Source organism: Medicago sativa, chromosome 6 (assembly GCF_051527215.1).
Source record: "Medicago sativa cultivar Bolivia chromosome 6, Bolivia_mono, whole genome shotgun sequence".
NCBI classification, from domain to species: Eukaryota; Viridiplantae; Streptophyta; class Magnoliopsida; order Fabales; family Fabaceae; genus Medicago; species Medicago sativa.
The window spans coordinates 7229347-7279875 of NC_140754.1; the positions used below are offsets into that span (position 1 = coordinate 7229347).

General features: G+C 33.0%; 4 protein-coding genes and 1 long non-coding RNA gene across 7 annotated transcripts; all 5 read right to left on the reverse strand.

Annotated features, from left to right (window-relative positions):
- Window positions 1–9314: 9314 nt before the first annotated feature.
- LOC146912448 (uncharacterized) lies at window positions 9315–18286 on the reverse strand. Of its 3 annotated transcripts, XM_085720582.1 has the most exons (17): window positions 17904–18286; window positions 17502–17589; window positions 16359–16531; window positions 16203–16250; window positions 15507–15572; window positions 14814–14978; window positions 14640–14706; window positions 13977–14149; window positions 13833–13880; window positions 13056–13121; window positions 12355–12453; window positions 12177–12243; window positions 11312–11484; window positions 11156–11203; window positions 10403–10477; window positions 9947–10021; window positions 9315–9632 (listed from the first exon to the last, which is right to left on the reverse strand). In XM_085720582.1, exons 1-17 carry the CDS (start codon window positions 18003–18005, stop codon window positions 9579–9581), a joined length of 1587 nt encoding a protein of 528 aa, XP_085576708.1. In that variant the 5' UTR covers window positions 18006–18286; the 3' UTR covers window positions 9315–9578. The 3 variants fall into 3 exon arrangements, with proteins under 3 accessions (XP_085576708.1, XP_085576709.1, XP_085576710.1); XM_085720583.1 differs by lacking the exon at window positions 10403–10477; XM_085720584.1 differs by lacking the exons at window positions 9315–9632; window positions 9947–10021; window positions 10403–10477 and adding an exon at window positions 10741–10931.
- Window positions 18287–24700: 6414 nt separating this feature from the next.
- Window positions 24701–25750, reverse strand: LOC146912449 (uncharacterized). The gene is made up of 4 exons (XM_085720585.1): window positions 25693–25750; window positions 25404–25481; window positions 25030–25212; window positions 24701–24927 (listed from the first exon to the last, which is right to left on the reverse strand). Exons 1-4 carry the CDS (start codon window positions 25708–25710, stop codon window positions 24898–24900), a joined length of 309 nt encoding a protein of 102 aa, XP_085576711.1. The 5' UTR covers window positions 25711–25750; the 3' UTR covers window positions 24701–24897.
- Window positions 25751–25809: 59 nt separating this feature from the next.
- LOC146912450 (uncharacterized) lies at window positions 25810–27308 on the reverse strand. The gene is made up of 3 exons (XR_015016484.1): window positions 27155–27308; window positions 26953–27022; window positions 25810–26018 (listed from the first exon to the last, which is right to left on the reverse strand). It is a non-coding gene; the product is annotated as an uncharacterized LOC146912450 (long non-coding RNA).
- Window positions 27309–30290: 2982 nt separating this feature from the next.
- Window positions 30291–34865, reverse strand: LOC146912451 (uncharacterized). The gene is made up of 6 exons (XM_085720731.1): window positions 34802–34865; window positions 32529–32623; window positions 31874–31950; window positions 31047–31226; window positions 30849–30945; window positions 30291–30479 (listed from the first exon to the last, which is right to left on the reverse strand). Exons 1-6 carry the CDS (start codon window positions 34863–34865, stop codon window positions 30291–30293), a joined length of 702 nt encoding a protein of 233 aa, XP_085576857.1.
- Window positions 34866–35076: 211 nt separating this feature from the next.
- On the reverse strand, window positions 35077–40127 carry LOC146912452 (uncharacterized). The gene is made up of 13 exons (XM_085720580.1): window positions 40012–40127; window positions 39793–39862; window positions 39256–39425; window positions 39091–39138; window positions 38881–38931; window positions 38176–38241; window positions 37992–38067; window positions 36912–37078; window positions 36762–36809; window positions 36553–36624; window positions 36235–36297; window positions 35509–35730; window positions 35077–35330 (listed from the first exon to the last, which is right to left on the reverse strand). The coding sequence occupies exons 1-13, from the start codon at window positions 40111–40113 to the stop codon at window positions 35250–35252; spliced, it is 1236 nt and encodes a 411-aa protein (XP_085576706.1). The 5' UTR covers window positions 40114–40127; the 3' UTR covers window positions 35077–35249.
- Window positions 40128–50529: the final 10402 nt, after the last annotated feature.

Sequence of the window (50529 nt, forward strand, 5' to 3'; positions counted from 1 at the left end):
TTTAAAAATAATATCCAAGAAAATTTGCAAAAAAAAAAAAAAAATCCTATTTATGAATAATATATATTTTGGAATTTTGGAAATATATCTTTTTTTTTTATTTTCTTTTTTACTGGAATTTTGAAAATCTATCTTGGATAATATATATTGTTTTTCTATTCTTTTCTTTTCTTTACATGTCTTATTTTAGAATCTTTGAACCTAAAAAATTTCTCATTTTATAAGCGTTTTACATTATTAATGAAATTTTAATGTTACTTTTTCTATTATACTTCTTACTATTATTTTTTTACAAACTTCTTACTATTTAATACAATCTTTCTTTTAAATTCTTTTAATTCATTTTTCACATACCATTAATAAATTACAATTTGATAAAAATAAATTATAGTTTCTTTTTCACATACAAAATTAACCATGCATCTTTCTTCATGAATAATGTTATGCCAATGTGTCAAAGTAACACGTGTGTATGTGTGTGTGCACGCGCGCGTGCGTGGTCGGTTGGTCCCCGTGAACCTAACTCATTGTTTGTTTGGTTACACGTTTTGTGGGTTCAAACAGAAGTCTAGAGCATTCAAACGCAATTTTGCTATTTTTGTGGTGTTTGGGTGGCTTAAAAAGTGATTCAACCACCAAATTGACGTTCACAAAGCCACAAATTGTAGTTTTTGCAACACCTCAAATTCTTTTATCGACCCTGTTTCAGCCTTCTTATTTTTTTTTTTTTTGAAGGACTGTTTCAGCCTTCTTGTTACCCTGCAAACTTCAACACTATTTCTAGAAGAAGACGAAATTGGGTTTGTATTTATTTATTTATTTTATTTTTCACAAAATGGAATTGAGTTCTAAAGGCCCGTTAATTTCTCCTCTTATTCCGCATGGAAGATAATTTAATATGAGAAACTTCCACCCTTGAGATATCTCTCTGCCCTATAAGTTGATCACAGTCTTCCACCCCAATTAAGTTGTTTAGATTGAAATTGCCTGTGGCTTGGACAACATTTTCGTATGTCAACAGAACACCGATATAAGTAAAAGTTGTAACTTCTCTTTTGGAAGAACTTCTAGCCGTGGACTTCAGCTTCCACTTTTTGGAGAACATCTTACAAAAGAGTGTTTCTCAAATATTTTTGACATATTTTTTTTTTTAAGAAAAAACCATTTGACAACATTTGTTATTTTTTTATAAGAGACAAATTTTTTTTGAAAGGTTTATAAAAGACAAAATTTGTTTATGTGTAAAATAATTAATATAATACACCTAACTCAAATTAAACTATCAAATTAATATGCATTTTATTTTAAAAGTTTTACTAATCTACAAATAATTAAATTGATAATGCAGCATAAATTTGAATAATTATATAAAATAGAAATGAAATTTAATTTTAAATAGATATTTATACCCATTTTGATAATTATGCATTCAAAATCAATTTTGGGTCAAACTATCCAAACAAAATGAATTTTTAAGAATGACTTATAAGTGTATGTATCCAAACATAAATCAATTCACATTCTTCTCACTTTTAACCAAAATCAATTTTGTCAAACTCAATTCTATCAAAATCAATTCTCTCCACTCTCCACTGTTGAACCAAACACACACTCAATTGGTAAGGACATCACATTATATACTTAGGGGTTACAGTTCAAACCCTAATTCCTAACTTATTCAGCTTAATGATGAATTTCTAGGCACTAAGTTACTTAAAAAACATTATTCTTTCATAAAAAAAAAAAAAACAACTTTATTCTACTTTATACACTTTTACCAAGCACTAGTATTTAACCATTATCGCTCTATGTATAATGTTAGAGGCACTGCACATTGATAATTGTAGGTGTTGTTTGTTGGAATTTTTATTTGATAATTTATTTTAAAGTTAATTATTATATTAATTATTAATATATCAATTAATTGTGTCTTGACTAAGTCATAAACGTTTTTCTTATTCCTATTTTCATGGCTTTAACCGTTACTTATTCAATCCTATTTACTTGGTCATATTGGCTAACAGCCGTTACCAATTGTTTTTATATATATTGAACATCTTGGGGTTATGGAGATGAATTTACGATTATCTTCTTCTTCATATTAGTTGCTATACCTATAAACATTTCATTGTTAAATATATAAAAAGAATTAAGTTCCCATGTGCATCCAAACGTCGTTCCTGAGACCTTGTTAATTCACGTGCGGTGCTAGCAAGATGTGACTGTTGTATCCTGGAGAGTACTAGCTATGAGACCTACTGCATCGGGTAACCTATCCGGGGTGGCAAAATACTCTTAAGCCCAGTGCTTTGTGTACGCCTCAGTCAATAATCGATAAGTTTTCCTACTATATATTTTTATATATTATGAGTCAATTTATTTATGTTAATATTTATCTTTGATTTATTACTTTATAACAATTCTATGTCTAATTTTTCCTACATTGTTTGTGGTGGTGTGATGAGCGGTGCTGGCCCTTTGCACCACCTTCTCTCTAGATTCATGGCGGTTACGACACCTGAAGTTTCAGGTTTGTGATGGAAATCAAGGTTGGCCCTTTATTGAAGAAGGCTCTTACAAAATTGGAAATATTCTTTGTAAAGAACAAACTTGCGATGAAGACAAGGCAAACATTCAACAATTTTACACTTATAGTTTTTATTCACAATTTTCTTCAAGTTCTCATGATATTCATTACACTTAATCAATGAATTTTAATGTTAGTTTTTCTATTATACTTCTTACTATTTATTACTATCTTTTTTTAAAAAAATTTCTTTTAATTTATTTTCCTGATACCACTAATAAATCACAATTTGATAAAAATAAATTATAGCTTCTCTTTCACATACAAAATTAGCCATGCATCTTTCTTCATGAATAATGTTATGCCAACGCGTCAAAGTGACACGTGCGTGTACGTGTGCGCGCGCGTGCGTGCATGTGTGGTCAGCAGGTCTTTCTCTCTCTTTTTTTTCTTTTCCATTTTCATTTTTCTTTCTTTCTTTTTAAACTAGATCCAGATTTATTATGGTGTTTCCTTCGTCGGTCACCGCCACTTCGGCTTCTTTTTATATTGAGTATAACTCAAATTTACAAGACTCACTTATAAACTCATGTTCGGACTTTGTGTCATCCAATAAAAAATCCAATGCGGAAATCTTAACAATAAATAAATCGAAAATTTTGGCTTATTTTTACAAAATTAAATTTATGTACGTTACTACTTTTTTAATGGCTTTATATATTCGTGCTTGAGATATTTTATTTCTTTTGTAAAAAAAAAGACATTTAATTTCTCATAAAAAAAAACGTTTTATTATAAATGAAATGAAGTTAGTTTTTGATTAAAAAAAACATTAGTCTTCAGTAAAAATCAAAATAAAGATATATAACATATTTTTTTAAGAGCAAATGAGAATTTTATTAAATATATGAGACAAGTATAAGTAGTACTCAACTCACAAGTTGGAAGCAAGTACATTGGATACTCCATTCATAAAAAAACCCTAAGCTACATATGTCAAGACATAAGAGAGGATTCAAAAAACCATTAAAAATACAAGCATGACCTCCCCTTTTTTTTTTCTAGCAAGAAACCGCCTGCACGAGATATATAAGATAATAATAAAGAAACATTGATCATATTTAATCAACATATATTTCAAATCACCTTACAAATGAATGCAATGATTTCAGAAACTTGTTTGGAAGAAGAATAAGGGTTTGAAGAAAAGTACCCTGGAGTATAAAATTGAAAACCAAGGTTAAAGTATATGTTGGGATCTTATTTAGGTTATGTATATACTTGGTCACTATTTAATTTAACATCTCATTTTTTTAATACTATCAACAATTAGATACTTCCTTATAAGCCTAGATACGTAGTACGTATGGGGGTATGATACGATACATGATGTGATACAGGTATGATGATACACAATTTTTAAAATTTATGATACAATATGGTTAAGATACATTAAAAATAATGATACTAAAACTTATATGTTTGTAAAATACTTGAAGAAAATAAACATTGACTACTCTTTATTATTATATTATTATAAAAGTCACAATTTTTTTTAGAATAATACATGTGATAAAAAATGTAAAGTTTTCTTATAAACTATATTATATTTTCATTCATAGGTTGGAATATCAACAGAAACATCCTTTAATAGACTTTTTTTTCGTAGGTACATATCTGCGAGTATCCGTGAAGTATTGATATCTAATATGTATCCGATACAAGTACGTCTTTGTTTTGGAGTATCCAGACTTCATAGACTTCATTTGCATGTCATGTACCTAATTTATTTTCACATCATCATATTCTATGGTTGAAATCATGAAATCGTCAAAAAATTTAAAACGAGAACCAAAATTGTGCACCAGAATAATTGCATTTAGGGTCCGTTTGGTTCGAGAATTAGGAGGGGAGGGGACGAATTTTAATGGAGGGGAGATATTTTAATTAAAAGTGTGCTTGGTTCACAAGGGGAGGGGAGGGATTTTAAAATTATTTTACTATTTTACCCTTAAATTTAATTAAATAAGGATAACAAGTAACGAAACAATAACGATGTAATCGATAACAACATGATGTAGACGATGGAATAATGGATTAATAATAGGGTTGTTACAATTACAAGTAGCAATAAAAATTGTTACAAGGAAAAATTGTTAATAATATGGAATAAAAGTTGTTACAAGAAAAAATTGTTAATAATATGGAATAAAAGTTGTTACAAGATAATATAACCTATAACCTAATAATAGTAAAAGTTGTTTCAAAATAATATAACCTAATAATAATAAATGTTGTTACAAGGATAATATTGAGATTTTAAATTAATATAAGGATAATTTTGACAGTGCAATAAAATTTGCTCCCCTCCCCACCCCTCCCCTCCCCTTCTAAAAATTGAACCAAACACTTCAAATTAAAAATCTCCCCTCCCCTCCCCTCCCCTCCAAAACTCTCAAACCAAACGGAAACAATACTTAAACAACAATTCTATTTTTCTTTTGCTTAATTGCAATTTTGATTTCCTTATTTTTACCATGTTGCAGAATTGACCCTAGCTACTATTTTAAATATCTAATTATATATGATTTGAGTCATGTCATGTCACTGTTTCTTTTGTATATACTTTTCACATCATGGTTGTTAAGGAGTTAGAATAAGTTGTATGCAATGGGATTTACTAGTTGGTTTGATTGAAGTTTAATACTATTGATAATGAGGGAGAAGTAATACATATATGGATGGTTCTCTAAGAGCTGTGATATCTGTTATGAAAAAATGTATATTCGTAGAGGTCAATCTATTAAATAGATATAAGCCAACTTGCGAAAAAATCTTAGTTTTGATAAAAAGAGTTACAAAGTATATTAAAATTAAACTCATAAACATAATTCAAATCAATTCCATTAACTTAATTTGACTAGTTAAATTCATTCATCAATGCAACTCATCAACATAGACAGTAGATTCTATGTCATAATTGAATTCATCAACACATGCAATAGATTTTGTCAAAATTGGACGACTAACAAAATGATGTTTATTTGTGTTTTTTATTCATCAACAAAATTGAAGTGTTGGGTAACTAAGACTTTCTCTATTTGTAGATGCACACTTTCAAGTTTTGGTATTTAAATGAGTTTCATGTGTACGCATCACTCATTCATAATTTTTTAATATTAGTATCCAACAAGCACTCAATTCATCCAACTCAGTATTTTATACAATTTTTTTAAACAGACTCATTAATCATATATCAATAACTCAAAATTATTACATTTTAAATTTCTAATATTAAATGAACATTAGTCTCATTTTATAGAGCTCTTCGTGTAGACCTTGTGCTCAATCCAATTTTTTTTCTCCATCTCATAGATAACAAGTTTAAAAGTTAAAAAAAAAAAAAATCCCATTAGAGATGGTCTAAAACAAACTTCTTTAAGAATAATATTCTTTTAGGTAGGATTTTATTTGTAAGAAAAATTGGTTTGTAGGATATATATGAATAATATTTATTGTGAAATCTCAAATATTTGTCTTTTTTCTCTTATACTAGAATTTTCAAATATATTGTAAAGAATATAAAATGCATGTAGATTTTACTCCACGAAACAATTTTCACAACAAAAATGGAACCATTTCAATCCATTTCAATCTCGTTAAAATCCAGTTAACAACAAAAATGGACGATTGATTAAAACTTTGAAATACATGTGAGGGTCATTAAGGTTTGAAGGATGTAATGCATTCATATCATACAAATAAGTTCTAAGAGGAACTTCTAGCATCTATTAGATGTTGGAAGTTTTTTCTACTAACATCTAGCATCTTCAAATGTGTTGTGGCGTTCGATTGTAACGAAAATACGAACGAATCAGATCTCTTCGTTGATAATTTTTGCAATTAGACACATCCCTCCTATGATGGAGTTAACTTGTGATTCTGGGATAAATTCTCCTCTCAAAGTGGTTTAGGGAAGAAAAAAAAAAGTCCTTTTGTGAACTTTTGAAATGCAACGGTTACTTTTGTTAACTTGAGTTTTGGACAAGACGGTATGGGTAACAGAATACAGTCAAGAATCACTACAAAAAACATGTTTTTTTCAGACGGCTAAAATATGTATGTTTCGGTGGTTTTAGCCGCCACTATGCACCATTCTGGCGTTTTAAAAAATGCCAAAATTTTGTCTGCCACCAAGCATAAAGTGTAAGTTTTTAGGTAGTTGTCCTGAAACCCACCGTTTTATACCTTGTTTAAAGTGGCGGTTTTTTTTTTTTTTTTTTTAATGTTTAAAACGTTAGTTTTATACGCCATTATTTACTTTATTGTAACAAAGCAAATAGGTATTTTGGCAGTTGTAGTGAATCGGCAAAGAAACATTTGGGTTTCTACTTTTGAAAAATTAACGGTGATTTTGTAGGCTCGTTTTGTGCAAGTTGTTTTCTCTTGGCAGTTTATTTCTATTAGGAAAGATTTTGAGCAAACAAATAAACAAATCAAGATTGACCCACTAATTTCAAAATATGTCTTTACAGCTAGTGGTGGCCCCGAGCATGGTTGGAAGGGGTAACCGCCTAGGGTCCGATTTTTAAAGGGGCTCCATTTTTTTTAGTAATATATGTATTATGTATCAATTAGGGTATAAAGTCTCGCAAGTCAAACAACAACAAGAAGAGGTCCTTAACAATTGCAATAAATTTTCTCTTTTTATTTTTTTTATTTTATAAAAGTATATGTTAATAGTTAGAGGAGTATTAAAAGAATAGATGAAGAACTGTAAAAAAAAATAAAATAGATGAAGACAAATGAGAGATCAAATAAAGAATTGATGTTGTTGATATTTCATGTCTAATTTTAAAGTATTAGTGTAATTTATAATTTGTTTATAAAATAATAGAACGTTACTATATTTTATGCGGTTATTTTTTATTTATATAGATAATAGATTTATAATACATAAATCTAATGCAATTAAACTTTATAATCACTTTGTATTTCTGCTATATATAATATTCTTCATGACATGCATGACTCAAATAGTCATGTTCAATTTGTGAAAAATGAGAAAGATGTGTATCATTCGCAAGATATATTATTGTTCATGGAAGTAGGTTGTTGTGTTGTTTGTGATTGAAATAAATGATTTCAAGAGTCGTGTTTACTTCATGATAACAAGATATAATCAATTGTGTGTGATTAATCTAATATTCAATGATAAATTTTTTATTTAAAATATATGATATATATTAGTTGTGTTTTATTGTTTTTTTAATTAATAAATCATGCATTCAATGAGATCTAACAGGTTGCTAAAATTCTCATCTTTGCTAATTGATTGAAGCAAGATAATTTTTTTTACAATACTAAATATTGTATTGACAATTTTTTAGAATGATTTAAGTTACTTAATTACTCTTTAGATAATTCAATATGCATGTCCTATCTCCTGGTTTACCTAAAAAAAAAAGATTATTCAATATCAACAAAAAGAATGCCGAAATTGTTAGGCCGAACGTCATGATCGGGGTTCGAATCCCAGTACCACCACTTTGTGTGTGTGAGTTTATGGTGGCTTTGCTATCTCTTTTATCTACCAAAAAAAAAAAAGAGAATGATTTTGGTTATTTATTAGGATTGCTGCTTGATCAGTTTTGAGAAAAATAATAATTTATCCCAAGGCATAAAAAATCTTGTTCGGTCTGCTTATGATATGTTAACGTCAGATGGCAGTAACATGGTTAATGAGGTTACATATTTGATTTGGCACAGACATGTCCAGTTGAAAGTGTCTATTCTTGCTTGGCGTGCGTGGATTGGAGTTTTTGGAGCGGATCCGATCGATGTGTCTGATCACTTTCTTCAGTTCACTTATTTGACAGGAGGGGCAGCAACTAGACGCTCCTTTATGCAACTTTTGTGGTTCTTATGTGTGTGGTTGTTATGGACTGAACGTAATAATAGGCAGTTTAATAACACCGAAATTAATATTCATCATGTGTTCGAAAAGGTCCAAACTAATTCTTACTGGTGGTTAAAGGCAGCGAATGCAGTTTATGTGTTAGGGGTTAACTGTGAGGTTTCAAAACTCTTGGTCTAAATTAGTGTATTCAGGTTGCTAAAACTCTTGGTCTAAATTAGTGTATTCAGTGACTTTATTCATAGTCTAACATTGAAATAAATATGCCCAAGAGTCAACTGTGAGGTTAACTTAGACCAATATATTACTCCCTCCGTCCCTCAATAGATGACCTAGTTGACAATATACATTATTGACTTGACATATTTTGACCAAATTTTTCTACTAATTCACAAAATAAATAATATCATGTAAGATGTTGGATTCGTCTCGATGAATATTTTTAAAATATTAAATTTTCATAATTATTTTTAGTAGAGAATTGAAGATATCAAAGATAAAACATATGCATTGGTACGTGTGTCGGAGTCAACTAGATCATCTATTGAGGGATGGAGGGAGTACAATTTAAGATGATATCATACTCTAAGATTTATTGAGTCACTACACGGGGAGGATGAGTCAAGAGTCACACATTGAATGAGACATCCCTGAAAACTCACGAGTGCACGTACAAATGCAAATAATTACCTGCAAATCTAAACAAGTATTGTGTGGGTACATATATGAAAGCAATGAGAGATAAAAGAGAAATGTGTTTTTTAAAGTTTAATTTATATTTAGATATGACAAAATGATAAAACCTTATTGAATGACTATGTAAAGAGGTTTCAAAATGATAAAACCTTGTTGAATGACTATGTAAAGAGGTTTCACACAAATTCATATCTATTTCGGGCAAAAGGAACATGTACTTATATACAAGTAACAAGAGTACAAATATTGTAGTGGCTACACATGAAGGTACGAGTTCACATTGTCTTCCTTATCTACATTAAATTCTAGTAATGTATAGGTCAATGGTCACACCATGAAAAACATAACAGTAAAAACTGAAACATGTTACAACAGTAACCAACAATGTATCAGATCAAATAAAATGGCTTCTCTTATAGTTGGCAGTAGTTTGATTTTCTACAAACTCATCCAATTAAATGTATCCAAAACACCAAAGTCTACTTCCTCTATCTGCACAATAAAAAAATGAATTTAAGTAAGAAAAAAAATGAACATTTAGAAAACACAAATAACTATCAGTAGTTGACAAACTATTTCATTGCCATACAAGAACATTTCATGATTGTGTCTTCAATCATAAAAGGAATATTGAACTTATTCTTGGAGCAAAAACAATTCATCCACAACAAAAGCATATCTTATTGGGGGGGGGGGGGGGGGGATCATGAGAAAACTGTACGATTGCATTGCATTTACCACTCAAAACCAATAGGAAAGGATAGCATAGTGAAGAGAAACAACATAAACTTTTTATGTATTATCACCTTGGTACCAGAAGAAGTTGAAGACTCAGTTGTCCCTGTTGATTGCTGATCTAATCCATACTTCAGCTCAGGACTCTTAAAAAAGGTGTTAGCAAATGAAATGGGGTTCAGTAAATAGTTTGAGAATAAGTTAGTGATTCTTTAATGAAAAAGCAATGGACAATTAGATAGCCTCCAAAAAGACCATACTACAGCAAACTGTAAGTTTTGAACCATAAATTAAGTACCGTCCCAAAGTCACCTAGTTCCTCTAACTTCGCAATTGAAAAGCATATGTAATAATCAAATTGAGGTCATTTTTTTGAATGTATCTTCAAATAGAGGTCATTGCATACATAAAAAGAATATTTGGGGTGTGGTGGTTGCGGATGGGGTACGATTGCATTTACCGCAAAAAGCCAGTAGGAAAGGATAGCAAAGTAAAGAGCAACAACATAAATTTGTATGTCTTGTTACCTTGGTACCAGAAGAAGGAGAAGGCTCAATTTTCCCTGTTGATAGCTGATCTAATGCATGCATTCCCTTGAGATGCTTAAAAAAGGTATAAGTAAATGAAATCGTTTAGTAACTAGTTTAAGAACAAGTTATAGTGATTTCTTTAATGAAAAAGCAATGGAGAATTAGATAGCCTCACAAAAGACCAAACTACAGAAAACCATAAGTTTTGAACCATAAATAAAGTATCCTCCCGACGTTACCTAGTTCCTCTATCTTCAAAATTAAAAAAAAAAGTTAGATTCAAACTGATGTCATTTTTTTGAATGTGTCTGCAATCAGAGATCATTGCATTCATAAAAAAGAATATTGGGATGGAGGGGTTAAGAGACTGTTACCGCAAAATACCAATAGGAAACGACAGCAAAGCAAAGAGAAACAAGATAAAATTTCAAAAACAAATCTAGTCTGTGGTTTAACCCCCGTTGAAAAGGAAATATGGCGATCGAAACCTGAAATAGCAGGTCATCTTGAGAGCAATGCCGGTTAACTGCTTCAATAAGGGAACACCATTAACTTAACCCATAAACATCTTAGTTTTCTTAACCATGATAAAAACAGATAAAAAGCTTATGACGACAAAACCAAACAAATCACAGAAGTAATTTCTATATTGTAGTGAGGTATTACAACTTCCAAACACAAAACAGATGGCAAAATGTAATTAAAATCACATGACAGTATGATACAAAATCATCACAACACAGAACATACCTTAGTATGCAATTCCAATGTTTTGCGGTAAATTTTATTCGAAGGATCCTATATAAAACAGGAAACACTCTGTTACGCATGATTTTTACAAGTCAACAAGTAAAATACTTGCCACAATTCAATGATACATTCATTGGTACTGAACTAAAACTGTACCAAATCAAAAGCACGTTGATATAACACAGCTGCCTTTTCAACACAAAACATTATAGCTTTGTCATTGTTTATGATATCACGTGCCAATGTAGTGAGGGCTTCTCCCATGCACCAAAGAGCCTTATGATGGCAGGGATCAAGAGTGAGAGCCTCCTGCAGCTTTGAAATAGCATCTGAAAATCAAGTTTTCTAGTGAGAAATCGAGAAAACATAAATGAATGTTCAAAACCAAAAGTCTGAGAATAACCACCAGATTTGGTACAGTTAGTATATCAGAACCGATAAATAGAAGGTCGTGATAAATAGAAGATCAGACGACGACTAACAGTTAGTAAATCCAAACTCAAAATATGAACTGTCGAATTTATCATCCATCTGTTTCAAATTATTGATAGGCGTAGTCGAATACAAATTTATATATATCTTTGTCCCTCTTAACCATTAATAGGTGCAGGTGCAACCTTATCAAAATTCATAAATATTTACATTGAACGAGAGCCATTAAAAATTTGACCTTGATACGGATGATCATATAAAGACTTGAAAAGAAAGGAAAAAGCTTCTAAATCAGAAGTTCAAACACTACCCAAAAGGCATTTAATATAAAAAAAAAAAACTAAAATAAAAATCTAAGCCATTAATACGTGCAGGTGCAACCTTATCTAAATTCATAAATATTTACGCTGCAGGAGTGCCATTAAAAAATTTGACATGATATGAATGATCATATAAAAATTTGAAAAATAAAATAGAAAACCTCTAAATCACGAGTTCCAACACAACCCAAAAGCCATTTAATAACAAAAACAAAACCTAAAATAGTAATGAAATAAAATAAACTAGTCCATAGAGAAAGGATAAGCACCATTGATCGAATCATGATCCTTTTCCTCATACATTTTTATCAAAGCTCCACCCCATTGTGTCAAATTCTGCAGATATTAATAAAAACAAAAAATTATACAAAAAAAAAATTCCAACATAACAATGAAAATGATAATAAAAAGTATGAATGAAAATTAGGGGAATGGACACGAACGTACGTCAGCATCGCGAGGGTTCTTGATGTATTCAGCTTCTGAGATTTTGCATGCTTCGCGGGCATTAAGAAAGAGTTTAGGGAAGGAGAGGATGGAATAATCCTGTACAAAGTTCGTGGAGTCAGCGTTGTCTGTATGAGGGAGATAGGTGTTTCTAGGGTTTTGATCGTTGTCTGAGGTTAGGGAAATATTATTAGTTGGATTTTGCCTAAATAAAATACACTATACCTATCTAACACACAGACATGTTAGGGAATGAAGATCTAAAACACAGATAAACTAATTATTACAGAATCAAGATCTATTGACTTGTGCACTAATGGTAGAATCTACAAACTCATCCAATAAAAAGCGTTAAAAACACCAAAGTCACCTGGTTCCTGTATCTTCACTATAAAAAATGAATGTAAGGAAGAAAATAACGAGCAATTAAAAAACACAAGTTTTGAACCAAAAAAAAAACTATGAATTCTAGTCAACAAACTATTTCATTGCAATACAAGAAAAATTCTTGAATGTGTCCTTAACCAAAAAAAGATCACTTGAACTTATATCTCAGTGCAAAAACAATTCATCAACAACAAAACCATATACAATGGGGGATCACGAGAAAACTGTATGATTGCATTGCATTTACCGCAGAAAACCAATAGTAAAGGACATCAAAGTAAAGAGAAACAACATAATTTTTTTTGTCTTATTACCTTGGAACCAGAAGAAGGAGAAGACTTAGTTGTCCCTGTTGATTGCCGACCTAATTCATACATTAGCTTGAGATCCATAAAAAACAGTATTAGTAAATGAAATGGTTCAGTAACTAGTTTTTGAATAAGTTAGTGATTTCTTTAATGAAAAAGCAATGGAGAATTAGATACCCTTGCAAAAGACCAAACTACAGAAAATCATTTGTTTTGAACCATAAATTAAGTATCCTCTCAAAGTCACCTAGTTCCTCTAACTTCACAATAAGAAACATAAGTAATAACCAAACTGAGGTAATTTTTTTGAATGCGTCTGCAATCAGAGATCATTGCATACATAAAAAGAATATTGGGGTGGGGGGGTTAAGTCATGAAAACTGTACAATTGCATTTGGCACAAAAAAAACCAATAGGAAACGATGGCAAAGTTAAGAGAAACAACAGAAACTTTGAAAAACTAATCTACTCCATGGTGTAATCCCATTGAAAAGGAAACAGTGATCGAAACTTGAAATAGCAGGGCATTTTAAGGGGAACGCCATTTACCTCCTTCAATAAGGGAATGCCATATAACTCAACCCTAAAACATCTTTGTTTTGTCAACCATGATAAAAACATATGAAATGCCCGTGACGACAAAACCAAACAAATTACAGAACTCATTTCTAGATTGCACTAAGGCGTGGTGAAAAATGTAATTCATTGGTACAAAACAGATGGTAAAATATAATTAAAACAGCATGACAATATGATACAAAACAGTTACTTCACAGAAAATACCTCATTATGCGATGCCAACTTTATGCAATAAATTGCATTTGAAGGATCCTATATAAAACAGGAAACACTTTGTTACAAATAATTTTTACAAGTCAACAAGTAAAACACTTGTCACAATTCAATGATACTGAACTAAAACTGTACCAATTCAAAAGCTCTTTGATAGCACACAGCTGCCGTTTCATCACAAATCCTTATAGCTCTGTCGTTGTTTATAATATTGGGTGCCAATGCAGTGAGAGCTTCTCCCATGCACCAAAGAGCCTGATGATGGCAGGGATCCAGAGAAAGAGCCTCCTGCAGCTTTGAAATAGCATCTGAAAATCAAGTTTTCAAGTTAGAAATCTAGAAAAAATAAATGAAGGTTCAAAGCCCAAGTCTGAGAATAACCACCAGATTTGGTGTAGTCAGTAAATCACAACCAATAAATAGAAGCCCAGACGATGACTAACATTTAGTAAATCCTAACTCAAAATATGAACCGTCCAATTTATCACCCATCTGTTTCAATTTATCGACAGGCGTGTTCGAATACAAATCATATATATATATATATATATATATAAATCTTTGTCCCTCTAAGCCATTAATAGATGCAGGTGCAGGTGCAAAATTCATAATATTTACTCTTAAGGAGAGCCTTACATGATATGAATGATCATATAAAGACTTGAAAAATAAAATAAAAAACCTCTAAATCACAAGTTCAAACACAACCCAAAAGCTATTTAATAACAAAAAAAAAAAAAAAAATCCTAAGTAATATTGTAAATAAAATAAACTAGCCCACTGAGAGAGAATAAACACCTTTGATCGAATCCTGATCCTGTTCCTCATACATTTTTATCAAAGCACAACCCCATCTTGTCAAATTCTGCACATATTAATAAAACAAAAAATTATAAACAAAATTTCAAACATAATAATGAATATGATAATAAAAAGTATGAATCAGAATTTGGGGAATGGAAATGAACATACGTCAGCATCGCTGGGGTTCTTAACGTATTCAGCTTCTGCGATTTTGCAAGCTTCCCCAGCGTCAAGGAGGGTGTAATAATCCCATATGAAGTTCATGGAGTCAGCGTTGTCTCTATGTGGGAGAGAGTTGTTTCTAGGGTTTTGATAGTTGTCTGAGATTAGGGGCTAATGAGCAGTGATAAATAAATATTAGAAGTTGGATTTTTCCTAACTCAAAGACACTATATCCAATCTAAAACACAAAGACATGTAAGGGAATGAAGATCTAAAACACAGATAAACTAATTATTACAGAATCAACATCTATCAATTTGTGCCCTAATGGTAGAATATACAAACCCATCCCATAAAAAGCGTTGAAAACACCAAAGTCAACTGGTTCTTCTATCTTCACAATAAAAAATGAATTTAAGGACGAAAAAAACGATCATTTAAAAAACACAACTTTTGAACCAAAAAAAAACTATGAATTCTAGTCAACAAACTATTTCATTGCCATACAAGAACAATTCTTGAATGTGTCCTTATCACTTGAACTTGTGACTCGGTGCAAAAACAATTCATCAACAACAAAACTATATACAATGGGGGATCACGAGAAAACTGTACGATTGCATTGCATTTACCGCAGAAAACCAATAGTAAAGGACATCAAATTTAAGAGAAAAAACATAAATTTTTATGTCTTATTACCTTGGTACCAGAAGAAGAAGACGACTTAGTTGTCCCTGTTGATTGCCGACCTAATTCATACATTCGCTTGAGATCCATAAAAATGGTATTAGTAAATGAAATGGTTCAGTAACTAGTTATTGAATAAGTTAGTGATTTCTGTAATGAAAAAGCAATGAAGAATTAGATACCCTTGCAAAGACCAAACTACAGAAACCATTAGTTTTGAACAATAAATTAAGTATCCTCTTAAAGTCACCTAGTTCGTCTAATTTTACGATAAGAAATAGCAGAGATCATTACATACATAAAAAGAATATTGGGGTGGGGGCGTTAAGACAAGAAAACTGTACAATTGCATTTACCACAAAAAACCAACAGGAAATTATGGCAAAGTTAAGAGAAACAGCAGAAAGTTTGAAAACTAATCTAGTCTATGGTGTGATCCCATTGAAAAGGAAACACAGTGATCCAAACCTGAAATAGCAGGTCATCTTAAGGGGAACACCATTTAACTCAACCCAAAAACATATTAGTTTTGTCAACCATGATAAAAACAGATAAAAAGTCTGTGACGACAAAACCAAACAAATTACAGAACTCATTTCTATATTGCACTAAGACATGATGGAAACTGTAATTCATTAGTGCAAAAAAGATGGCATAATCTAATTAAAACAGCATGACAATATGATACAAAACCATCACACAACATACCTTACTATGCAATGCCAATGAATGGCAGTAAACTGCATTTGAAGGATTCTATGTAAAACAGAAAACACTTTGTTAGACATAATTTTTACAAGTCAACAAGTAAAACACTTGCCACACTTCAATGATACATTCATTGGTACTGAACTACAACTGTACCAATTCAAATGCTCGTCGATAGCATGCAGCTGCCTTTTCTTGAGAATTCATTATAGCTTTGTCATTGTTTATGATATCATCCCCCAATGTAGAGAAAGCTCCTCCCAGGCACCAAAGAGCCTCATGATGGCAGGGATCCAGAGAAAGAGCCTCTTGCAGCTTTGAAATAGCATCTGAAAATCAAGGTTCAAGTGAGAAATCGAGAAAATTTAAAACCCCTTCATAATCTTATAACGTGTTTGGATTGACTAATTTGAGTGTATCTACTAATATAAATACTTGTTGGCTTGTTTGGCAGAGATAATGAAAATGGATTATGACCTGATTATAAGTTGTTTTCAGCTTATTTTCACAAGCTCTCCAAGATAACTAATGTAAACAACTTATATCTAATATAAAAACTTTTTGACGTTATTTTATTTTGTTATATAAAAATAACTTACACATCAGAACTTATGTGATTAAAAATTATACTCACATTCTAAACTTGGTAAATCCAAACTCAATATGAACCGTCCAATTTTTCATCCATCTGTTTCAATTTATCGATAGGCGTTTCTGGATTTGAATACAAATAAGTCACTAATATATATATATATATATATATATATATATATATATATATATATATATATATATGTCTCTCTTAGCCATTAATAGGTGTGCAGGTGCAACTTAATCAAAATCTCCATAGCACCAACACTTATGATCGAAAGTGTGTGTTCTACACCGACACAGTGTCAACATGTCCGTGTCTGGTTGTGTCTGTGTCAGTTGTGTGTCTATGTCCGGTGTCAACGTGTCAATGTGTTAATGTCCGGTGTCAGTGTCCTACACTGAGACGGTGTCGACGTTTCCGGTGTCCGTGTTGTGTGTGTCCATGTTGTGTTTGGTGCCCGTATCTGTATTTGTGTCCATGTCAGTGTCAGTGTCAGTGTCTAGTGTCAATGTCAACGTGTCAGTGTCCGTGTTTGTGCTTCATATATCAAAATTCATAAATATTTACAATAAAAGAGAGCCATTACAAATTTGACACGAAATTATATGATTGATCAAAAACCTTTTAATCACAACATTAAAAATCTAAAATAATAATGTAAATAAAATAAACTTATTCCATATATAGAAAGAGAGAATAAGCACCATGAATCGTTGGATCCTGATCATGATTCTCATGCATCTTTTGCTTCTCATACATCTTTAACAAAGCTCCACCCCATCTTGTCAAATTCTGCATGCATATGGAAAAAATGAATCAAAGTTTATACACAAAATTTTCAACCTAACAATAAATATGATAATTAATAAAAGAAGTATGAAATCAAAAATCAATCAAACAAGAATGAATCGATCCATAAAAAAAAATTACACAAAATTTTTTCAAGATATTAATAGAAACAAAAAATTATACACAAAATTATCAACTTAATAAGAAATGTGACGAAAAAAGTAGTATGAATCAAAATCAAAATCAAACTGATTCGTCAAAACAACAATGAATATAGAAACAATTGATCAAAAATTGGGGAATAGAGAAGAAAGTACATCAACATCGCGAGGATTTTTGAGGTATTCAGCTTCAGCGATTTTGCATGCATTGCGAGCGTTAAACTGTGAGAGCTTGGAAAAATCCAGTACGATTTCCATGGAGAATCAGCTTCGTCTCTGTGAGAGAGAGAGAGAGAGAGAGAGAGAGAGAGAGAGAGAGAGAGAGAGAGAGAGAGAGGTTTATTGGGTTTTGAGTGTTGTGTGCGGTTAGAGACTGAATAACAGAAACTTGGCGCCATATTTAAAGCGTGATCGGAGTATCCTATGGCGGTAAACTGACACACCAGGTGATTCAACTGATCGGAGTATCCTATGCATTGTCCTAAGCTAAGTTCACACCGACATATGTATTGGAATTTAGTATTAGAGCTTGTTTGTTTGAGATCTTTTTTGAAAAAAAAATATTTTTTAAACAAAAAATCACTTTTTAATTTTACTTTTTGGCTTAATTGCACTTTCCCCCTATCTTTTGCTAATTGTGCAATTTTGCACTCCTTCCTTTTTTTGAGCGATTTTGCACCCCATCTTTTTGCTCCCTTCTGATTTTGCATCAAATCTTTGTGTTCAATTGCACTTTTGGCCCCTATCTTTTTGCGAATTGTACGATTTTGCACCCCCTTTTCTTTTTTTTTGAGCGATTTTGCACCCCACCTTTTGCCCTTTTTCCACTCTTTTAATGATGATTTTGAACAAAACACAATTGGCAAAAGATGGGGTGCAAAATTGCTATAAAAAAATAGGGGTGCAAAATCGCACAATTAGCAAAAGATAAGGGGAAAGTGCAATTAAGCCTTACTTTTTTAGTGTTCATTTCAAATTTTTAAAAAATCTATTTTGTTACAAAATCATTTTTAGCCTCAAAATGAAAAGTTATTCCCATCAAGTGTAAGAGTTTCAAATCTTAAAAAAAAAAGAATTTTATGATAGTTATTATATTTTTTTTATAAGAATCTCTAGATTCTCTTAATCCAATTTTTTTTAAAGTTGAAACAAACGCATCCTTAGTTTAACTCAACTTTACAAAATCTATTTTTTTTTTCCGAGAACTCAACCTTACAAAACTTAGTTGGTTTGTAAGATGAGAACTGCTTTCACTTATAATAAATAAAAAGAACATTTTCCATATTTTTAGAAAAATAAAATAATGTATGTATTTCTATTATCTTATACACTCTCCGGTTCCTATTATAAACATAGTTACAGTCCATAACTCCTAGTTCAACTGTCAAAAATGTTGAAATTGCAAGGTCGGACGCCTTGAGTGGAGTTTGAACCCCGACCTGTCTACTTGTGTGTGTGAGTTGTAATAGTTATTTGTCTTTTCGTTTATCTAAAAGCAAAAACAAAAAACCACAAAAATTGTAATTACGGAATTCGTTGGACCCCGGGAACACCGAAATTCTTCAAGAATTCGTAGGAAACAAAGTACCAGGCAACCATTTTTTTATTTGTCAATAGCCTAGTGGCTAAATATTCATCCTATGGGAAGGAGTGTGTAAATTTACTGTCAGCACTATATTAATATTATGCTATGTGCATGCAGGATGAATCGGGTCCTGTTTGGGTAAACAACTTAAATAACCGCTTATATAGTAAGGCACTTATCAAATATGTGCTTATGTATGAGCTATTTCTCTAATAAAAAATTAAATAAAGTCAAAATGTTTTCTTAGGAGTTTTAAGTTGTTTTCATAAACTATCTTTGAATACTTATGCAATTAAGCTAAAAATAGCTTATCGACATCTCATAAGTTGTGTCCATAAGCTCTCCCAAACAAACAATCTCACAAGTGTTTAAATAAGTCTGTTTGTTTCAGCAGTGGCAGCATTTCCCTCAGCCAATGCTTCTTATGATATTAAAGCCTGTGGTTTACCAAATGCTGCAACAAATGTTTCATATGGTACTTAGAGGACTATATCCATTTGATAAACTCACATGCACATGTAATATACAAAGATACTTACCTGCCACATCTTGAAAATATAGACAAACGAGTTCCTTTTCATAAGTAAGAGTTCTTTCTTGCTCACACCATACTTGTTTTGGTTAAAACAGCATGGTGAACTTTGGAGGTATCAAATAGAGTAGCTAGTTAGTTCGTCCCCGATGTTTCGACCAATTATGTGAAATGTAAAAAGTTTGCTACTCCTTTCCTCTCTGGACATTTGAAACCTATTTGTTCAAAGAATTTGAGGACGTTTTCATCTAGACAATTTGTCCGTCTGAGAGGAGAATTATGTTGTCGAATAAATCATATGTTTCAGGATATACCAATTATGTTGTTTGTATGAGAGATGTTCCATTGAGAATGTGGATGGATTGTCTTAGTGAATTAATCATTTGGAATGTGGTTAAACTGTCCAAACCAGTCGATATTTCGTCCATGAAAAGCGCTCTCGCTGGTCCAACTAGCCTCTCACCTGTAGTTCATAGTCACATTGTGTTCCATAAAATACAAATGAAAATATGAACAATTTATTTCATATTAGTACTACATAGATAGTGATATTTATGTTTATGACCACAAAACATCTTCAAACCTATTGTTATGATTACCTCCAATAAATTAATGGAGAAGTTAAGGATTGTAAGCAATGTCATTCTTCCCACATGAGCTTCTGCTTCAACATTCAACCACTCAAAACAGACTACAATTGCTGCAAAAAATGTTTCATATGTTAATTAGAGAACTACACCAATTTGATAAACTGACATGCACATAAAATAAATAAGATACTTTAGTTTTGGTTGATTACTTGTATAGCAAGTAACTCACATATGTAGTAGTATATAAATGTAACGTCACAATTTCATTGCGAATGAGAATAAATAGTTATAGTCACAAAGAACTCTCTTTCTTCTCCCTCAATTTTCCTTAATTCTCTCTCAATATTGATTGCTTGTGAAGCAAGCAATCTCTGATGCGATAACAAAGATAATGTAAAGCTCCAACTCTAATGCAATACCAGGATGCTTCAGGGAAAATCCCATGCTACTTCAAGATCTGCACTCTTAATAGTTCTGTTGAATCATGTGGAATCTTCACTGTAGAAAAGCTTCAGAATGTGGATGGATTGTCTTATTGTCTTCTTGTATATGTAACATTTGTATTCTTATATAGTAAGTCAACACAATTAAAATATATACCAACTTCTATAAAGGTTATAGGAATCTTAAGGAATAATATGCGCAAAGCAGGGAAAAAAAGAAGGTACCTTTGCTTATAGAAAACTGAGAGTTTCATGATGAACATCAATAAATCTGAGCATCCATTAAACATAATTACAATTAGTATGCAGAATAGAGCTCCCATACGGATCCCACCATCTGTTTCTGTATTCTGGTTCATCACAGTTTGTTTGTTACGAGGCCAGTTGAAGATGAAATAGCATTGACGAATGATTAAGTAAGGTTCTCTTGAACGGCGAGTGCTTACCTGGCATATCTTGAAATATAGACAAACAAGTTCCTTTTCATAAGATATACACACTTTTAAGAGTTTTTTCTTGCTCACACCATACTTGTTTTGGTTAAAACAGCAAGGTGACCTTTGGAGGTATCAAATGGACGTCCCCTAGATTTCGACCAATAATGTAAAAAGTTTTCTACTCCTTTCCTCTCTGGACATTTGAAACCTATGTGTTACGTTCAAAGAATTTGAGGACGTTTTCGTCTAGACAATTTGTCCGTCTGAGAGGAGAATTATGTTGTCGAATAAATCGTATGTTTCAGGCGTTGTCTGTATGAGAGCTGTTCCATTGAGAATGTGGATGGATTGTCTTAGTGAATTAATCATTTGGAATGTGGTTGAACTGTCCAAAACAGTCGATATTTCGTCCATGAAAACCGCTCTAGCTGGTCCAGCTAGCATCTCACCTGTAGCACCTGTAGTTCATAGTCACATCTTGAGTTTCATAAAACACATGATCAAAAAATAAAGGGAAAATTACACTCACCTCCCCTTAGGTTTATGAAAATAACACTAACACCCCCTCTAGTTTTAAAACTTACACTAACCTCCCTTAAATTTTCTTTTAATAGACAAACACCTCCCTTACTATTAACACCGTTAGTTTTTTCCGTTAACTTTTTTGTTTAGAATTTTCAATTAACCGTTAATGGGACAAACCTCCGTTCTTGAATCCATTCAAGAAACCATAATATATTGATCAAACTCCAACACAAGCAGTACCAAAAGGTAGAAAAGGATTACAAAGCAAGAATTCGAAAGGCTGGGGAAAAAACCCCAAACAGCTAGCGTGACAATATTCAAAGAGAACAACAAGCCAACACCGAAACCTAAAAAAACTATGAAAATCACCTCTCCTAAACATAACAGCAGCCACCACAGCCCAGTAGAAATATGCGTATTGGATCAAAGGTATTCCACTCTATAGGGTTCTTCTTAATTTCACATGGATTCACACATTGTTAATTTTCCACTCTTATCCTTACATATGTTGCACTGTGATTATTGATTATGATTATGCTGGAACTCATCTAATCATCAATTTCATATATCACTCATCCTTTATTTAAACTGCTAATTCCATTTTTTTATGCTAATTGAAATTATCTTTCATTTGGTTAATAAAATCAAAAGTCCACTGTATTAGAAATCAATTTAGCAGCATAATGGTAAAAGCCTACAAACAAGAAGTGGTGTATAAACATCCATGAACAAAACATAAAAATAACGGAAAACATAACAGAGTTAGTAGCACGGGAGGTGATTGTATATTTGTGAAAAACTTAAGGGAGGTTAGTGTAAGTTTTAAAACTAGAGGGGTTGTTAGTGTCATTTTCATAAACCTCAGGGGAGGTGAATGCAATTTTCCCAAAAATAAAACACATGAAAATATGAACACTTTATTTCATATTAGTACTACACAGATAATGAGATTTATGGTTTTACCAGTTCTAACCTTCTTTTTTAGTCCACCATACCTCGAATCATTTCTCAAAAAAAAATTGAACTTGTTTTTCTACCTTAATTATATAATCTGTAACTATGTTGGTTTCTTGGCCTTTTAGTGATTCAGTCTGAAACTTAAGCATGTTTAGCTTTATCTCCAAGTTCTTCATTATGCAAATAGGTCTATTAACATAAATATCAAGATCAGGATCTGTTTAATGTTTTCAGCCATTTCTCTTCTTGATAATTCTACCAGCATATTTCCAATTGTACAAAGTTGAAAAACAGTTCAATCAAATTAAGTGACAATACATACTCCTTCATTGTACAGACAAGGACTATTTTACTGACTGTAACGCGTTCCTATCCCTTGACACCTTTGCTGAAACGGCCAATGTTTCTGTCACTGTCATTTTTTTATGTGTAAATCAGTTTGACTTACATGCAAGGGCTTAACTAAAAAAATAAGGGTTAATTATGTTTCTAGTCCCTATAAAATAGCGACCTTGTAAGTTTAGTCCCTACTTAATTTTAATAGCATTTTTAGTCCCTATAAAAAAAAAAATTACTTATAATTTTAGTCCCTGCTAAAACAAAGTTTGATTAATTATCCTTAAACTCTTAAATTTTTGAACGATTTTTTTGAGACAAGATTAGAACACTATGAAAGGTTCGTTTACTAAAATTTAGAATTCTGACATGAAATGAATTAAATATGAATTTTTTAAAACGACAAAAGTTAAAGATAAAAAGTAATAAAATCTGGATGTAGAAATCAAATTTTGCAATAATTTTTTGCGGACGAACTTTTAGTACATGTCTGCAAAAAATTGTTCAAAAATTTAAGAGTTTAAGCATAAATTAAACAAATTTGAATTGAGTAGGGACTAATACTCAGTGCAGAAAAACAAAATTAGGGACTAAAAATGCTATTAAAATTAAGTAGGGACTAAACTTATAAGGTCGCTATTTTATAGGGACTAGAAACATAATTAACCCAAAAAATAAAATAAGACAACACCACGATAAATTATTGAATTACATGCAAGGGCTTTGATATATTTCTAACAGATCTAACAGACACACCAATAGAGTGAAAATAAACACAACCAGAGGAATAATATATGATAGTTGTTTTTCGCTCCCATTTCTACCTGCTTCAATTGGAATGAATTTGATATTAAGGTCTCAATATGCTGAGAACAAGATACGCAAGTGGCAAGAGCCAACGTGCTTTGAGAGCATGTATTTAGCGAGGAAAGCAATCACCACCACGACAAGAATATTGACATATTGTGACAGCAAATGTCTGTAAAGGGTACAAAACTGTTGGTATAACCCAAAAACCTTGCTGTAAAGGTAACAACACCCTTTAGCCGAAGCACAAAACAACGTTGTACAAGTTGCACCGCTAGACCTTTTTAGATGGCAAAACCAATCCTCTTAAACACAATATTCATGGACCTAGGAGACATGAGATTGTTATGCATGACGTTTTGAACGAGAAAATCTTGTGTGGACCAAGACCAAGAATTTTGGTTTGGTCACACACAAAGAGAGAAGAGAGAAGAGAGAAGAGAGAGCACATGTAGAAGAGAGAAGAGAAGAGAGAGAAGGAGAAAAACTTGTGTGTGTGACCAAACCAAAATTCTTAGTCATGGTCCACACAAGTGTTTCTCCCTTTTGAACACTATGTGGAAGGTTAATGGCCTCTGGTGCTAGGAAACGATTCCTCATGTTTGGCCACTTTGCTTGACGCAGCTTTTAGGGTTTTCATAAATAAATATATTTATGAAACAAAATCAAATGAATATTCAACTATATTTATAAATTATCCCCATGTCTAAAAAGCATATCAAACTACAAAATAGTTGATAATGTTAAACTAAAATATCATAAGAATCATGCAAAGTCATCACAATCTCAAATTACAAAAAAAAAAAAAAAAAAAACTGGATCTTATCCACTTGATTTTCAATTTTAATTCATCTAGACAAAATTAGCTTCTAATCTTCCTTTTGTCCATGTTCATTAGCGCTATCATCTTCATTAGCGTTTGGACTACGGAAATTTGTTTAGTTAGGAGCACTAGAAGCGTCTGCAACCTGTTGAAAACAAAATAACAACACCTTTCAGCCGAAGCACAAAACAACGTTGTATGAGCAAAAAGGATAAAAAGGGTAACAAAATAGAAAAATATAATATACCTGTCTTGCAGCTTGTATAATGGGATACACATCTTCACCAGGAAAACGACTTTGAATAAATGACATCATATTTGCCATAATCAAATTTGTCCTCTGTTGATTCTTACGCATTTGCATAAGTTTACCACGCAATTCTTCAGTTACCGTAGCTGCCGTAGCTAGTTCATCTGCTAGTTCAAATACCTTCATGATAAAAAACATACAAAATAATCAAACTGAGGCGTTTTTTTTAATGTGTTTGCAATGAGAGATCATTGCATGCATAAAAAGAATCTTGAGGTGTGTTGAAAGAAGAAAACTTTACGAATTCATCGCAAAAAAGAAGTAGAAAAGGATAGCAAAGGGAAACAACATAAACTTTTATGTCTAATTACCTTGGTACCAAAAGAAGGATAAAACTCGGATACGGATATCTTTAATTGTTCATCTTCTGACATATCTTTCTTGACTTCCTTGAAAATGGTATTAGTAAATGAAACGGTTAACTAGTTTAAGAATAAATTAGCATGTCATCTTAAGGGAAACACCATTTAACTCAACCCATAAACATCTTAGTTTTCTTAACCGTGACGTGACAAAAAAACCAAACAAATTAGAGAAGCCATTTCTATATTGCACTGAGGTATTACAACATGATACAAAGTTATTACATCAAAAACATACCTTAACATAATTTTCCATTGTTCTGCGGTACCTTTCATTTGATGGATCCTATATAAAACGGGAAACACTTTGTTAAACATAATTTTTACAAGTCAACAAGTAAAACACTTTCCACACTTCAATTATACATTCATTGGTATTGAACAAAAATTGTACCAAATCAAAAGCTCGTTGATAACACGCAATTGCCTTCTTAGAATAATAATCTATATTAGTCTTGTCGTTGAATTCAGGTGCCTTAATAGAGAAAGCTTCTCCCAGACAATAATGAGCCTCATGATGGTAGGGATCCAGAAAAACAGCCTCCTCCAGCTTTAAAATAACATCTAAAAATAAAGTTTCAAGTGAGAAACTTGTTAAATTACCTATAAGTATTTAATCTCTAATATTTATTAATATATCTATAATAACATCATATTAAAGATTAAATTTTTAAATTAAATATTTAAGTTATGAAGTTAATGATATTTCAAGGGTTTCACAATTATATGTCATCACAACAAGACACTTGGAACATAAGACATGAATTTTTTTTAAAAACGTAGCAACTAAAATTGAAAACTGAAATTTTGAGAGGGGTCAAAGTTCAAAGGAATTTTTTAGTAAACTAAAAATAAAATAAAGTTGATATAATTAGAGGGACTAAATAGGTGTTTCTAGGGTTTGGATTGTTGCTTGTTAGTTTTTAGGGTTTTGATTGTTGCATGAGAATAGCAACTTTCATTAAACATATATCTTTGTTTCTCTTAGCCATTGATAGGTGCAGGTGCAACCTTGTCAACACTAAAAAGAGATCAAAAATAAAATAAAGTAGTGTATATATATAGGGGTTTGCTAGTATACACCCACTAGTTTTTATTAAGGTGTGTTTTAGCAAAGATATAACTAAAAAGTTGTTAAATACACCTTAAGGTGAATGTTGCTAAAACACACCTTCTAAAAAATAAGTGGGTGTATGTTAGCAACTCTTATAGGCATTTGCTATAAGTGGGTGTATGTTAGCAACTCTTATAGGCATTTGCTAGGATACACCTACTGTTTTTTTAAAGGTGTGTTTTAGCAAGTTATAACTAAAAAGTAGTTAAATACACCTTAAGATGTAGCTTGCTAAAACGCTCCCACATAAAAACGAGTGGGTGTGTTCTAGCAAATCCCATATATATATATATATATATATATATATATATATATATATATATATATAGAGAGAGAGAGAGAGAGAGAGAGATAGAGAGAGAGAGAGAGAGAGAGAGTAAGCACCTTCGATCTCCGTCTCCTGATCATGATCCTCATACATCTTTAACATAACTCCGCCCCACTTTGTCAAATTCTGCAGAGAATGGAGAATAATAAATAATACAAAAAAGTATAGACAAATTTTCCAACATAACAATGAAGTCAGCTTCTGCGATCATGATAAGGAAAGTATGAATAAAAAATTGGGGAATAGAGAGGAACGTACATCAACATCGTGAGGGTTCTTGATGTATTTAGCTTCTGCAATTTTGCATGCTTCTTTGGCGTTAAGGAGGTTGGAATGATCTCGTGTAAAATTCATGGAATCAGCGTTGTCTCTTTGAAGGAGAGAAGTCTTTCGAGGGTTTTGATGGTAGGATGTGTCTAGGGTTTTTGTGTGTTGTAGATAACAGATAATAAAAAAAAAAAAAATACCTTGTTACTTCAAATTGTAACAAATGCAAAAACCATGTTTATCTTTTTCAATATCAACAATAATTTAACAAATATAATATAAATTCTTAACTCTCCCTAAAAAAAATATATATAAATTCTTAACTCAATTAATACCACCAACAAAATAACATTAATATAGAAAAATTTGTTTAAGGGTATAATTGGAATTATAGAAAATTCAGCCCAAAATCTATATCCCCTTTATATTTTACTAGCGAAAAGAAGGGCACTCTTTTTATTGCGCTAACGTTTGAAAATTATGAAAGGTGTTTTTTTTAATGAAATTTTGATTAAAACTAAAAATATAAATGTTTGTTGTTTTCAAGTTATAATAAATCAAACTAACCATGATTATCTATTTTAATGACACCAACAATATAACAAAAAAATATAATCTAAATTTTTTTTCTTAATGACACCAACAACAATCTTTCTTATAGAAAAAGTGGTTTAAGGGTATAATTGGGATAATGAAAAAGTAAGAATAAATACATATTCATATCGTGTTGGTTACATTTTTTTTAATATTTAAATTTATTTTTATCTATTAGTTAAATGTGATATTTTCGTTGAAAAACGAGGGTATTTTTGGAAAGAGAAAAAGCCAGCCTAAAAGAGCTGAAAATGGTTGTTTTCTTTATATATAGTAAGAGTATAGATATATAATATTGAGAATGTTGTTCCTATTTAGTGGGATATTTCATATTTAAATGGGATTTAATTTTTTTAATTAAAATTTAAAATCATATTATTAAAGGATAAAATAGTAAGTAAAATAATTTAAATGAATGGTTAAATAGGGAATAAAAAAGTCAGTCCAAACTCATGTATTATAAATTATTTTCATTATATAAAGTATATACTATATATAGATATATAGACTAGCGTTAGACGAACTTCGTACCCATTTGTCCGCTCTTTTTATGATTGTGTTAATGTATGAAAATATTGAACAATAATTTTTTTATGTTTAGATTTGGATTAACATTGGAGCCCGTTTGTTATATCTTTTTTAAAAAAATAATCACTTTTAAAAGTATTTCATCCGTTTGTTACAGCTTTTTTAAAAATATCAGAATCTAAAAAAAAAAAATATTAAAAACAACTTCAAATGAGAAGCTGTTAAGAGTGGCTTCTTAAAAATAGATTTTTTAAAGGAGCGAGAAAATATGGATCAAAAGATTGAACTAATTTTGTAACAAAAAAATCGCTTTTATATAACTCTATCCAAACATGATTGAACTAATTTTAAAAAAAGTGATATTTATTAGGGTAAACAAACGCAAAATAGATTCTGATTTTTCATAAAATCTCTAAAAAATAATCTCTAAATTATTTAATGGTAAAATCACTTTTATTTTAATCCGTAACAAACAGACCCTTAGTTAGATTTTGATTAATGTTTTACGTATATATATTTGTGACGTTTAAATTCTTATCATTTTCAATGACACCAATAATATATCATTATTATAAGAAAATTTGTTTAATGATGTAATTTGAATAATGAAAAATGTAGACCGAAATCTCTCATTCCCCTTATATATTATTATAGAAAATATTGTTACTATTACATTGATGTGGTTTATATTTTAATGGTTTACCACTTGGAAGAAAAAAAAATTCCTGTCATTTGAAAATTCTTTAGATTTCAACTCTAATGATATTTGACTGTCTAAGAAGATTCTTTAGATTTCAACTTTAATGCTATCTGTCTGTGTTAATAAGCTTTTGTGACGCACCTAGTGAAATGAAGTAAGTTTCTTAGTAAAAAAAGCATTGATCTTTAGTGAAAATTAAGATTAAAATAAAGATATATAATATAATAGTTAATAAAGAAAAAGATAATAACCAAGTGATTGGGCTCTACTGGTTAATGAGCTACGAATCGTTTCGGTTCTTCCAAGTTTGATTGGTAGATGGAACAATTTTTGGCTAGCCTTACATACCTTTCGGGTGAACTTCGGATTGTGAGAATAAGCTCCATCGATGGTTGGATCATGATCATCATACACCTTTAACAAAGCTCCACCCCATCTTGTCAAATCATGCATGCATATAGAAAGAATGAATCAAAGTTTCCAAGATAACAATGAATATAATGATTGTAAAAGAAGTATGAATCAAAATCAATGAAACAAGAATGAATCGATCAATTGGGGAATGGAGAGGATCGTACGTGAGCATTACAAGGATTGTTGATGTAGTCAGCTTCTGCGATTTTGCATGCATTGCGAGTGTTAACCTGCGAGAGGTTGGAAAAATCCAGTAAGAAATTCATTGAGAATAAGCGTTGTCTCTATGAAGGAGAGAGAATTTTGAAGAGGGAGATATGTTTCTTATTAATTAAAGCATTTCATTAATAAGAATGTTTGTTTAATAAAACTTGGTATTTCAACCAAAATCTAGAAACTAGCTGACAATGTGGCTGTCGTTGCTAAACTATGAGCAACCTCATTTGCTTGTCTCTGCACAAACTTGACATTGAAGTTTTCATTATACTAGCTAAAGAAATTAATGTATGTGTCTCTATTATATAGCAAGACACTTATCATTTAACTTGTTTTCCTAGTGTTACATCAAAGGATCATGTTACAGTACTGTTTTGTAAGATAACGTGTAACTCACCTGAAGAGCATTATAATTAAGGCAGTGGCAGCATTTCTCTTCGTAAATGCTTCTTCTGATATTAAAGCCCGTTGTTTACCAAATGCTGCAAAAAATGTTTCATATGTTACTTACAGAACTACATCAATTTGATAAACTGACATGCACATCTAATATATAAGATAGTTACAGTCAAGATAATGTAAGGCCAAAGGGAAAAGGAGGTTGATAAACTCTCTTTCCTCTCCTTCAATTCTCCTTAATATTGATTGCTTGTGAAGCAAGCAATCTCTGTTGTGCTAAGAAAGATAATGTAAGGCCAAAGGGAAAAGGAGGTTGAATAGTAACATGTATCTAATGGAAGCTCCAACTCCAATGCGATACCAGTATGCTTCAGGGAAAATCCCACGTGACTTCCAGATCTGCACTCCTAATGGTTCTGTTGAATCATGTGGAATCTGCAATGAAAAGGCATTCACATAGTCATCCTGCATCATGTGAAATCTTCACTAGTCATACATTTGTATTCTTGTATATGTAACATGTTTTACTATGTGTGATTGTTTTTCTTGCTTACAATTAATATGAAGAATGGAGTTCCCATAGAGACCCCACCATCTGTTTCTGTATTCCGGTGGATCTCAGTTCGTAGAAACATTGTCATTCTTACGAGGCCAGTAAAAATTAACTTAAAAATAAAAAATCAAACATAAATCCAGTTGAAAATGAAATATCACTGACGAATGATTAAGACAGGTTCGCGAGTGCTTACCTGTCACATCTTGAAAATATAGACAAACAAGTTCCTTTTCATAAGTAAGATATACACGATTTTAAGAGTGAGTTCTTGCTCACACCATACTTGTTTTGGTTAAAACAGCAGGGTGACCTTCGGAGGTATCAAATCGAGTAGCTTCAGCAATGTGAAACAACTGAAAAGCTTCAGCATATTCTCTGACAGTGATAAAGGTATATGGCTCATCTTTATTCAACAAATACTGTTCTTGATGTGTTTCGTATCATTTATAAAAGGTGAAAACTGCAAAACAAGACACCTCGGATTTTCAGATTGGTGTTTCTGGGAGGATGTCTTTACCCTCCAGCATTTCTGTTTCTTCGAACACTTTGCATACAATGGCACTTTGCATACAATGGCAGCACCTATTACCCCAACTGCCATGCTATTGACCTCTGATAAAAGGCCTGTCAGTTCTTCCCATGTATCTTTATCACACCTAATGAAGCCTTTCAGAAGAGTGAGAAACTTTTAAAGACTTTATGGGGAGATTTAGTATAGGAAGACTGGGAAAATGTTCCTCCTAACTCCGTCTTGGTTACCGAAAAGCAGAAGAAGAAAATCACACAAGCTAACCCTGGTGAGTTAATTTCAAAGGGAATCATCACCCGTTCAAAGAATTCGAGGACGTTTTCCCAAGGACCTTGATACAAAATTTGTCCGTCTGAGATGAGAATTATGTCGTCGAACAAATTATGTTTCAGGTGTTGGCTATAGAAGAGAGATGAGAGCTTTTCCATTCAGAATGTAGATGGATTGTCTTAGTGAATTAATGGAGAAATTGAGGGTTGCAGGCAATGCCCTGCTTCCCACATGAGCTTTTGCTTCAACATTCAACTACTCAAAACGGACTTCAATTGTCGGAAAATCAAGTCCAACCCCGTAACATGAAAGCAACACAATTACACAAACTTATAAATTCCTCTACACAAGAAAGCAACACAATATGGTTTGTCCAAGTGACACTGAGATTTTGATCCTTAGATGGAGCATTTGCTTGTTGTCAGATCACCAACAGCTTTCGAGACTCAGCTCAAAGGCTGATCAATGTGGTTGAAACCTGCACCCTCAAATCAGCATACTTACGAACAACCAAGTTTCATTGCATCACTCACTTGTTTCATCCGATCCACCAAGTTAAGCAACTGGGTCAAATCCGGCACCTGCATTGGAAGTGAAAACTAAATTTGTGAAATAACTGAAAGTAATTAAACTAACAATTATAGCTAACTGTAACTGCCGGAACAAATTAGTTACTAATTCCTAACTCGGAAAAATCCAAAATACATCAAACAAGCGATCAATTCCTCACTTAGAAAATAATCTAACTAATTGACGTAGCTGGCAACTCTTTCTGCTTAAAATTCCTTAGGCAGCTGATTAACCTTTAGCCATCTCACCATATCCATAATCATTTCACGCTTCTTTCAGTTACTCTACGACTATTTCCATTAGTAATTCACTGATCTAGTGACCCTGATGACATGTTTTATTCAAGTTTTATAAAGTCTATTGAAAAGAAACTAAATTCGGATTAAAAAATCGTGGAAAGTACAACCTATCTTGATTCGAGAACACGTAAGGTAAAGGGAGCTTGTTACCTTGCATATCATCCCTATTTGTAAAGGACAAGTGCTCAGAGGACTCTTGAACTGTAGAGTAGCTTAGTTTGCAACAACCTATTAAACATCAAAAGTTTCCAACAAACTTGAATACTTTGAGGAATATCACATGTGCTTACTTTTTGATCTTTACCGAGTCTTCCCGCCAGTGCCAACAACAATGTAGTATTTCCAGAACTTGGAGGACCTAAGAGCTGTGTCGTTCTGTAAAAGGCTAAACAAAATTTTGATCGAGAAATAGATAGTTTATGTCCATGATGTTAATTTCACAAGGAATTTTTGTGTTACCTTTTAGGTTTTATGATTCCACTAACATCATGAAGAACTGTTAAGGACTTCTTTTGACTCAGAATAACGTGAAGATAATTCGTGCCAAAGTTTCAAAAAATGATACATTATCACTATTTAGCCGAATCATCATGTTTTTTATATCTCTGTAACTACAGTGCAACCACGACCGAGATTGTATCAACTGCATTTGACAGTAATTCTACACAAATATCAAGAATTACGACGCAACCACAACTTAAAACCTTACATGATTCCTTTAAGATTCATCTCAAAACAACAACTAAAGTTAGTAGTACTGCGATGAAGCATTTACACAGACACGAAATTTGTGAATAATTTCAGCAAATGTCCTATCTACACACTAAACATGCATTCAATTTTAAATGTCGGTGCTAGATAGATTAGTAGCATATCGATCAATGCACTGCCTTAATTTCAACAAGAACTTCTCATTATCCGCAGCATATTTTACCATTAACAATAAAATAATTTTTTATCACATTTTCATTCAATTCACTCAAATAATAAAATGAGGTGATGAAAGTTTATGCACCATGTCTCAGTTATCGTAAGTCCCCTTTTCCCGCCACTTAAAATGCCAAAAGCATATTCCACTGCCAACTATATATGATATGATATGAATACTATGTTTGTTTCCTTTATAAATGTTTGTGCATTTTTCAAGTTTTTCTTCCACAATTAATTATATTGGTACATTTTCATAGAAATGGATCCCTGCTACATAGTGCAACAACTACGAGTACCATTAGACATAGAGGAAGAAGTTTTTTCTCTCTAATTCTCTCGGTTATTATAGTTTTTGCATTATGCAGCAGTTGTAGGGAATCCAAATCTTGTTTTGATAACGACTTTTCTCTCTAAATCTCTCGGTTATTATAGTTTTTATATTATGCAGCAGTTGTAGGGAATCCAAATCTTGTTTTGATAACGACTTTAAAAGGGTTCGTTTTGTTTAAATATTTTTTTCTTTGGTTTGAAATAGAGCGAACGGTACTTTTTTGATACTTGAATTTGATAAATGTTCTCACTATAGTATCTTGATATATCAAAATAACAAAAACATTCGCAAATGTGTCGCTTTTTTTTTTTTTGAAGGAACAAATGTGTCGCTTAGTAGTTTGTTTGTTTGTTTATATTTTTTTTCATTTACAGGTTAATTTGGATTTTAAATTACTTTTAAGAGTTTGTTTATTTGATCCGCAAATTATTAACATAAGGCACACTCTGTGATAATTTTATAGGAACCATTTATTTAACTAACCCTAATTTTTATATATACATCATTCTTGGTAAAAAAACATCATTCTCTCATAAAAATAAAAAATATACTTTATTTTACCTTATAGATTTTTACCCAACACACTCATTTTATCCATCATTATCTGAAGGGACTTCTTCTAAGACCTCTTCTGAAGGGAATTCAGACTATAAGTCATGGACAAACTTGATGACTTGCAAGATAAGTCACAGACTTGATTAGACGACGCGATTAAATAACCTTTTTTAATTCTAATCCTAAAAAATGCAAGGATAGAAGAAATAAAAGAGGCTTACTCCATTAGAAATATGCTTATTCATACAGTTATAGTTCACTAACAATTATTCTAAATTCTGAAAATGCAAGGATAGAATAAATTAAAGATTCATACATATGGAAAAAGGTATTTGTCATCAACTATATTTTGACCGACAAGCTTAACTAAAAAAAATATAGACAACACCATGATAAATTATTGAATTACAAGCAAGGGCTTTGATATGTTTCTGACAAATCAAGCTGACACGCCAATAGAGTGAAAATAACCACAACGAGAGGCATAATATGATATTTCTACTTGCTGCGATTGGAATTTGATGTTGATGTCACGATGTGTTGAGTGCAATATACGCAATTTTCATGAACCAACGTGCTATGGAAGAAAGTATCTCACGATGAAAACACTCACCACCACAAGAAAATTGACATATTGTGACAGCAAAACTTTGTAAGTAAAGGGTACAAAACCGTTGGTATATCCCGAAAAACCTATTCCAATGGCGCTGTCTCCGTCCTTTTTTTCTTATACCAACGGAAAATTACCGTCACAATAACCCGGAGCAAAGGCTTTTCTACCTGTTGGACAAAAAACTGGTGCTATACCCATGTTTCTTTCCGTTGGAATAAGATCAATTGGAAGCACTTAATTTGCTATGCCCATGGCTGAATCTCCGTTGCTATAGGTCTTAGTGAGACTGTTATGTCCACCAACTTTGTTTTTAATGGTCATAATTATCTCTTTAACCAATTTTTTATGTTAATACTTATGATTAAATAAATATATTTATGAAACAAAATCAAATAAATATTCAACCTCATTTAAAAATTATGACCAAGTCTTTCAAGCATGTCAAACTACAAAATAGTTTATAATGTTATTGTACTTAAAAAACATGCAAATAACCACAATCTCAAAATTACAAAAAAAAAAAAAAAATCATATCTTATCCACTTGATTTTCAATTTTACTCCATCTAAACAAAATTAGCTTCTAATCTTCCACTTGGCCAGGTTCATTAGTGTTTGGACTAGGAAAAATTGTTTGGTTAGGAGCATTAAAAGCTTCTGGAACCTGTTGAAAACAAAATAACACAACTTAAAAACAAAATATCACATGAAACAAAAAGTAGAAACACAAAGAAATCACCAAAGACCAAAACACACTACAACCCACCTAAGCCAACATAAAACAACACCACACCAACAAAACAGAAGGACAAAAAAGTAACAACAGAACAAATATAATATACCTGTCTCGAAGCTTGTATAAAGGCATTCACATCTTCACCAGAAAAACGACTTTGAATAAATGACATCATATTTTCCATAATCAAATTTGCCTTCTCTTGATTTTCACGCATTTTCTTAAGTTCATCGAGCAATTCCTGATTTTCAGACAACGAAGCTTTTGATTTGTTAGGTTTCGTAATCTTGCCATTACGCACGCCATACTTCAGATTTTCCTTTTGAGTCTAAAAAATGAAAATAACTTAAATATGAAGAACATAGTCTCTATCTCCATATTAACATATCTACCCTACAACGTGATTTTCGTACAGAAGAAGCATTGATCTCAAGAGCAGACTAAACATGATAGAAATAACACTTATTAACATCACCGAAAGATAAACTAATTATTACAGAATCAAGATCAACCAACGTGTGCACTCATGGTAGAATCTACAAACTCATCCCATTAAATGTGTCCAAAACACCAAAGTCATCTAGTTCCTCTATCTCCACAATAAAAAATGAACTTAAGGAAAAAAATGATCATTTAAAAAACAAGAACTTTGAAGCAAAAAAACTATGAATTCTAGTCAAGAACTATTTCATTGCCATACAAGAACCATATCTCGAATGTCCTAGAAAAACAGTTAACCTAAAAATATACGATTGCATTTACCCTAAAAAAAACAGTAGGAAAGGATAGCAAAGAAAATAGAAATAGAATAAATTTTTATGTCTTCAATTACCTTGGTACCGGAAGGAGAAGGCTCAACTTTCCCTGTTGATTGCAGATGTAATGCATACATTCCCTTGAGATGCATAAAAAAAGGTATAAGAAAATGAAATGGCTTAGTATCTAGTTTAAAGAAAAAGCAATGGAGAATTAGATATCCTCCAAAAGACCAAAGTACACAAAACCATAAGTTTTCAACCATAATTAAGTACCCTCTCAAAGTCGCCTAATTCCTCTAACTTCACAACAAAAAACATAGCAAAAAAAAAAAAAACACAAGGAAAGGATAGCAAAGTAAAGGGAAACAACAAAAACTTTTATGTCTTATTACCTTTGTAACGGAAGAAGGAGAAGACTCGGTTATCCTTGTTGATCGTTGATCTGGTGCAAAACCTTGGAGATCCTTAAAAAAGGTGTTAATAAATGAAATGGTTAAGTAACTAGTTTCAGAATAAATTAGCAGGTCAACTTAAGGGGAACACCTTTTAAATCAACCCCTAAACATCGTAGTTTCTTAACCAAACAAATTAGAGAACATACCTTACTATACAATTCAAAGCTTCTGCGGTAAATTTGATTTGAAGAATCCTATATAAAACAGAAAACACGCTGTTACACATAATTTTTACAAGTCAACAAGTTAAATACTTGCCACACTTCAATGATAGATTCATTGGTACTAAACTGTACCAATTCAAAAGCTCGTTGATAGCACCTAGCTGCCTTCTTAGCATAATAATCCATTTCAGATTCGTCGCTGTGTTTAGATACCATGCCGAAAGCGTGTCCCAGGTACCAAAGAGCCTTATGATGATAGGGTTCCAGAAAAAGAGCTTCCTCCAGCTTCAAAATAGCATCTGAAAAACAAAGTTTCAAGTGAGAAACTTGTTAAATTATCCATTTATTCTCTAATCTTTATTAATTTATCTATAACTTCATATTAAAGATTAAATTATTAAATTAAAGATTAAACATTTAAGTTATTAATTTAATGATAGTTTAAGGTTTCCACAATGATATGTCTTTAAAAAAAAGTCACTTGGAACATGAGATGTCAACTTTTGGAAAGGAAATGTTAGATAGACCAAAGTTCGGAGGAAACCTTTAATGAAGCTAAAAATGAAGTTGATGCAATTAGAGGGACTAAAATATGTGTTTCTAGAGTTTTGATTGTTGCATGGGAATAATAACTTTCCTTATATCTTTGTATCCCTTGGCCCTTAAAATGCAGTGCAACCTTATCAAAATTCATAAATATTTACCCTAAAGAAGAGTCATTACAAATTTGACATGATATGAATGATCATAGATAAAGACTTAAAAAAAAAAATATTTGGAAGAATTGTTAATTCAACAACTTGAAATCAAATAAGCACTTAAAGCTCACAAATTGAAAGAACAAGAACTGATTGGAAAGGAAGTAGAGTTAATTGAAAAAGAGATAGAATTAATAAAGTGACAAATCAAAAGGAAGAGTCCAATTGATGAAATTATGGTGAAGGAATCGAAGAAATGGTATGTGGTCTTTAATAAAAATAAAACCCTCTAAATCACAATTTCAAACAAAACTAAAGACCATTTAATAACAAACAATAAACTAAAATAATTATATAAATAAAATAAAGTAGTTCATGTATATATACACACACACACACACACACACACACACACACACACACACACACACAGAGAGAGAGAGAGAGAGAGAGAGAGAGAGAGAGAGAGAGAGAGAGAGAGAGAGAGAGAGAGAGAGAGAGAGAGAATAAGCACCGTAGATCCTATAATCTTGATCTGGGCCGTCATTGTTATACATGTTTAACAAAGCTCCACCCCATCTTGTCAAATTCTACATATATTAATAAAAGAAAATTATACACAAAATTTCCAACATAACAATGAATATGAAAATAAAAAAGTACATGAATGAAAAATTTGGTAATGGATATGAACGTACATCAGCATCGCGAGGGTTGAAGATGTATTTAGCTTCTGCGATTAGGCATTCTTTGCAATCATTAACCTGAGAGAGGGTAAGGTTAACTTCACTTGATTGGTAACGCAGAGAATCACGTACAAAATTCATTGAATCATGTCTCAATGAGGTTAGGGTTAACTTTGCTTGATTTTGCACGCTTCACAAACGAGAGTGTTTCTAGGGTTTGTAGGGTTATAATCTTGTACAAAATCTATGGAATTACCTTCGTCTCTATGAGGGGGAGATGTGTTTCTAGGTTTTTGAGTGCTGTATGAGGTTAGGGTTTACTTGGTAACACAGAGAAGTATGAATGAAAGAAATAGGGTACTTGCTACAACAGACGTGCAGTCACTATCCATGTTTTAATTTTTTTAATAAAAAATATATTAAATCGTTATTTTATGGAAAACATAGGTGGGTGGGTGACAATGAATTTGGTGTTTTGACTATGTCTATATCTCTCCCCTAACCAATCTTTCTCTGTCATCAAAATAATTTATTTTTATCATTATTTTAGAGGAAAAGACTTGTAGCATTTCATTAATCAAAATATGCTCAATACAATCTGGTATTTCTAGCGATATTCAGAAACTAGATGATGTGGCCGCCTTAGCTAATGAAAGTCCAATATCACCGCATTAGCTAAAGTAAAGAGAAACAACATAAATTTTTATGTCTTATTACCTTGGTTATCCCTCTTGATTGTAGATCTGATCCAAAAATTTCCTCCAAAATCTGAAAAAATGTATTAGTAAATGAAATAGTTATGTAACTAGTCTAAGAATAAATTAGCAGGTCATCTTAATGGGAACACCGTTTAATTCAACCAAACAAATCAGAGAAGTCCTTTTTACAATTTGTAATTAAAATATGGCAATACAATACAAAACATACCTTACTAGACGATTCCAACCGTTTGCGGTAAGTTTCATTTGAAGGATCCTATATAAAATAAAACAGCAAACACTCTGTTACACATTATTTTCACAAGTCAACAGGTAAAACGCATGCCACACTTCAAAAATAAATACGTTCATTGGTATTGAACTAAAACTGTACCAATTCAAAAGCTCGTTGATTGCACGTTGTTTCCTTTTTAGCATAATATATTGAAGAATTGTCGTCGCAGCATTCAGTTGTCCTAATAGAGAAAGCTTCTCCCAGACACGAAAAAGCTTCATGATGGTAGGGGTCCAGAAAAAGAGCCTCCTCCAGCTTCAAAATAGAATCTGAAAATCAAGTTTCAAGTGAGAAACTTGTTAAATTATCTATAACTATTTAATTTAATCTCTAATCTTAATAAAGATTAAATAGTTAAGTTATTATGTTAAAATATTTTAAGGGTCATAAAAAAAATCACTTGGAACATGAGTAGGGACTAAAATTGAAGAGGGGTCAAAGTTCGAAGAAATTTTTAGAAAAATTAAAAAAGAGAAAGTTAATTCATTAAGAGGGACTATACCTACGCTAAACGAGAGCCATTGCAAATTTGACATGATGTGAATGATCGTATAAAGACTTGAAAATAAAAATAAAATAAAAACCGTCCTATTAATATTATAAAGAAAATATAATGCATATTGAGAGAGTAAGAACCTTCCAACTTATAATTGTGATAATGATTGTCATACAACTTTATCATAGCTCCTGCCCATCTTGTCAAATTCTGCAGATATTCATAAAAACAAAAAGTTATACACAAAATTTTCAACCTAACAATGAATCTGATAATCAAACAAGAATGAATCAATTCATAAAAAAAAAAATGAATATAGAAAAAATGAATAAAAAATTGGGGAATGGAGAAGAACGTACATCAACATCGCGAGGGTTTTTGAGGTATTCAGCTTCAGCGATTTTGCATGCATTTTGAGCGTTAAACAGTGAGAGCCTGGAATAATCCAGTACGAATTCCATGGGGAGAGAGAGAGAGAGAGAGAGAGAGAGAGAGAGAGAGAGAGAGAGGTTTCTAGGGTTTTTTTTTTTCGTTACAGGTTTCTAGGGTTTTGTGATTAGATCAGATTAATGAGAGTGATAAATAAATATTAGAATTTGGATTGGGGGTAGTTTGGTATTTTCAATTTTCTCTCATGAACGTTTCTAGGGATATTTTGGTGTTTTGGAAGTTCAAGGCATTTATTTGATTTGTGTTTTGTTAGCTTCTATTTTTGTCACACTACCAAAAAATTTATTTTTGTCGATTTGAAACCCTTGATTGATTTGACCAAGTTTTTATCTTTTGTGGATTTCAATTTATAATTTTGGGTTAAATATGTTTTTGGTTCCTATAAATATATCAACTTTTCGTTTTAGTCCCTCTAAAATATTCCTTCAATTATTAGTCCCTATAAAATTTTCAATCACTACTTTTGGTCCCTATTTTTAAGTTAATTTTTTTATTTTTTGATGAAATTGTACGGAAATGTGTAAAATTTGTAAAACAATTTTTCAAAAAAAAAATTAGAATTTTTTAACAAAACACAAATTAAATATGAAATTTTAAACGTAAAAAATATAAAAATTCATAATAAATTCATGTTTTTTTAAAAAAATTCTAATTTTTTTAGGGAGAGATTCTTATAATATTATGAATTATTCTGCAAAATTTTATTCAAAAATATGAATTCTACATATGAGTTTACTTTAAAGGAGGGACTAAAAGTGAAGATGGAATTTTTGAGGGACTAAAAGTTGAAGGAAATTTTTAGAGGGACTAAAACGAAAAGTTGACATATTTATATGGACCAAAAACATATTTAACCCTATAATTTTTTATCAGGATTTAACCATGATCGTAATCAATGGCAGCTCCTATGCTCTTGTGTGGGCATGTGCCTCCACTAATAATCTAATTCTTTTTTTTCGTCAAGTAGCCTAGTGCCTAGAATTAACCTTTTTCAAGCTCAGTTGGTTGGCACAATGCATAAATATGCAAGGTCCAGGGTTCAAACTCGGCCACTACCAAAAAAAATCTTTTTCAAGGCCAAGGTCCGAACGTCGATCCCTACATATAACAATGTATGTCTCTGTCAACTAAACTATGCTCACAGCACACTAATAATCTAATTCTAGTACTAATATATATAAATAATGGTGTTAAGCTTACTTCTTGCCCCCTCAGTTAGTAAAAAAATGAAAACTCATATTATCAAAATAAAATTAGTCTAATTATTTAATATCGCAATTATTGATAAATTGATTCATCAATCATAATATATATTTTCCATGAACCTAGCTTAATTATTAGTGACATTGCATAATTTATGTACGTGTTTCGAATCCCAAACACCCTGAAATTCTAGCGCACTTGTTTTAATATGTTCTGTCAGATGTTTTAACGTTTGCAATGTTTTGTTCAATGTTCCAACATCACGAAGTAAACATAAATAAAAACAAGAAAATAAATGACAGGAAAGTAAAGAACATAATGAGTTTGTTGACCCAGTTCTGTGACAAACACACCTACTTTGGGGGCTACCAAGCTAGGAAGGAAATCCACTAGTGTAGTTCTTATTCAAAAGCTCTCAGCAAACTCCTCGTTTACACTTTATGACCTAGGACCTACCCGTATAGACTTCAACCAAGGAACTCCTAGATCTGAGATCCCATCTCACTATCCTAATGGTCAGTCACGGCCCCTGTGACCTATCAGACCTAAACACAAACGCAAAGGATGAAGTTACCTTCAAACACAAACAACTAACAACTTGTTTCACAACTTCGGTGTAGCACACAAGAGTATCAAACTCACACAAATAGACCTAAACAAGTATCACAAACGATACAAGAAAGGCTCACAGTAGGTTCTAAACTTGCATCACAAACGATACAAGAATAAAGCACATTGATGACATGCTGTCATTACGTAATTTTTAGGACTTATTGTGACATTTTGATAGAGTTCTCATGCAACTTATACTGTTCTGGAGTGCAAAAAGCTGAAATATTGAAGTCTGTTTGAAGCAAATCGCGCCACGCCAATTTCCTGCCTTGCCGCGATTTCAGAAGCAAAATTACAACATCCCTGTTTGAGGGAAATCGCGGCACGCCAATATACAAGGCGCGGCGCGATTTTGATGTGTCAGGCCCATGACTTCTATAAATACTGCACTAAATCTGAAGAACAAGGGTTACGATTTTGGAGAGCAAAGTGCGATTTTGAGACATCGGAGACGGCTAGAAGGGTGATTTCTTCAACCTTTTACCAATTCATGTATGTTTTAATTATTTCATTGATTATGCTATTTGTAAACTCGATTATGAGTAGCTAAATCTCTTAGAGATTAGATCCGAGATGAATCTTTGTAACCCTAATTGACACATGTTACTGTGAAACTCTATTTTGTTTATGAATTCAATTCTAGTTTATTCAATTCAATTGTTCTTAATGCTTTTTATATCTTGATCACATATAACCTGATTTTGTGAGAACGAATGACCACTGACCATGGCTTTCGACTTAGACCTAATTGAATTGTTCTAATAAACAGGGTTAGTCTAGGAATATATAATCGTTTGTTAGTGATAATAGGTTAACGTTCGGTAAAACCTTCAAGAATTATTAGACCACCCAAGGGATTGGGGGCTGTAGTTTGAGAAGAGGGTCCTAACTCAAGGGATTGATTAGGGTTATTTTGTTAATCATCGTAAATTAGAAGAAGATTCATAACAAATAGGTGCGGTATACCAATTAGGGGAACTTAGAGGATTCGAAGGATCTGATCTCATATCTCTCTATATTTTCTTAATCAAATCTATTTTCTTTTATTTGATTTCATAAAATCAAACCAAATCTACTGCCTAGTGGCAAAACAAAAATAAACCTTTATACATCCTATTTTTATAACGCGATTGAATTATTGAAGTTAAAAACAGTCCTCGTGGGATCGATATTTTTACAACTTCGATAGTATTTGGTGCATTGCCAAACGTCTATCAAGTTTTTGGCGCCGTTGTCGGGGACTGTTGATTTATTTCAACAAGGCAATTACGTTATAATTTAGGATTTCTGCAATTTAATTTTCTGTTTTTAATTTTTATTTTTCCGTTTTAGTATTCATTGATTACTTTGCATTGTGCAGTGCTACTAAGGTATTTTGCTGTTTATGCGAGGTAAGGTGAGCGCCGACGATCTCGAATTCAATCCAGAAATTGAAAGGACTGCTAGAGCACTCCGGAAAGCTGTCCGGTTGCAAAGGTTGTCTCATTCCGTTCCACCGGGTGTTCGAGAACAAATACCGGAACTAATCTCTACTGAAACTGAAACAATCTCTTCTCCTAAATCTGCAACTATGGAAGGAGTTGTACAACCGAGACCGAAGCTAGGAGACTATGGGTTAGCAACTCATCACGGTCAACTTACCCACACTTTTCAACAAGCTAACCCCGTAGCTTTCAACATCAAGACCACCGTCCTCAACGGTTTGAGGGACAAACAATTCGATGAGACTGAAGCTATGAGTCCACATGAACACTTGAGCCGCTTTGCTGAAACTTGTGAGTTTTGTGTGCAACCAACCACCGTGACTGAAGCACAAAAGAAACTAAGGCTATTTCCTTTCACCTTGACGGGAAGAGCAAAAGATTGGTTGCTAACAATACCAAACGGGACTGTCCAAACATGGGAGGAGTTAGAGCTGAAGTTCCTAGAAAAATATTTCCCTATGTCTAAATATTGGGAAAAGAAGATGGAGATTTCTAACTTCAAGCAAGGGGAGAATAAGTCGTTGTATGATGCTTGGGAGCGATTCCATTTGCTTCTTAAGAGATGCCCTAATCATGAGTTCACCGAGAAACAATACCTCCAAATCTTCATGGAGGGGGTAACACCAAACACTAGGATGTTCTTAGATGCTTCCGCGGGAGGTAGTATTAAGAGCAAAACAGATCATGAAGTCCAAGCTTTAATCGAAAACATGGCTGGAAATGAGTATCGTGCTGAAGCTAAGAAGAAAGAAAGAGGAGTGTTTGGGGTGAGTGAACAAACTGCTATCTTGGCCAACCAAGCAGCTATGAACAAACAAATCGAGGCTCTAACTAAGGAGTTTCAAGGCTTCACTTTGGCTCACAAGCAACAACAAGTAGTTGCAATCAAGTGTGACTTATGTGGTGAAGAACATCCCAATGGTGAATGTGTACCCGAAGGGTCTAGTGAAGAAGCTAACTACATGGGAGGATATCAGAGGCAAAATCAATACTACACTCCAGGAATCAACAAGCATCCCAATCTAAGCTACTCAAATAACAACGCTTTGAACTCTCAGATGCTTGCTCCTCCACAACAACAACAAAGAAAGCCTTCAGCTCTTGAGGAAACTATGATGAACTTCATGAAGATGACTCAAGGCAACTTTGAAGAGATGAAGAAGAGTCAAGAAGCTGAAAGAAAAAACAATGAAGCTTCTAGGAAAATGCTTGAAACTCAACTGGGGCAATTAGCTAAGCAATTGGCTGAACAAAACAAAGGCGGATTCTCAGGTAACACTAAATACAACCCTAAGAATGAGTCTTGTAATGCTATTGAATTGAGGAGCAAAAAGGTTTTGACACCTTTAGTTCCAAAAGCTCCAAAGAAGGTTGATGATTTAGTTGAGGTAGAGGAAGATGGTGTAGTTGAAAAAAATAATGAGGGTGAAGTTGAAAAAGAAAATGATCATGGAGTAGTTGAAAACGAAAGGAAGAAAAAAATAGAGGGAGAAAAAAGTGAGAAGTTAATTGATGAATATTCAATCTTGAGGAAGTCGAAGAGTCAAATCTTGAAAGATGGAGATAAACCACAATTTATTCCATCATATGTGAAGCTTCCATACCCTCACTTAGCCAAGAAGAAAGAAAAAGATGAAGGTCAATTCAAGAAGTTCATGCAACTTTTCTCACAACTTCAGGTGAATATTCCTTTCGGTGAAGCTCTCGAGCAAATGTCGTTGTATGCTAAGTTCATGAAAGACTTGTTGACTAAATGAAGGAAGCCTAAGGATGATGAGAACATAGCACTTTCTGAGAATTGTAGTGCTATTCTTCAAAAGAAGCTGCCACCTAAGCTGAAGGATCCTGGAGCTTTCACTATCCTTTGTTCAATTGGACCGGTAGACATTGGTAGAGCTTTATGTGACTTGGGAGCAAGTATCAATTTGATGCCTCCTTCAATGATGAAGAAACTTAAGTGTGGGGACCCAAAACCAACAAGAATGACCATTACTTTAGCTGATCGGTCAATCTCTTATCCTTTCGGTGTGCTTGAAGATGTGCTAGTCAAGGTTAATGACTTGGTGTTTCCGGCAAATTTTCTGATCTTAGATATGGCTGAAGATGAAGAAATGTCACTCATTCTTGGAAGACCTTTCCTTGCAACTGGTCGTGCTTTGATTGATATTGAGAAAGGAGAGCTAATGTTGAGATTCCATAAGGAGCAAGTCGTGTTCAATATATTTGAGGCAATAAAGCACAAAGATGAAAATCCCAAGTGTTACCGGATTGATGTTGTTGAAGATAACTCTTACGAACCTCAACCAACACAACCTCTTGAACGTGCAATTATGAACTCTATAGCAAGTTATGATGGTGATGAAGATCTTGAAGTAAGTGATTGTGTCAAGCAACTTGAAGCAAGCAAGCAAGAGTGGGACAGGTAAAAATAGAAGAATTAATGGGTAAGTACTCTATGGATGCTCCTACTTTGAGTGGAGAAGGAGAGAAAAATCTAGAGTTAAAAGAACTCCCTTCTCACTTGAAGTATGTTTTTCTCACCAAAGATGCCTCTAAACCAGTAATCATCAGCAATACCTTGACACATTTGGAAGAAGAAAAATTAATGAGGGTGTTAAGAGACAATCAAGGAGCTTTGGGGTGGAACATTTCTGATTTGAAGGGTATTAGTCCAGCTTATTGCATGCACAAAATACACTTGGAGGCTGAATACAAACCGGTGGTCCAACCCTAAAGGAGACGTAAGCCAACAATGAAGGAAGTGGTGAAGAAAGAGGTGCTGAAGTTACTAGATGCATGTATGATCTACCCTATCTCAGATAGCTCATGGGTAAGTCCAGTTCACGTGGTGCCTAAGAAAGGATGGATGACGGTGGTGGCTAATGAAAAAAATGAATTGATACCCACCCGCACCATCACTGGTTGGAGAATGTGTATAGACTACCGGAGGTTGAATACCGCAACAAGAAAGGACCACTTTCCATTACCATTCATGGATCAAATGATTGAGAGATTGGCTGGCCAAGCCTTTTATTGCTTCTTGGATGGGTATTCAGGGTATAATCAAATTGCAGTGGCTCCGGAAGATCAAGAAAAGACTGCCTTCACTTGTCCGTTCGGTGTGTTTGCTTATCAAAGGATGCCCTTTGGGCTGTGTAATGCGCCGGCGACCTTTCAAAGGTGTATGCTCTCCATCTTCTCGAATATGATAGAGAAGAACATAGAGGTATTTATGGCCAATTTTTCTGTTTTTGGTAAGTCTTTTGATCAATGCTTGTTCCATTTAAATGCTGTACTTAAAAGATGCACCGAAACTAACCTTGTTTTGAATTGGGAAAAATGTCATTTTATGGTAACTGAAGGTATAGTTTTGGGGCATAAAATAAGTGCTAAAGGCATTGAGGTGGACAAGCTAAAATAGAGGTTATAGAGAAACTTCCTCCACCCGTTAATGTTAAAGGAGTAAGGAGTTTCTTGGGGCATGCCGGTTTCTATCGGCGTTTCATAAAAGACTTTTCTAAAATTTCCAAACCCCTCTGTAACCTCTTGGTCAAAGAAAACGAGTTTAATTTTGATTCCGAATGTCTAAATGCTTTTTCTTTGATTAAAAACAAGTTGGTGACTGCGCCAATAATCATTGCACCCGATTGGGATTTACCTTTTGAACTTATGTGTGATGCAAGTGATTATGCTGTTGGTGCAGTCCTAGGCCAACGCAAGAACAAATTTTTCCATGCAATTTACTATGCAAGCAAGGTTTTAAATGAAAATCAAGTTAACTATTCCACAACTGAAAAGGAATTGCTTGCTGTAATCTTTGCATTGGAAAAATTTCGTTCTTATCTAATAGGCTCCAAAGTCATTGTTTTTACAGATCATGCAGCTCTTAAATATCTCTTGACTAAAGGGGATTCAAAGCCTCGACTGTTGAGGTGGATCTTATTATTGCAAGAATTTGATCTTGAGATTCGTGACAAGAAGGGAGTTGAGAACGTGGTAGCTGATCACCTCTCAAGGCTGGAGAATGATGAGGTGACAAAAAAGGAGAAGGTCATCAAGGCCGAGTTCCCCGATGAACAGCTGTTTGCTATTGGAGAAAGGCCCTGGTTTGCTGACATGGCAAACATTAAGGTCGGCAACATAGTTCCTGATGATCTGACCTACCCTCAGAGGAAAAAGTTCTTCAAAGATGCAAACCACTACTTGTGGGATGACCCTTATCTGTTTAAGGTAGGTACTGACGGTTTGATTAGACGTTGTGTTGCAGGTGAGGAAGCAAATAATATCATGTGGCACTGCCATAGCTCAGCTTATGGAGGCCACCATAGTGGAGAAAGAACAGCTGCAAAAGTTTTGCAAAGTGGATTCTGGTGGCCCACCCTTTTCGAGGATTGCCACGACTTTGTCACAAGATGTGACAGATGCCAAAGGACAGGTAACATATCAAAGAGGAATAAAATGCCCCTAAAAGGAATCATTGAAGTTGAACCATTTGACTGTTGGGGTATTGATTTTATGGGACCATTCCCTTCCTCTTACTCTTATCTCCACATTCTAGTCTGTGTTGATTATGTCACAAAGTGGGTTGAAGCGATACCATGTGTTGCTAATGATGCCAAAACTGTTGTCAACTTCCTTCAAAAGAATATTTTCACTAGGTTTGGAACCCCTAGAGTATTGGTCAGTGATGGGGGGAAGCATTTTTGCAATAATTTTCTTGAAAATGTGCTCAAAAAGTATAACATTAAGCACAAAGTTGCAACTCCTTATCACCCACAAACTAGTGGTCAAGTAGAGGTTTCAAACCGACAGCTGAAACAGATTCTGGAGAAGAGAGTTGCGTCAAATAGGAAAGATTGATCTAGGAAATTAGATGACACACTGTGGGCATATAGGACAGCCTTTAAAACCCATCTGGGGTTTTCACCCTATCAGCTAGTCTATGGGAAGGCATGTCATCTTCCAGTCGAGCTAGAACATAAAGCTTATTGGGCCATTAAGGCCTTAAATTTTGATCAAGTAGCCGCTGGTAAGAAAAGAATTTTGAAACTTAATGAACTTGAGGAGATGAGGCTTAGAGCGTATGAAAATGCGCTCATCTATAAAACTAGGACAAAAAGGTATCATGACAAAAACTTAGTGCCTAGGGATATTAACTGTGGACAACAAGTTTTGTTGTATAATTCTAGGTTGAAGCTGTTTCCTGGGAAGCTCAAGTCAAAATGGTCTGGACCATTCTTGGTCAAAAGTGTGTCACCATATGGAGCTGTTGAACTAGTGACACCTGAAGGAGATCGAAGTTTCAATGTGAATGGACAAAGAGTTAAACCATACATAGGTGGCGACCTACCAAAAGAAAGGGTGGGACTCATTCTGAAGGACCTCTAAGGATCCTTAGCAGTCAAGCTAGTGACGATAAAGAAGCGCTGAGTGGGAGGCAACCCACTAGATTTACTTTATTTTCTATTCATTCTGTTTTTATTTTCCCTTCAATGTCAAAAGTCCGTAAACAACTTATTTCCCTATTGTAATTGCTCCTGCACTTGTTTAATTAATGAATGTGTTTTGTTTCATGTGACCTATTCCAGTTTAGTAACAGTTGTTTGATGAAACGGTATTCCAAAAGTTCTAAAGGAGGGGTGACTTGATTCAAAGGCGAAGTGTACGGCGTTGCTAGGTAGTCACATACTCCCAGAAATCTCAGCCATAAGGTTCATTGCCAAATTTTGTTTTTCAATTTACTTATATTTAGATTAGTTTTCCATGCAACTACATTTCTAGAACTTGCATTGTTTCTCTATTATTGATTGGTCTTTGTTAATTACACATTGAGGCAAAAGTGCTTGGTCCTGTGAGCCTTTTTGAAGCCTACCCTGTTTTAATTTGTTGAATTTATCCATTCTTAACCAATTGTGAGCCGGTAGGATTAGAACTTTTTGTTCGGTGACAAACTACAAATGAAGCCTAGAGCCTTTTTAGGATGATTACCTTGAAATTTTAATTTGAGTTAGGCTATGTAGGATGTTGCTTGATATTAAGTTTGGGGTTGCCTTTGGAATTTGCAACCTACTAAGTTTGGGGTAGGGGTACTAGAGAACAAGTGATGAAAAATGAAAAAGAATGAAAAACATACACACAAAAATAGGTGTATCAAAAAAAAAAAAAAGAGGAAAGAAATTGAAAAGGGGGCACACAACGTCATATCCAAGTAACTTCAAACTCGATGTGTCCCAAGCTTTTGATAAAGTTATTGAAAATGTTCTCTAGGTACCTAAGTTGTTTCAAATAGGGATTGGGGGATTGAATCTTGTTTTACACGTGTAGGAATGCCTAACTCAAATTTTGTGTAGCCTACTTATCCAAATATATCCCACCTTTCACCTAAGCCCCGTTATAACCCTAAAGACCTCAAAAGTGTGTAATGATATTGACTTTGATTGATGTTTAGAAACTTTTCAAGCGTATGGTAATATGTAGACCTGCATGTCGACTGGTAGAACCCTATTTCAATTTGATGCGAGGAGTTGTGAATTGGTGGATGCGAACAAGTCAAACTAGCTCATCTTTAGCTAGAAGGAGAATGAACTTTTGGGTAATATCGTTTTGTCAGGTAACTGTTATTTTACTGTTGTTTGTCACTGTTGCAAGCAAATTCCTTGAGGACAAGGAATGGTTTAAGTTTGGGGTTGTGATGACATGCTGTCATTACGTAATTTTTAGGACTTATTGTGACATTTTGATAGAGTTCTCATGCAACTTATACTGTTTTGGAGTGCAAAAAGCTGAAATATTGAAGTCTGTTTGAAGCAAATTGCGCCACGCCAATTTCCAGCCTTGCCGCGATTTCAGAAGCAAAATTACAACATCCCTGTTTGAGGGAAATCGCGACACGCCAATATACAAGGCGCGGCGCGATTTTGATGGGTCAGGCCCATGACTTCTATAAATACTGCACTAAATCTGAAGAACAAGGGTTACGATTTTGGAGAGCAAAGTGCGATTTTGAGACATCGGAGACGGCTAGAAGGGTGATTTCTTCAACCTTTTACCAATTCATGTATGTTTTAATTGTTTCATTGATTATGCTATTTGTAAACTCGATTATGAGTAGCTAAATCTCTTAGAGAT

Excerpts from the sequence above, each read along its gene's own strand:
- LOC146912448 (XM_085720582.1), bottom strand. The coding sequence starts at position 18,005 with ATGGAAATCGTACTGGATTTTTCCAAGCTCTCACAGTTTAACGCTCGC. Across the intron at positions 17,590-17,903 it reads AAAATCCTCGCGATGTTGAT|AATTTGACAAGATGGGGTGG; the intron begins GTACTTTCTTCT and ends ATATGCATGCAG. Across the intron at positions 11,204-11,311 it reads ATCAACGTGCTTTTGATTTG|GATCCTTCGAATAAAATTTA; the intron begins GTACAGTTTTAG and ends TGTTTTATATAG.
- LOC146912449 (XM_085720585.1), bottom strand. Across the intron at positions 25,213-25,403 it reads ATCCTTCTTTTGGTACCAAG|GTATTTGAACTAGCAGATGA; the intron begins GTAATTAGACAT and ends TTTATCATGAAG. Across the intron at positions 24,928-25,029 it reads TTATACAAGCTGCAAGACAG|GTTGCAGACGCTTCTAGTGC; the intron begins GTATATTATATT and ends TGTTTTCAACAG.
- LOC146912451 (XM_085720731.1), bottom strand. The coding sequence starts at position 34,865 with ATGGGTATAGCACCAGTTTTTTGTCCAACAGGTAGAAAAGCCTTTGCT. Across the intron at positions 32,624-34,801 it reads TGCTCCGGGTTATTGTGACG|CCTTTTACAGAACGACACAG; the intron begins GTAATTTTCCGT and ends AATTTTGTTTAG. Across the intron at positions 31,951-32,528 it reads GACTCGGTAAAGATCAAAAA|GTGCCGGATTTGACCCAGTT; the intron begins GTAAGCACATGT and ends CTTCCAATGCAG.
- LOC146912452 (XM_085720580.1), bottom strand. The coding sequence starts at position 40,113 with ATGGAATTCGTACTGGATTATTCCAGGCTCTCACTGTTTAACGCTCAA. Across the intron at positions 39,426-39,792 it reads TCACAATTATAAGTTGGAAG|ATTCTATTTTGAAGCTGGAG; the intron begins GTTCTTACTCTC and ends CTTGATTTTCAG. Across the intron at positions 35,731-36,234 it reads CTTCTCCTTCCGGTACCAAG|ACTCAAAAGGAAAATCTGAA; the intron begins GTAATTGAAGAC and ends TTCATTTTTTAG.